Below are 72,089 nucleotides of genomic sequence, written 5' to 3'. Positions count from 1 at the left end.
GCTTCCCCTTCTTTTCTACCTTGCTCAAATAACATTACTCTCTCCCCCGAAACGTTATTCTTGAATAACCGTTACATATCTTAACTTCCAAGATCCCAAGAAATTCATCATACATTCCTACCACCTTTACCAAAGAAGTCATATACGCATAGTGCATAGCATAACCACGATATGTCAACCTGTCAACTAGATACTTGACTCTCTATGATCTCCTCAAAACCTATGGATCACTCTCGACACCTATCACTCTAGCATGTGGATGCACATATCTCTCTTGCTTCGCACATATCTCTCTTGGTGTGTGTAAGACTGGTATGCCAATTTCCTAATCCAAACTCTTTGAATCATATCCTATAATGCCAATACCTTCAACTTTCTTCTTTCCTTTGTCCACAACACTACTATTAGTGCTTGTGCCATCATGCCTCAAATGCCCTGACCATGGATGTACACTGCTACCACTTGACTCTTGTAGCCCAGACATAGAAGTAGAACTTGCTTGTGGAAAGTCCACATGAACATCATCATCACTCACTAGAATCACTGGCATCCTCATCATTTGCTTTGTACCAACTAGCAAGCTCATCAAACACCACATTTTGTGGAATAAGCACTTGCCTAGTATGTGGATTGTAACATTCATATGCTTTGCGATCCTGTGCATATCCAACAAAGATATAATTTTCTACCTTAGGATAAAGATTCTTCCTCTTCTCATTTGTCACATGCACATAAGCAATGCTACCAAACACTTTTAGATTCCCGATGTCTGGCCTATACCCTGTAAGATGCATCTCTAGCGTACTCTCATGTATGACCGTTGTAGGTGCTTGTTAAGAAAATACACTGTTGTGGTGCATGTTTCTGCTTAATAAAAGTTTGGCATGATCTTCTCAATTAGCATTGCCCTAGCCACATCACCAATGACCCTGCTTTTCCTCTTAGCAACACCATTTTTTTGAGGTGTGTACCTGCATGCATTCTAATGCCATTCTTCCTCAAGAAGTCCTCAAATGCATGTGAGGTGTATTCACCACCTCCGTCTATCCTCAAACATTTGATCCAACAATCATATTGCTTTTCTGCAAAGGCTTTAAAATCCATAAAATTTTTCAACACTTCACTCTTGTCTTTGAGAAAGTAGATCCAAGTCATCCTGCTTAATTATCAATGAAGGTTACATAGCACCTACTGCCACTAATGGATGGGCTTTGTGCAAGCCCCCATACATCATTGTGAACAATCTCAAGTGGCTTGCTACTCATGTTGCCTTCTCTAGGGAATGGCAACCTTGCTTGCTTTCCAAACTGGCAAGCATCACATACATGCATTCTCCCATCATATTTGAATCTGGGAAGCCCACCAACAATGCTCTTGATTGCATATTCTTCAACTTCTGTATGTTCACATGCCCAATAAATTTGTGCCACATCTCAATGTCTTGTACCACATTACGGCTTTTAGAAAACATAGCCGACTTCGACTCTAGAATACCTGCACCCAATTTGAATAACCTGCCTTCCTTCTTGCCCTGGCAATAACTCTACAACCATTCTTAAAGTCCTCAAAGAAGCAACCATGCTCGTTGAGTCGTACACCTGTAATCCTTGCTCAACCATTTGACCAACAAAAGCCAAAATCTTTGTAATCGAAGGTACAAACAAAACATCTGGCATAGACTTCACCTCGCCATTATGCATCACCAATGGCATACTCCCAACATGAGTGATAGCATGCTCAGTGTCATCCCCTGTCTCCACATATCCTTTTTCATCCATTGGTTTCATATGCTCAAACCATTCACCATGGAAAGTCATGTGATTTGATGCTCCTAAATCCATATACCATGTATCATCACTGTCTCCATGTGTCATCATGGAACCCACTACATGCTTCATTGGAAACAAATGATTTGCACTACCATCATCACTGATGGATGTAAAATTACCACCATGTGCATAATTGCCACCATATGCTCTACCCCCTCTCAAATCATTTAGTTTGCGATAACAATCAGGTGCCAGGTGACCAAACTTTCCACAATTGTGACAATCCACATGCTGCAGAGATTATATTGTTGGCCTTGCCAATGACCTCTTCCATGAGCATTACCTCAACCTCTTTGAGGTGCATAACCATGACCACCTCTAGCACCGAATGATGGCTGAAAATTCTATTGAGAATGTGGTGACCCATCCTGCCAACCACCTCCACCTGCACGTCCTCTTGGACTGGATCTCCTCCTACCTCTAGCACCATGATAAGTGTAAAATGCTTGAGCCCTTGTATTTTCATTTGTGCTCGATGAGGCATCTAATCCAAGTTTCATCTCTTCCACAATAAGCAATGTAATCATCTCATCAAAGTCTGGGTAGTCTCCACCTCTAACCCTGATAGAGGTTTCAAATGCCTTGTACTCTTTACCCAAGCCATTCAATGTAATGGCTACCAAGTCATTATCATCCATAGGAGCACCAATAGATGCTAGTGCATCATCACATTCTTTGATGATGCTAGTGCATCATCACATTCTTTGATCTCTTGCACATAATGTGATGATGCTAGTGTATCATCACATTCTTTGATCTCTTGCACATAATCATTTACACTTCTATTGCTTGCGAGTCACACCATGAATATTCTACTTCAATATAACTTATATTTATATTTTTATAAAATAAAAATAAATAACTCTTAACATTTTTAGCAAATTTTATTATATTTAGTAATTTCCTTTTTATAAGAGCCCCTTTGATGCAACATCTCACTAATTCCCTAGGGTTTTTAGAACTTCATTCCATGTTTAAAGTAATCTAATTTTTAGAGTTTTTTTTTAGTAAAGACAAAATTTTTAAAACTTCTACATTCATTGAAATTTTATACACTTATAGTCTTTCATGCATATATGTCGTGTGAAAAATGCTAAATCCATATGAGGCCTATGAACAAAAAAATAATGCTTTCGATAAACTTGAAAAACAAGACAAGAAAAAAAGATAATAACACCCAAGATATTGAGAAAGAAACATCAAATTGTGCTTGTATTAAAACACTTCTCATAGATTACAAGTACATTGAGAGAAAGAAATTGTGCTTGTATAAAAACACTTCTCATAGATTACAAGTACATTGAAACACATGTTTACAATGCATCATATGATTTACTCAAATCATATTATCCATATTCAAACTGAAGGCATCAGCATTATTATGAATCCTTCATACAAGTCTCAAATCCTTGTCCATAAGAGTGATGCGCTTTGCATGAATAGCTGCCAGCTCACCATCATGCATGAGGTCCACCGATGCCTTAGCTGCTTCTTGAAGAGATAGCAACACTTGGGCTAACCATCGCTACACATTGTTGACTATAGAACTAAGTCAAATGCAATCTATTTGGAAGGAATTAGAAGCTGAAAAGTCAAGTGGGCATTTGAGAGTATCACATCTTAGATGCTTCACGTTTTTAGATCAAACAAAATATTATTATTTTAGATTTGAGAATTTTGAGGACAGGTGGTCATAACTTTGAAGATGGGACAGTACTACAATAAAATAATAGGTGAAACTCTTTTAAAAACAATATAAAGAGATCTCCTTGATTCTATAAGAGCTAATATTATAACATTATTTTAGAATATTTTTCTAGAGAGAGAAGTGAGAGAAACCCCTTAAGGGGCAAAATGGAGAGTCTGTACTTCTCCTAATGCTCTCTCTTCTATGAACAAGATAAGAGCAAGTAGACAAGCACAAATCAATTAGCACAAAGGGGGATTGTGTTTTTTCATTATATGAGAAATTTACTTATATACAACTAGCCCTTATTCACACCTGAGTGCCCAAACTTAAACCTAATCTACTAATCTTGGCCATTTGCTAATTTTTCTCATAATACATACAACCATTTACATAACATTTATTTGACTACTCTTGTGTGCAAGCCCAAAATAGGATTAACACTAAGCTACATTACTAAGAAGCCTTAAATAAATCCTATCTTGTAAGATCCCTGTCCCCATCGCGCAACGAATTCAGGGGTGCTAGCAGCGGAAGTAGCACTTCTTGCACGGGGTAGGGTCCCACACTTGGGCGGCCTTGCCCACGGGTATCCGAACAAGAGAATAATCCATTGGTTCTTCCAAACCGAACCCGGAAAAACTTCCCTTGCCCGGAAAGCACGGGCGATTCCTCTAGGATAAAATTTTCTCTAACGTAGTCAAAAGCCTTAACTAACTAAACTGATCTGACCAAACCCGTAAGTCCTATAGTCAAATCAAGAAAAAGATTACACTTGGATCATAGAGACCAAGGTTTTTTCCTCATTGAGAGGCACAGCCGTTGATTCTTTTCCATAGAACAATTTTTGTCCGGGATTTACTTCATCTATCGTACCATAATAGAATTGAGTCTCAATTTAGGGATCCATTAGTCCAACCTAACCCCATCCAGTCCCGTGGGTTAGCCCAACCACTGTAGTGATGGGATCCAATTAAGAATTTGGTTAGGTTTTGTCCCGGGTACCAGGGAAAAGAGTTCCTAGGCCCCCTAGCCGGATATTCATGCAAACTTAAAACTAGTCACACCACTTACACACCCAATATGAAATTACCTTTTTCACAGAATCAGCTATCTTTAAAAAATAATCTTTTAATGAAACCATTGTGTCACTGATCATAATCCTCAAAATCTCCGGTTGAATCCTTATTTCCAATCATTCCTTCATCGGTGTACCTATGGCATCATTGGCAACCAGAACGCTCACCACCTATCCACTCATGGGCCTTTTTGATAGTTCCTATCTCATAGTAACCGGCAATATATCCACATATCAAAAATGGAATCTCCGTTGAAGATCAGCAAGATCAACCAATGGATCCATATAAAAGAGCCATGGACTCATCCGTTGAGGACCAGCAAGGTCAATCAACCAGATCCATGCCCGAATTCAGAAAACAACTCTTACTCCTTGTTCCAATATCTTCCACGATGCACGTGTGGGTATTGTTGGCAACCCAGATCTCGAGGACCGTATGGTCAGCACCCTCTAGGATCCTTCGGAGCAGTTGACCTAGCGCTTCACTCATAGGCCGCTTCCTTGGTCCCTCATCGACCGTATTGGAAGCTCACCATTTTAATCGAACTGAGGCTGGTCAAGACCTTAGCCAACCTTGCTATGTGAGACATCCTCCAATGACTCTCCGTCAGTTGTTGCAACTTTATCATATTAGGTCTCCACGACCTCATTCACAAGATGGCCAAAATGCTTCTCCAGCATTCTTTACATAGAACAGTCATTTAAAAACAGTTCAAAAATACAGTTTCTATAACGAACTCTCATCTTTTCACATTGCTCCACATCAAACCACATTAATTAATTCTACAACCATTTCATACATATTCTTATTCTCATCCAATCGCATCATTTTCATCTCATCACATCTTTCCTCAATTTGTCCTCATTAGATCTCATCCACTCGCATCTACCCATATCCACATCTCATCACATCACATTTATTCACATCTCATTCATTCAAACCACGTCACATTCACTCACATCTCATCCATTCAGACCACATCATATTCACTCACATCACATCTCATTCATTTTACCTCACATCTCATTCATTCACATCTATCCTGATTCACATCTCATTCATTCACATCTGTCCCGATTCACATCCCATCACATCACATTCATTCATATCCATTTCACTTTCATTCATATCCATCACATTCATTCTCATCTCACCACTATATCACCTCACTTCTATCCACATCATATCTCGTTTATACACATCTCATCTTATTCATCCACATCCATCCAATCGTTCACATGTACAACTACTCGCATCTATCCATACATTCATATCTATCACTTCACATCCACATATATTCATATCGCATCTCATCTCTTTACATCACATCGCATTCTTTCACATACACATCTATATCCATTCTTTCACATAGATCCACATCCATTCTTTCACATACTCATTCACATCCATTCTTCTCATACACATTCACATCCATCTTCATATACACATCCTTATCCATTCTTTCACATACTTATTCACATTCATTCTTCACATATACATTCACTCACATCTCATATCATTAATTTACTTTCTGATTCACATGACATCACATCTCATCCATTCATTCACATTTATCTGATTCACATCACATCTCATCACATCTATTCACCTCACATCTCATCACCTCTATTCACATCACATCCATCCATCCATTCATTCCCATCTATCTGATTCACATCACATATATTCACCTCACATTCTCATTATCTCTATTCACATCACATCCATCCATTCATTCATTCCCATCTATCTGATTCACATCACATCTCACATCTATTCACCTCACATCTCATCACCTCTATTCACATCACATCCATCCATCCATTCACATCTATCACATCTATCTAATTCACATTACATCTCATCACATCTATTCACCTCATATTCTCATCACTTCTATTCACATCACATCCATCCATCCATTCACATCTATCTAATTCACATTACATCTCACATCTATTCACCTCACATCTCATCACCTCTATTCACATCACATCCATCCATCCATTCACATCTATCTAATTCAGATCACATCTCATCACATCTATTCACCTCATATTCTCATCACTTCTATTCACATCATCACATCCATCCATCCATTCGTATCTATCTAATTGACATCACATCTCACATCTATTCACCTCACATCTCATCACCTCTATTCACATCACATCCATCCATCCATTCACATCTATCTAATTCACATCACATCCATCCATCCAATCATCATTATCTAATTCACATCTTATCTCATCATATCTATTCACCTCACAATCTCATCACTTCTATTCACATCACATCTATCCAATCATCTATCTGGTTCACATCTTATCTCATCCCATCTATTCACAGAATTTAAACATAGAATTTAAGAGGATCCAATAATTTTTTTAAAAGATTCTTTATACATCTATTTATGCATAATTCAAATTTAAGAAAAATAACACTTTTGAAATAAAATTAAATCCTTTATGCATCTTTCTATACATAAATTCAATTTTAATGAGAATAACACTTTTGAAATAAAAATAAATTCCTTTATACATCTTTCTATGCATAAAATCAAAATTAATGCGAATAACACTTTTGAAATAAAAAAAAATTCCTTTATGCATCTTTCTATGCATAAAATCAAAATTAATGCAAATAACTCTTTTGAAATAAAAATAATTTTCTTTTTGCATCTTTCTATGCATAAAATCAAAATCAATGAGAATAACTCTTTTCTATGCATCTTTCTATGCATAAAATCAAAATCAATGAGAATAACTCTTTTCAAATAAAAATAAATTCCTTTATGCATCTTTCTATGCATAAAATCAAAATCAAGGAGAATAACTCTTTTGAATTAAAAATAAATTGCTTTATGTATCTTTCTATGCACAAAATCAAAATCAATGAGAATAACTCTTCTAAATTAAAAAAAATTCCTTTATGCATCTTTCTATGCATAAAATCAAAATCAATCAGAATTACTCTTTTGAATTAAAAATAAATTCCTTTATGCATCTTTCTATGCATAAAATCAAAATAAATTCCTTTATGCATCTTTCTCTGCATAAAATCAAAATTAATGAGAATAACTCTTTTGAATTAAAAATAAACTCCTTTATGCATCTTTCTATGCATAAAATCAAAATCAATGAGAATTACTCTTTTGAATTAAAAATAAATTCCTTTATGCATCTTTCTATGCATAAAATCAAAATCAATGAGAATAACTCTTTTGAAATAAAAATAAATTCCTTTATGCATCTTTCTATGCATAAAATCAAAATCAATGAGAATAACTCTTTTGAAATAAAAATAAATTCCTTTATGCATCTTTCTATGCATAAAATCAAAATTAATGAGAATAATTCTTTTGAAATAAAAATAAATTTCTTTATGCATCTTTCTATGCATAGAAATTAATTCTAATGAAAATAACACTTTTATAATAAAAATATTTATAATATGCATTTTCTATGCCTAGAATGAAAATAACACTTTTAGAATACACAAACGATGGGGACTACTCTTTTTGAATAATAAAAGATAAAACTTTTTTCACAAAATTTAAGAAAATTTTACCATAACCTCCTTTGTATGGCTGACCATTTTTCAAATTTTTTCATTCTAAAAGTTTTTTAAAAATTATCCCAAATGGTTGAAAGCATTCTAAACTAATCAAATTTCACTTTTTAAAGAGAAACAATATGAAAAGTTTGATTCTAACAATTTGATTATATATCTAGGATAAAGAAAGGCTAAATTCAAGAATGAAGAGAGGGGGAAAGCCTTTCCAACAAGGCATAACATTATTTTTCATTTTAAAGAAAACAAAAATTAGAAAACCTTTAAATGGAATAAAGAAAAAGTAAGATTTCTAGCTTACATGAATTTTTGAAAGCTTTCCTTTGGCTTGATGGTATGAGGGATCTACTCTTGTTTGCAACAAGAGTGGCCACCAATTCTTTTGAAGAGGAAATGGTAAAAAAACTAATGAATTATCAATAAAAAACTAAGGAAATGTTGTTTGCAACAAGAGTGGCCACCAATTCTTTTGAAGAGAAAATGGTAAAAAACTAATGAATTATCAATAAATTCACTGTTTTTGGCTCTGGGGAGGGAGGAGTAGAGTAACAGTGCATAAAACACTATTAATCTTTTACAAAGGTGGAGGCTTCTATTTATAGAAAAAAGTGAGCCTCTAACCAAGAAAATTGATTCTAGAATTTTTCAGATCAGTTGGGTCACTTTTTGACCATTTTTAGGTCAGTTTAGCTTACTTTTTGGTTCTAGTTGAAACAGGAGAGAGGAGAGATGAAATATCTCATTATTTGAGAGTTTAAAACTCCACCACACATGTGAAATAGGTGCCTCCTTCATGAGGGGAATTCCTCCATACTGAGGCATCAAAAATGCATCATTTCCTCTAAATATATCTACTTTTTCAACTAATAACCTTGTCCTTAGTCAACTCTTCATCTTATGTGAGTATTTACTCATTTTTGGGAGAATTTTCTTTATTTTTTTAATTTATCTTCTCCCTACATTTGGATTAATCTAATTGGCCCCTCAAAACCTTAATCTAAAATTTTCAAAAAATCTGGACCATTAGGCTAAGGCCTTTTGAACAGATTATAATTTATTTCTAATGCACCTTCTAAATTTCTTTTTGAACGTCTGTTTTGGGGGAATTTATTTTAATAAGAAGAGATATTTTTCCATCCAAAAATATCTAAAAATTGAATAATCTCTCTCTAGAATATTTTCTCTCTCTAAGCTAAAATAGGTAGAAACAAGATCTGTTAATATTTTGACAAGGGGAATGATTACAGGGGGAGAGATTGGACATCTTGAGGGGCTGGGGGAGGAATCTTACAATTGATGTGAATATTCTTTGGGAGGGTCATGACCCTTTTAGTGTTAATGTAGAAAGTCATTGTCCCCTTAGTTTTTTGAGGCAGGAAATCCAACTCATGTCCAATGACCCCCCTTGTAATTTTTTTTTAAGTTGGATGGTAAGAAGGTTGGGAGTCGAAGTGAACATTGCAAAACATGCAAACAGTGTGTTGCTCCACACATCCTTTAAATTGGAGAGTCCATGTAATTCTTATTCTTTCAAGTGAATACATAAAATTGTTTCTCTAAAAGTGTTGTAAATCTAATTTTATTTCATTTTCATAAATTGTAGTGGTTTTTTTAAGTCTTCTGTGTTTCGAACCCATTAATATGTAAGAAAATAAAGATAAGTATAATTAAGTACAATTATAAATATAAGTATAAATATATATTTAAGTGTAAATAATAATATAATTAATTATCCTAGAAATATAAATATGGTTTATGATTTCTTATGTTTTAATGAAGTGTCATTAAAACATTTTAAGTCTATGGATATAAGTATAAAAATAAATATAACTTTAAGTATATATTTAAGTGAAAATAATAATATAAGTAACTTTATAAATAATAAAATATAATAATAATATATAACAAGAAATAAAAGTATGATTTATTATTTATTATATTTTATTGAAGTGTTCTTTATTTATAAGTATAAGGAGGGGTTGTTTTCATTAACTTCTATTGCATTCTCTATCTCTCACTTTCTATCCACCTTTCTTGTTGCTCCTTTTACGCCTTCACCATGGCTTCTCATCACATGATGCGTTCGCACAGTGGATGAGTGAAACCCGTTTACGGTCAAATATGGGACCAGATTTACCCTAGGTTTTGTCAGAGTGTTGAGCTAGAGAATATATTTAGGACTCTAGAGCCCGATAGCTCAGTGCTTGCATTTTTTTGCTCGGGATATGATGATATCACATTTTTAATCCCTGACTCCATGGATACCCCTAGAGTTCCTCTTCTCCATGAAGAGTGGTGACAACCAAAGAGCACTTGCACATGTCCCCCCCCCCCCTTCTGATCTACCTCTGTGCCCCTCAGTTTTTTGAGGAGACAAACCCGATCGATCTCATCGAGTGAGATATTGCGTTTGCTATTTATATATTATGCTTTGATTTTGAAGAGGAGAATGATGAGGAGCCAGTGGTGCCTCTTCTCACCTATGAAGAGAAGGAGCCAGAGGAGACAATCCTAGACAAGCAAGAAAAGGAGGCACATAGCTTGTCTCTGGACTTGTTAACTATCCACCAAGAGGCAGCCCATCCTACTGAGAATGCAAAACTTGCATCATTGAGTGCCATCACTATAGATGGTGTTGAGTACTTGGTCATGCAGCATGTCCTTGAGGTCTTGGATTTGAGGGAGGAAGAGCTCTATTTCCACCTTGTCCGGTATGTTGATGAAGACCTCATCGACTTTGATACTGTGGATGTCCCTCCACAAGTAACTGAGATTGGCCGAATACGATGGCACGAGCATGGATGATGTCTCTGCAATCATCCACATCCAAAGAAGTGTTGTAGAATCTGCTCCTGAGTATGATATCTCAGATGCAGAATTTGAGAGGCTGCAAGAGGAGCGCTTTGGACCTCGATCACGCATTGACCTCTCCGACCCTGTACATGGTGATAGAGCGATCCTTGGGGTAGATTTAGATGCATCGAACGGGAAATAGAATTGATGAGGCTGAGAAGGTACGTAAAATTTTTTAAAAAATCTTCCTGAAAATTTTGGTGCGGGGCCTGAGGGGCTTGGGGACCCCACACATGTAATCTGGGAAGCATCAGGGCCATCCTCGCTAAAGCCTTCTTGGCTGGCATGCCTGGAGGGCCTTGATGCTTCCTAGATTACATGTGTGGGGTCCCCAGGCCCCTGAGGCCCCGCACCGACAATTTCATCTCATTTGAAAATATTTTTTTCCATGCAATTGTATTTTGGAATAATTTTTGATATTTTATTTTTGCATGCAAATATTTTCTTTAGGAAATTGTCTATGTTGATGAGTTTGCATCTAAAGGAGCTGGTGGAACAAGGGGCGACGGAGGAAGAGTCCAGGATGCAACTTTGAAGGAGTACATTGGCAAAATATTCCAAGACATTATTGTCTTTCACAAAGTATGCTACCCTGATGGGACAAGTCTCTCTAATGAAGATCAAGGCTTTAACAAAGGGTGATGCATTCAAGCCTATGCCTATGAAATCAAGCTTAGAGAAGGTGGTGCTTGTGAAGCACTACAAGCTCCTATACTTGTTCGAAGCTCAGCGTCATGGAGGGAAGATTCATTCACTAGGCCTAGGCCTTGCCACTGGGAAGATTGATCTTCATGCTAGCTAGCTCAAGCTCGAAGAAAAATTTATTGTAAATCCTTCGCTTAAACCTCCTACTTACTCTGCTGAGCCTAGTTCTAAGAGGCGCAGAGTTTAGGATTTTTGTACTTGCTTCTATGTCATGATGTAATAGTTTTTATATTAATAAAAATATATTTTTAAAGTTTTGTTGTATTCGTGTGATCAACAAATAATATTTAATCATTAATTTAAAATTAAAATCAACAAATAATATTTAATCACTAATTTGAAATTGAAATCACAATACAAGTAGACACTTGGCAAGGATTTAAAAAAATCATTAAGTAAAGCATTTACATCATGATCACATGAGATTACATTGTGAAATATACATGAGATTATCCTAAACCCTAAATTGCCGCTCTTGATCACCATAATCTTCCCTCCACTTCCGCATGCATAGAACTAGTTGCATATCTTTGTCAGTGATGGTGACTCTTTTGGCATGGATGGCTACGTACACTGTGTCACCATATATGTCCACCAAAAAAGCTTGAGCAGCCTTGAAGAGCTTCCAAAGCTACTGCTGTCCATCATGTGGGAGCCTCACTATTGTTGAACCGACGATGCCATCAGGATAGTCGGCTCGCGTTCCATAATCTCCCTAATGAGGCAATGAAAAGGCCTCCTCGGATCAGAAGGTCTGCCATCTTCTGATACTTTTTCTGATTTCTTGAAGAGCGACGGTGCCAGGATTCCACCGACGTTTGCGATGTGTGGGCGGTGGTGGGGGTGTGACCTTCACAGGATCAACCCTCTTGGTATTCTGATTTCGTGCGAGCCATGTTCTTGAAGAAGATAAAAGAAGAATAGAATGAAAACGAAAGACTCTAAACTTATATTTATAACTTGAAAATATAACTTATATTTATATTTTTATAGAATAAAAATAAATAACTCTTAAATTTTTTAGCAATTTTTATTATATTTAGTAATTTTCTTTTTTATAAGAGCCCCTTTGATGCAACATCTCACTAATTCCCTAGGGTTTTTAGAACTTCATTCCATGTTTAAAGTAATCTATTTTTTAGAGTAAATTTTTTTAAGTAAAGATACAATTTTTAAAACTTCTAAATTCATTGAAATTTTATACACTTATAGTCTTTCATGCATATATGTTGTTTGAAAAATGCTAAATCCATATGAGGCCTGTGAACAAAAAAATAATGCTTTCGATAAACTTGAAAAACTATACGAGAAAAAAAGATAATAACACCCAAGATATTGAGAAAGAAACATCAAATTGTGCTTGTATTAAAACACTTCTCATAGATTACAAGTACATTGAAACACAAGTTTACAACACATCATATGATTTACTCAAATCATATTATCCATATTCAAACTGAAGGCATCAGCATTATTATGAATCCTTCGTACAAGTCTCAAATCCTTGTCCATAAGAGTGATGCGCTTCGCATGAATAGCTGCCAAACTGACCATCATGCATGACGTCCACCGAATATGCCTCAGCTACTTCTTGAAGAGCTAGCAAAGCTTGGACTAACCATCGCTACACATTGTTGACTGTAGAACTAAGTCATGCATAGAACCTATTTACGAGACATTTGCTGGAGATCTTGCAATATCTCTCTCACTAGTCTTGAAAATGGCTCCCTCGGTATGATTAAGTTTGTACTTTTCTAATACTTCCTTATTTCTTGAAGAGCAACAGTGCTTGGTCTCCATCTATGCTTCTTGTGACATGGCGAATATGGATGCATTGTACCTATAGTAGTGCCTCCTGGATTGTCAAATTGAGTGCACTCACTACTATCAGTCTCCATTGGTATATTGACCTGGGGTTTTCTTGGGGCAAGTCTTAGTAGGGTTCCTCTTAGCACTTTGCTTGGTGCGTGCCATGGCTTGAAAGCTAGAAGACTATAAAATGTAAATGTCTCACCACTTATAAGCACTTATAAAAGTAATAGTTTAGTCAACTTTAAAAATAACACAACTATTCACACACAAGTATGCATATCAACACTATCAAAAAGTTATCCATGTTGACTTTAGTAAACACTTATTTTGAAAAAGTTATCCATGTTGACTTTAGCAAACACCTATTTCTTCAAAACATTGGATTGCTCCAATACTCTCACATAAACATAAAATGTTATTTCATAATTACAATTCTATCGATATTTCCATTTGCTATCGACTCTCTCTTGGGTTGTCAACCATTCTGCATGATGTTCTTTGGCCATGTTATTTTCATATCTTGCTTTCCTCACTTCATACATTGCCCTACAAACAGCTTCTGTATCATTGGATTTGGACTTTATTAATTTTTCCTCATATCTTATATCTATTCTCCTATACCACCATTGGAGTAACTGCCTCATAGGATTGGAATCATTGATTCCACCTCCATGTGCCATTACTTTTTGGAATCCGCATCAAGCTTGCCAATGAGATCGCTCCATGCCTTGTGTGGACCATATCGCCAAACTTCCTTGTTCAGCAAAGTATGGACCATGAGCCTCAAGTATGTGCTGCATTCAAAAACACAAGATGCCTAATTAAACTCAAAATATTACATTCACAATTTAATTGTAAAAATGAAATGGAGACCACTCTGACCATATAGTGTGTAATGCAATTTGAAGTCCATGTCTCTGTCATTGAGTTATGAAAGTTTACAACCGCCTCTTTAAATGCATTGGCATCATCAGAATTGAATGTCATCTTTTGTAAAAGTGGTGCCAATTTATCAAGTGCAATTCACACATTTACCTTTACTATCCGCATCTCTCACTTTTAGAATAACAAGATTAACATTAATAGAAAAGAATACATTTAGAATAACAAGATTTACATTAATAGAAAAGAAAACATAATAACTCAAATAAAATTAAACCATAACAAAACAACATAACAGATAACAGTAATGATCATATCTCCATTGCTCTCTTGTGCTTGATTCTTTTGCAGAGATTGATGAACAGAAATAGCCACAAAATAGCCTTCGCCACCAAATGGGGACATAACATATTATTGAACATAACATAACATATAGAATTAAATATATCCTAAAACTAAATCATAACTATTAATCATTATTGAAACTCAATAGTGTTTTGCACTGCCTCTCCCAAGTGCCAAAAACAGTGAATTTTACTCATAATTCATTAGTTTTTTACCTTCCCTCTTCTAAAAGATTGGTGGCCACTCTTGTCTCAAACAAGAGTTGAACCCTCAAACCATCAAGCCAAAGGAAAGCTCTCAAATTATCTATGTAAGTTGGAGATTCTTCTCTTTCCCATTCATTTTATGGTTTTTTTTTATGATTTTTGTCTTCTCTACATTGCAAATGGTGTTATGCCTCATTGTAAAAGGCATTCCCCTCTCTTCTCTAGTAAATCCAACCATTCTTTATCCTAGGTGAATGATTAATGAGAATAAAATCAAGTTTTTCATAATGTTTCTCTTAAATAAGTAGAAAAATGTTACTTTAGAATGATTTAAATACTCTTGGTGCATTTCTAATTAATTTTAGAGACTTAAAAATTGAAAAATGGTCAGCCATACAAAGGAGGTTATGGCAAAATTTTTCAAAAATTTGAAAATAAGTATTATCTTTCATTATTCTAAAAGAGTAATCCTCATGATTTCTATATTCTAAAGTGTCATTTTCATGCATAGAAGATGCATTTTCATTATTTGTATAAAAGAAATTTAGTTTTATTATAAAAGTATTACTTTCATTATTATTGATTTTTATGCATAAACGATTATTTTTTAATTTTAAAAGTGTTACTTTTATTATATTTGATTTTCATGCATAAAAGTATGCATAAAAGATTTTTTTTTAAAATTATAAAAGTGTTACTTTTATCATAATTGATTTTCATGCATAAAAGTATGCATAAAAGATTAATTTTTTTATTATAAAAGTGTTACTTTTATCATAAATGATTTTTATGCATAAATGGGTGCATAAAAGATATTTTCTTTATATTAAAAGTGTGATTTTCATCATAAAAGATTTTTATGCATAAACATATGCATAGAAGATATTTTTTTATATTAAAAGTATGAGGGTGGTTGCAAGATGAGGTTATCTAGTTTCATGTCGTGGGTGCCCTTGGCTTTAGCTGAAAAACAGGCATTTTTTCAAGAAGAATAGCCAATCTCTCATAGTTAGCCAAGGAGTTTCACTTCAAGGTCTTCTAATGAAACATCATATGCAAAGTTGGGCACCTAAAACTATAATCTGATCGAATATCCAATAATTGCAAATCCCCTTTTCTTTGGGAACCAAGTTTGTATACAGGCCCTGTCCTAGGTTTAGACAGGTATAGTGAATGTGAGTAAATTGCCTATAACTTTTACATTATTACTCATACGATGTTCCCACTTTGCATATCACAAATACAAATAACATAGAGCTTAACTTGATTTATCGAGTAATTTTTGATGTGTTCTACTATTTTCTATATTATTTAAAAGATATTAGAATTGTTAAAAAACATACTATTTTATCCTCCCACCACATCTACCATTTAAAATGCTCAAATTGTATGGATCTAGTGATGATTAGATTGGGAAAGATTAGTATAATGTGGGTATAAGATAAAATTACAAATCTAACGGTTTGATTTTTGTAGATTTACTTTGGAAAATTTATCATGATTGTTAGAGGCCCATTAAATCAATAGTAATTTAATTCTAGAAAATTAAATATTGAATATTTCAATCTAAAAACTCAAGGGATCAATACTCTTGTTGCCATGAATTTATCAAAAAAAAATTGGCTTGATTTGAGTATGGGAAGGTCCATTTTCAATCCTCCCAAGTGAAAATTCCCATATTGTGTCCACTCTCCCCTTTTCAAGTCTAAAACCAATCCTAGTTAGGTTTGGAAATCTAGGCTTGGTAAACTTCACAGCTTAGGTTTCATTCCATGTGTGAGGCTTGGGTAGGCCCAAACCTTATATATGCATGCCACTTTATGTCCACGTGAGCATCGAGAGGATCCACATAAGCATCTTGCCACCTCAGCTTGCCACCTCCACCCTCCATGTCAACATGGTCAACCTAGTTGACTCCCCACCTCATCATCCTAGTCATCATTAATGCCACATCATCTTGCCACCTTTGCATGCCACCTCGCACATGGTGACATGGCATGCCACATCATGGAATTGCCACATCAACCATAATAGTGCCACATGTCAAGAGAATGCCACGTGTCATGCACGCTTGTGACATGTGGCATCTCCTTCCCACCTCCCCTCTTTTTTCAAAAACATATTTTTGGAAAAGTAAATTTAGTAATTTAGAGAAATAGAATATAGAAATTTAAATAATAAAATATATGTAACTTATTAAATAAAAGAATTTAAAATCACTAATTTAAAAGGATTATATTTTGAGATTAGATCAATAAAAATATTATTAAAGATCATATTATTAATTTTAAAAAAAATAAATTTTTTATTTTTATATTTCTTGAAAATTTTTTTATGTAGAATAAACCTTTGAATAAAATATGAAAAAAATACATTATTTAAAAAAATAGTTATATAATTATAAAATAAAAGATTTCTTTAAAGATATATTTATATATCTGGTAATGATAAATATTTAGACTTGTTAATAAATATTATAAATAATATTAATTTTTAAGTGGATAATAGTTTATCTTTAAATATCTTTATGTTTATCTTAGTTATCCAATCAATCTTAGATAGGAAATCCAGTGAGATTTGAAGTGGATAACCTATTTTTCCTATATAATCACACATCTCTAGTACTATCCCACACTTATCTATAGTACTATCCCATCATTGAGCCCTTATAATATTTTCTCTCTTAGCTTCCTTGAGAATGGGTTCTCAAAGTCGTAGGAGTCGGAAACGTGATAGGACTAGACTCCCCCCCATCCACCAAGTTCAAGAGGAGGAGAGGAGAAGGGTAGCTCGTGAGAGAAAGAGAGAATGGAGAGCACGTCAACGAGCAACACCTTCCGTTGTTGGCGATGATCCAAGCCTTGCTCCTCCTCTTCCACTTCCTCTCCCTTCGCCCTCTTCCCCCCCACTACCCCTTAGTTTAGATAATCCACATGAACCCGCCCTTCTTGAGTCCTCTCTTCTACAAGAACCCACCCCCCCTCCTTTGGGCGCCCTTCGTGTGGATAGGAAAGAACTATCAAAGTCAGGGGCACATCGTCGTGCCCATGCAATCTTCCAATCCTATTTCAAAGACCTCACGTCTTCATCACAGGCATGTGTGCTTGATGCTTTGATTGATCTGCCCAACATGGCCAACTGCAGGGCGCTTTTCGACATTGGAGGTCGAAGAGAGAGGAGAGCTGGCATGGCGGTGCTACAAAGTGTTCGTCATTCCTATATAGTTAACAAGAAGAGGAACTCTGCGGACGCTTTGGCTGCTCGACGGGCTATTGTGGCAGCCATAAGTAGCTCCCAAATGAAGGGTAAGGTTAGTGCCACATCTCGCATCCTTTCCATAGCACCACACGCACTTAGAGTTGGGTCTATTAGGCGACAAAGTTTAGATGCCAATGAGGTTGGTGCTATGTGGGCGAGTAGTGGTCGTGTAGCTAGGCATGATCGTCTACTAGATGAAACCACTAGAACCTTGATAGAAAGTTTTTGGGAGGAGAATTGTCGTGCATCGCCAGTTTTCAAGAAAGCTTTGCGTAAGAGAGTGACAAGAGGAGTGTTCATTGAGCACGGTGCTTGCTTTCTTGAAATGTCCCAAACTGAGTTGTATTCTCAGTTTGTGGCTTCGTATCCAGAGCTTAAAATTGGGCAAAGGTCATTTGAGGGGTGTAAGCCTTGGTTTGTGAGGTACTCACGTCAGCGTGACACATGTTGTTGTCGCTACCATGTTGAGTTCAATCTTTTTTATGATGTGTTCCGTTCTCTTAGTGGGCATAGAGAGTTGCCTCGTAGTCCACGTGATTTCATCCACTCTCTTTTGTGTGCACGCACGGAGGATGCCCAGTTCCATAGGATGCCTTGTGTGGAGAGCAATTGCACATCATGTGGTTCACTTGCACATCTACAGATGGTAGATCTTGATGCAAGTGACCAAGAGATAGTGGCATGGCAACGTTATGAGTATGTGACACACCAGCTCCAGAGTGGTGGACAGTCCAGGAAGTTGCAGCTCGTGGACAAACATACACCACGTTGTCACTTCACAGCCACATTTAGGGAGCAGATCTACCCCTACATACGGCACAGTCATTGTGCCAAGTGGCAGGATCGTCAGTTCCGAGCATGCCTAGCAGAGTTTCCTATTGGTGTGGTCGTCTCTGTGATTGATTTTGCAGAGAACTACACTTTCACACCTTTTCAGGAGATACAATCTGAGTATTACTTCTCAGAGTAGGTAATGGTTATATTTTGTAATATTTGTTTTATGTTTGAGCTTCATTACTTAATTGATTTTTTGTGTCCTAAACGTATGTATTGCTTCCCTCACCAGGTTACTATTTTGGTCCACATTAGCTTTCGACATGCAGAGGCTCATGTAGATGGGATAGCGAGTACCCCCGAGACCCGTGTCATTATTCGAGAGTATCATTTCTATATCAGTGATGATCGTTCACATGATGCACATTTTGTGCAACACTGTTTTCGTCTCCATGACGATTTTTTAGGAGATTGTGGGATCAGACATGTCCAGCGATGGGTTTGGTCGGATGGTTGTGGCGCACAGTTCAAGTCATCACGTCAATTTTATTGGCTCTACAGGTTGTACTTATGGCTTTCTTACATTTACAAATTAAACTAAATTCACTAGAAAATCTTAAAGAAAACAATAACTAAGACTATCTTTTATGGATTTATAGGTGGCATGTGCAGTCTAGTATCCCAGTGATTTGGTCATTCTTTGAGACTGGTCACGGGAAGGGTGAGCATGATGGTGCAGGCGCGTGTGTGAAACGTGCCTTGAGGCGTCATCAGCTGCGACAGGATGCTCAGCGGTTCAGAGATGCGGACCACGTAGTCGAGTGGTGCTCCCAACATTTGTGTGGGAGTGCAGCATCATCGTACCCCAGACGTGATGCTCGGATTGTCAGGAGATTTTTTTGGCATGTGGATGGTGGCACGATTGACCACAGAGCCTCCCATGATTGTGACACAGTACCTGGCACCTTGGGCTTACATTCCATCAGGAGCACGTGCATGGCGGCCCCCACGATTTACACACGACGGTTTGCATGCTTCTGTGGAGCATGTATGGATGGCGATTGGTCACATTGTGCCTCGAGAGGATGGGCAGATGCATGGATACAGACATTCCTCTCCCCCGAGCATCCTTCACATCCAGTGGTGTCTGATGAGCACACAGGTCCTGCGTTCATGGTCAGTTATGATGACCTACAGATTTGCTACAGGAGGGTGATGTATTTGCTGTTATTGCCAGTGAGGGAAATAGCGAGGGAGTAGACTACTATCTGATGAGTTGCACTAGGCCAAAGTGCATGCTTGACCAGGATACAGTGGATGATCATGGGTTTTCTTATGACGCCCATAGCATGATTGTGGCAGGCCGGTTCTACCAGCAGATTCGACTTCATCGGGGGAGTCTTGAGTTCCAGCAGTGGAAGTGGGAGTTAGAGGCATTTCAGTTCTCTCATCTAGTGGTTGCTACCAGGCTCACTCTTGTTCGAGTACAGAGCCGAAAACACAGTTCTCACCCTCGTTTTCGGCTTCGAGTGGATGACCATGAGAGCATTCTAGAGCAGTTGAGAGCTAGAGAGGGTGCTGCTGACTAGATCTCTATCTTGATAGTGACTAAACTCAGACTAGCTGGGTTAGCTCACTTACATTGTACTTAGATTTTTGGGCAGTGACTAACCTCAGACTAGCTGGGGTAGCTCATTTTCATTCTGATGTACTTATTTGATGTTTATATCATTATGAGTTTTCTCATTATTGAGTATAATTACATTTTAGTTGATGTTCTTGATTTTATTATATTTTTTAACACTTTGGCTATCATATTGTTTGTTGAAAATCTCCATGCCATCGTACCCAAACATGCTCTGATGGTGACCAAACTTTGCAAGCATGGGGAGGGGACCCACCCCCACATGCTTGCAAAGTTTGGTCACAATCAGAACATGTTTAAATTGGCAATGGGCGCCCAGTGCGGGTTTTTCAAGTCTCTTGGTGCTTAAGAGGCCATGGAAAATCCGGGCCTTCCCCATGCCATCGTACCCAAACATGCTCCGATGGGGACCAAACTTTGCAAGCATGTGGGGGTGGGTCCCCCCCACATGCTTGCAAAGTTTGGTCCCCATCAGAGCATGTTTGGATTGGCAATTGGCGCCCAGTGCGGGTTTTTCAAGTCTCTTGGTGCTTAAGAGGCCATGGAAAATCCGGGCCTTCCCCATGCCATCGTACCCAAACATGCTCCGATGGGGACCAAACTTTGCAAGCATGTGGGGGGGGGTCCCCCCCCACATGCTTGCAAAGTTTGGTCCCCATCGGAGCATGTTTGGGTACGATGGCATGGGGAAGGCCCGGATTTTCCATGGCCTCTTAAGCACCAAGAGACTTGAAAAACCCGCACTGGGCGCCAATTGCCAATCCAAACATGCTCTGATGGGGACCAAACTTTGCAAGCATGTGGGGGGGACCCACCCCCACATGCTTGCAAAGTTTGGTCCCCATCGGAGCATGTTTGGGTACGATGGCATGGGGAAGGCCCGGCTTTTTCATGGCCTCTTAAGCACCAAGAGACTTGAAAAACCCGCACTGGGCGCCAATTGCCAATCCAAACATGCTCTGATGGGGACCAAACTTTGCAAGCATGTGGGGGGGACCCACCCCCACATGCTTGCAAAGTTTGGTCCCCATCGGAGCATGTTTGGGTACGATGGCATGGGGAAGGCCCGGATTTTCCATGGCCTCTTAAGCACCAAGAGACTTGAAAAACCCGCACTGGGCGCTAATTGCCAATCCAAACATGCTCTGATGGGGACCAAACTTTGCAAGCATGTGGGGGGGACCCACCCCCACATGCTTGCAAAGTTTGGTCCCCATCGGAGCATGTTTGGGTACGATGGCATGGGGAAGGCCCGGCTTTTTCATGGCCTCTTAAGCACCAAGAGACTTGAAAAACCCGCACTGGGCGCTAATTGCCAATCCAAACCTGCTCTGATGGGGACCAAACTTTGCAAGCATGTGGGGGGGACCCACCCCCACATGCTTGCAAAGTTTGGTCCCCATCGGAGCATGTTTGGGTACGATGGTATGGGGAAGGCCCGGATTTTCCATGGCCTCTTAAGCACCAAGAGACTTGAAAAACCCGCACTGGGCGCCAATTACCAATCCAAACATGTTCTGATTGTGACCAAACTTTGCAAGCATGTGGGGGGGACCCACCCCCACATGCTTGCAAAGTTTGGTCCCCATCGGAGCATGTTTGGGTACGATGGTATGGGGAAGGCCCGGATTTTCCATGGCCTCTTAAGCACCAAGAGACTTGAAAAACCCGCACTGGGCGCCAATTGCCAATCCAAACATGCTCTGATTGTGACCAAACTTTGCAAGCATGTGGGGGGGACCCACCCCCACATGCTCGCAAAGTTTGGTCCCCATCGGAGCATGTTTGGGTACGATGGCATGGGGAAGGCCCGGATTTTCCATGGCCTCTTAAGCACCAAGAGACTTGAAAAACCTGCACTGGGCGCTAATTGCCAATCCAAACATGCTCTGATGGGGACCAAACTTTGTAAGCATGTGGGGGGGACCCACCCCCACATGCTTGCAAAGTTTGGTCCCCATCGGAGCATGTTTGGGTACGATGGCATGGGGAAGGCTCGGATTCTCCATGGCCTCTTAAGCACCAAGAGACTTGAAAAACCCGCACTGGGCGCTAATTGCCAATCCAAACATGCTTTGATGGGGACCAAACTTTGCAAGCATGTGGGGGGGACCAACCCCACATGCTTGCAAAGTTTGGTCCCCATCGGAGCATGTTTGGGTACGATGGTATGGGGAAGGCCCAGATTTTCCATGGCCTCTTAAGCACCAAGAGACTTGAAAAACCCGCACTGGGTGCCAATTACCAATCCAAACATGTTCTGATTGTGACCAAACTTTGCAAGCATGTGGGGGGGACCCACCCCCACATGCTTGCAAAGTTTGGTCCCCATCGGAGCATGTTTGGGTACGATGGCATGGGGAAGGCCCGGATTTTCCATGGCCTCTTAAGCACCAAGAGACTTGAAAAACCCGCACTGGGCGCCAATTGCCAATCCAAACATGCTCTGATGGGGACCAAACTTTGCAAGCATGTGGGGGGGACCCACCCCCACATGCTTGCAAAGTTTGGTCCCCATCGGAGCATGTTTGGGTACGATGGCATGGGGAAGGCCCGGATTTTCCATGGCCTCTTAAGCACCAAGAGACTTGAAAAACCCGCACTGGGCGCTAATTGCCAATCCAAACATGCTCTGATGGGGACCAAACTTTGCAAGCATGTGGGGGGGACCCACCCCCACATGCTTACAAAGTTTGGTCCCCATCGGAGCATGTTTGGGTACGATGGCATGGGGAAGGCCCGGATTTTCCATGGCCTCTTAAGCACCAAGAGACTTGAAAAACCCGCACTGGGCGCTAATTGCCAATCCAAACCTGCTCTGATGGGGACCAAACTTTGCAAGCATGTGGGGGGGACCCACCCCCACATGCTTGCAAAGTTTGGTCCCCATCGGAGCATGTTTGGGTACGATGGTATGGGGAAGGCCCGGATTTTCCATGGCCTCTTAAGCACCAAGAGACTTGAAAAACCCGCACTGGGCGCCAATTACCAATCCAAACATGTTCTGATTGTGACCAAACTTTGCAAGCATGTGGGGGGGACCCACCCCCACATGCTTGCAAAGTTTGGTCCCCATCGGAGCATGTTTGGGTACGATGGTATGGGGAAGGCCCGGATTTTCCATGGCCTCTTAAGCACCAAGAGACTTGAAAAACCCGCACTGGGCGCCAATTGCCAATCCAAACATGCTCTGATTGTGACCAAACTTTGCAAGCATGTGGGGGGGACCCACCCCCACATGCTCGCAAAGTTTGGTCCCCATCGGAGCATGTTTGGGTACGATGGCATGGGGAAGGCCCGGATTTTCCATGGCCTCTTAAGCACCAAGAGACTTGAAAAACCTGCACTGGGCGCTAATTGCCAATCCAAACATGCTCTGATGGGGACCAAACTTTGTAAGCATGTGGGGGGGACCCACCCCCACATGCTTGCAAAGTTTGGTCCCCATCGGAGCATGTTTGGGTACGATGGCATGGGGAAGGCCCGGATTCTCCATGGCCTCTTAAGCACCAAGAGACTTGAAAAACCCGCACTGGGCGCTAATTGCCAATCCAAACATGCTTTGATGGGGACCAAACTTTGCAAGCATGTGGGGGGGACCAACCCCACATGCTTGCAAAGTTTGGTCCCCATCGGAGCATGTTTGGGTACGATGGTATGGGGAAGGCCCAGATTTTCCATGGCCTCTTAAGCACCAAGAGACTTGAAAAACCCGCACTGGGTGCCAATTACCAATCCAAACATGTTCTGATTGTGACCAAACTTTGCAAGCATGTGGGGGGACCCACCCCCACATGCTTGCAAAGTTTGGTCCCCATCGGAGCATGTTTGGGTACGATGGCATGGGGAAGGCCCGGATTTTCCATGGCCTCTTAAGCACCAAGAGACTTGAAAAACCCGCACTGGGCGCCAATTGCCAATCCAAACATGCTCTGATGGGGACCAAACTTTGCAAGCATGTGGGGGTGACCCACCCCCACATGCTTGCAAAGTTTGGTCCCCATCGGAGCATGTTTGGGTACGATGGCATGGGGAAGGCCCGAATTTTCCATGGCCTCTTAAGCACCAAGAGACTTGAAAAACCCGCACTGGGCGCTAATTGCCAATCCAAACATGCTCTGATGGGGACCAAACTTTGCAAGCATGTGGGGGGGACCCACCCCCCCACATGCTTGCAAAGTTTGGTCCCCATCGGAGCATGTTTGGGTACGATGGCATGGGGAAGGCCCGGATTTTCCATGGCCTCTTAAGCACCAAGAGACTTGAAAAACCCGCACTGGGCGCTAATTGCCAATCCAAACCTGCTCTGATGGGGACCAAACTTTGCAAGCATGTGGGGGGGACCCACCCCCACATGCTTGCAAAGTTTGGTCCCCATCGGAGCATGTTTGGGTACGATGGTATGGGGAAGGCCCGGATTTTCCATGGCCTCTTAAGCACCAAGAGACTTGAAAAACCCGCACTGGGCGCCAATTACCAATCCAAACATGTTTTGATTGTGACCAAACTTTGCAAGCATGTGGGGGGGACCCACCCCCACATGCTTGCAAAGTTTGGTTCCCATCGGAGCATGTTTGGGTACGATGGTATGGGGAAGGCCTGGATTTTCCATCGCCTCTTAAGCACCAAGAGACTTGAAAAACCCGCACTGGGCGCCAATTGCCAATCCAAACATGCTCTGATGGGGACCAAACTTTGCAAGCATGTGGGGGGGACCCACCCCCACATGCTTGCAAAGTTTGGTCCCCATCGGAGCATGTTTGGGTACGATGGCATGGGGAAGGCCCGGATTTTCCATGGCCTCTTAAGCACCAAGAGACTTGAAAAACCTGCACTGGGCGCTAATTGCCAATCCAAACATGCTCTGATGGGGACCAAACTTTGTAAGCATGTGGGGGGGACCCACCCCCACATGCTTGCAAAGTTTGGTCCCCATCGGAGCATGTTTGGGTACGATGGCATGGGGAAGGCCCGGATTCTCCATGGCCTCTTAAGCACCAAGAGACTTGAAAAACCCGCACAGGGCGCTAATTGCCAATCCAAACATGCTTTGATGGGGACCAAACTTTGCAAGCATGTGGGGGGGACCAACCCCACATGCTTGCAAAGTTTGGTCCCCATCGGAGCATGTTTGGGTACGATGGTATGGGGAAGGCCCAGATTTTCCATGGCCTCTTAAGCACCAAGAGACTTGAAAAACCCGCACTGGGTGCCAATTACCAATCCAAACATGTTCTGATTGTGACCAAACTTTGCAAGCATGTGGGGGGACCCACCCCCACATGCTTGCAAAGTTTGGTCCCCATCGGAGCATGTTTGGGTACGATGGCATGGGGAAGGCCCGGATTTTCCATGGCCTCTTAAGCACCAAGAGACTTGAAAAACCCGCACTGGGCGCCAATTGCCAATCCAAACATGCTCTGATGGGGACCAAACTTTGCAAGCATGTGGGGGGGACCCACCCCCACATGCTTGCAAAGTTTGGTCCCCATCGGAGCATGTTTGGGTACGATGGCATGAGGAAGGCCCGGATTTTCCATGGCCTCTTAAGCACCAAGAGACTTGAAAAACCCGCACTGGGCGCTAATTGCCAATCCAAACATGCTCTGATGGGGACCAAACTTTGCAAGCATGTGGGGGGGACCCACCCCCACATGCTTGCAAAGTTTGGTCCCCATCGGCGGAGCATGTTTGGGTACGATGGCATGGGGAAGGCCCGGATTTTCCATGGCCTCTTAAGCACCAAGAGACTTGAAAAACCCGCACTGGGCGCTAATTGCCAATCCAAACCTGCTCTGATGGGGACCAAACTTTGCAAGCATGTGGGGGGGACCCACCCCCACATGCTTGCAAAGTTTGGTCCCCATCGGAGCATGTTTGGGTACGATGGTATGGGGAAGGCCCGGATTTTCCATGGCCTCTTAAGCACCAAGAGACTTGAAAAACCCGCACTGGGCGCCAATTACCAATCCAAACATGTTCTGATTGTGACCAAACTTTGCAAGCATGTGGGGGGGACCCACCCCCACATGCTTGCAAAGTTTGGTCCCCATCGGAGCATGTTTGGGTACGATGGTATGGGGAAGGCCCGGATTTTCCATGGCCTCTTAAGCACCAAGAGACTTGAAAAACCCGCACTGGGCGCCAATTGCCAATCCAAACATGCTCTGATTGTGACCAAACTTTGCAAGCATGTGGGGGGGACCCACCCCCTCATGCTCGCAAAGTTTGGCCCCCATCGGAGCATGTTTGGGTACGATGGCATGGGGAAGGCCCGGATTTTCCATGGCCTCTTAAGCACCAAGAGACTTGAAAAACCTGCACTGGGCGCTAATTGCCAATCCAAACATGCTCTGATGGGGACCAAACTTTGTAAGCATGTGGGGGGGACCCACCCCACATGCTTGCAAAGTTTGGTCCCCATCGGAGCATGTTTGGGTACGATGGCATGGGGAAGGCCCGGATTCTCCATGGCCTCTTAAGCACCAAGAGACTTGAAAAACCCGCACTGGGCGCTAATTGCCAATCCAAACATGCTTTGATGGGGACCAAACTTTGCAAGCATGTGGGGGGGACCAACCCCACATGCTTGCAAAGTTTGGTCCCCATCGGAGCATGTTTGGGTACGATGGTATGGGGAAGGCCCAGATTTTCCATGGCCTCTTAAGCACCAAGAGACTTGAAAAACCCGCACTGGGTGCCAATTACCAATCCAAACATGTTCTGATTGTGACCAAACTTTGCAAGCATGTGGGGGGACCCACCCCCACATGCTTGCAAAGTTTGGTCCCCATCGGAGCATGTTTGGGTACGATGGCATGGGGAAGGCCCGGATTTTCCATGGCCTCTTAAGCACCAAGAGACTTGAAAAACCCGCACTGGGCGCCAATTGCCAATCCAAACATGCTCTGATGGGGACCAAACTTTGCAAGCATGTGGGGGGGACCCACCCCCACATGCTTGCAAAGTTTGGTCCCCATCGGAGCATGTTTGGGTACGATGGCATGAGGAAGGCCCGGATTTTCCATGGCCTCTTAAGCACCAAGAGACTTGAAAAACCCGCACTGGGCGCTAATTGCCAATCCAAACATGCTCTGATGGGGACCAAACTTTGCAAGCATGTGGGGGGGACCCACCCCCACATGCTTGCAAAGTTTGGTCCCCATCGGCGGAGCATGTTTGGGTACGATGGCATGGGGAAGGCCCGGATTTTCCATGGCCTCTTAAGCACCAAGAGACTTGAAAAACCCGCACTGGGCGCTAATTGCCAATCCAAACCTGCTCTGATGGGGACCAAACTTTGCAAGCATGTGGGGGGGACCCACCCCCACATGCTTGCAAAGTTTGGTCCCCATCGGAGCATGTTTGGGTACGATGGTATGGGGAAGGCCCGGATTTTCCATGGCCTCTTAAGCACCAAGAGACTTGAAAAACCCGCACTGGGCGCCAATTACCAATCCAAACATGTTCTGATTGTGACCAAACTTTGCAAGCATGTGGGGGGGACCCACCCCCACATGCTTGCAAAGTTTGGTCCCCATCGGAGCATGTTTGGGTACGATGGTATGGGGAAGGCCCGGATTTTCCATGGCCTCTTAAGCACCAAGAGACTTGAAAAACCCGCACTGGGCGCCAATTGCCAATCCAAACATGCTCTGATTGTGACCAAACTTTGCAAGCATGTGGGGGGGACCCACCCCCACATGCTTGCAAAGTTTGGTCCCCATCGGAGCATGTTTGGGTACGATGGTATGGGGAAGGCCCGGATTTTCCATGGCCTCTTAAGCACCAAGAGACTTGAAAAACCCGCACTGGGCGCCAATTGCCAATCCAAACATGCTCTGATTGTGACCAAACTTTGCAAGCATGTGGGGGGGACCCACCCCCTCATGCTCGCAAAGTTTGGCCCCCATCGGAGCATGTTTGGGTACGATGGCATGGGGAAGGCCCGGATTTTCCATGGCCTCTTAAGCACCAAGAGACTTGAAAAACCTGCACTGGGCGCTAATTGCCAATCCAAACATGCTCTGATGGGGACCAAACTTTGTAAGCATGTGGGGGGGACCCACCCCACATGCTTGCAAAGTTTGGTCCCCATCGGAGCATGTTTGGGTACGATGGCATGGGGAAGGCCCGGATTCTCCATGGCCTCTTAAGCACCAAGAGACTTGAAAAACCCGCACTGGGCGCTAATTGCCAATCCAAACATGCTTTGATGGGGACCAAACTTTGCAAGCATGTGGGGGGGACCAACCCCACATGCTTGCAAAGTTTGGTCCCCATCGGAGCATGTTTGGGTACGATGGTATGGGGAAGGCCCAGATTTTCCATGGCCTCTTAAGCACCAAGAGACTTGAAAAACCCGCACTGGGTGCCAATTACCAATCCAAACATGTTCTGATTGTGACCAAACTTTGCAAGCATGTGGGGGGACCCACCCCCACATGCTTGCAAAGTTTGGTCCCCATCGGAGCATGTTTGGGTACGATGGCATGGGGAAGGCCCGGATTTTCCATGGCCTCTTAAGCACCAAGAGACTTGAAAAACCCGCACTGGGCGCCAATTGCCAATCCAAACATGCTCTGATGGGGACCAAACTTTGCAAGCATGTGGGGGGGACCTACCCCCACATGCTTGCAAAGTTTGGTCCCCATCGGAGCATGTTTGGGTACGATGGCATGGGGAAGGCCCGGATTTTCCATGGCCTCTTAAGCACCAAGAGACTTGAAAAACCCGCACTGGGCGCTAATTGCCAATCCAAACATGCTCTGATGGGGACCAAACTTTGCAAGCCTGTGGGGGGGACCCACCCCCTCATGCTCGCAAAGTTTGGCCCCCATCGGAGCATGTTTGGGTACGATGGCATGGGGAAGGCCCGGATTTTCCATGGCCTCTTAAGCACCAAGAGACTTGAAAAACCCGCACTGGGCGCTAATTGCCAATCCAAACATGCTCTGATGGGGACCAAACTTTGCAAGCCTGTGGGGGGGACCCACCCCCACATTCTTGCAAAGTTTGGTCCCCATCGGAGCATGTTTGGGTACGATGGCATGGGGAAGGCCCGGATTTTCCATGGCCTCTTAAGCACCAAGAGACTTGAAAAACCCGCACTGGGCGCTAATTGCCAATCCAAACCTGCTCTGATGGGGACCAAACTTTGCAAGCATGTGGGGGGGACCCACCCCCACATGCTTGCAAAGTTTGGTCCCCATCGGAGCATGTTTGGGTACGATGGTATGGGGAAGGCCCGGATTTTCCATGGCCTCTTAAGCACCAAGAGACTTGAAAAACCCGCACTGGGCGCCAATTACCAATCCAAACATGTTCTGATTGTGACCAAACTTTGCAAGCATGTGGGGGGGACCCACCCCCACATGCTTGCAAAGTTTGGTCCCCATCGGAGCATGTTTGGGTACGATGGTATGGGGAAGGCCCGGATTTTCCATGGCCTCTGAAGCACCAAGAGACTTGAAAAACCCGCACTGGGCGCCAATTGCCAATCCAAACATGCTCTGATTGCGACTAAACTTTGCAAGCATGTGGGGGGGACCCACCCCCACATGCTCGCAAAGTTTGGTCCCCATCGGAGCATGTTTGGGTACGATGGCATGGGGAAGGCCCGGATTTTCCATGGCCTCTCAAGCACCGAGAGACTTGAAAAACCTGCACTGGGCGCTAATTGCCAATCCAAACATGCTCTGATGGGGACCAAACTTTGCAAGCATGTGGGGGGGACCCACCCCCACATGCTTGCAAAGTTTGGTCCCCATCGGAGCATGTTTGGGTTGGATGGCATGGGGAAGGCCCGGATTTTCCATGGCCTCTTAAGCACCAAGAGACTTGAAAAACCCGCACTGGGCGCTAATTGCCAATCCAAACATGCTCTGATGGGGACCAAACTTTGCAAGCATGTGGGGCGGACCAACCCCACATGCTTGCAAAGTTTGGTCCCCATCGGAGCATGTTTGGGTACGATGGTATGGGGAAGGCCCAGATTTTCCATGGCCTCTTAAGCACCAAGAGACTTGAAAAACCCGCACTGGGCGCCAATTACCAATCCAAACATGTTCTGATTGTGACCAAACTTTGCAAGCATGTGGGGGGACCCACCCCCACATGCTTGCAAAGTTTGGTCACAATCAGAACATGTTTGGATTGGTAATTGGCGCCCAGTGCGGGTTTTTCAAGTCTCACCCCCACATGCTTGCAAAGTTTGGTCCCCATCGGAGCATGTTTGGGTACGATGGTATGGGGAAGGCCCAGATTTTCCATGGCCTCTTAAGCACCAAGAGACTTGAAAAACCCGCACTGGGTGCCAATTGCCAATCCAAACATGCTCTGATTGTGACCAAACTTTGCAAGCATGTGGGGGGGACCCACCCCCACATGCTCGCAAAGTTTGGTCCCCATCGGAGCATGTTTGGGTACGATGGCATGGGGAAGGCCCGGATTTTCCATGGCCTCTTAAGCACCAAGAGACTTGAAAAACCCGCACTGGGCGCTAATTGCCAATCCAAACATGCTCTGATGGGGACCAAACTTTGCAAGCATGTGGGGGGGACCCACCCCCACATGCTTGCAAAGTTTGGTCCCCATCGGAGCATGTTTGGGTACGATGGCATGGGGAAGGCCCGGATTTTCCATGGCCTCTTAAGCACCAAGAGACTTGAAAAACCCGCACTGGGCGCCAATTGCCAATCCAAACATGTTCTGATTGTGACCAAACTTTGCAAGCATGTGGGGGGGACCCACCCCCACATGCTTGCAAAGTTTGGTCCCCATCGGAGCATGTTTGGGTACGATGGTATATGGAAGGCCCGGATTTTCCATGGCCTCTTAAGCACCAAGAGACTTGAAAAACCCGCACTGGGCGCCAATTACCAATCCAAACATGTTCTGATTGTGACCAAACTTTGCAAGCATGTGGGGGGGACCCACCCCCACATGCTTGCAAAGTTTGGTCCCCATCGGAGCATGTTTGGGTACGATGGTATGGGGAAGGCCCGGATTTTCCATGGCCTCTTAAGCACCAAGAGACTTGAAAAACCCGCACTGGGCGCCAATTGCCAATCCAAACATGCTCTGATTGTGACCAAACTTTGCAAGCATGTGGGGGGGACCCATCCCCACATGATTGCAAAGTTTCGTCCCCATCGGAGCATGTTTGGGTACGATGGCATGGGGAAGGCCCGGATTTTCCATGGCCTCTTAAGCACCAAGAGACTTGAAAAACCCGCACTGGGCGCCAATTGCCAATCCAAACATGCTCTGATGGGGACCAAACTTTGCAAGCATGTGGGGGGGACCCACCCCCACATGCTTGCAAAGCTTGGCCCCCATCGGAGCATGTTTGGGTACGATGGCATGGGGAAGGCCCGGATTTTCCATGGCCTCTTAAGCACCAAGAGACTTGAAAAACCCACACTGGGCGCTAATTGCCAATCCAAACATGCTCTGATGGGGACCAAACTTTGCAAGCATGTGGGGGGGACCCACCTCCACATGCTTGCAAAGTTTGGTCCCCATCGGAGCATGTTTGGGTACGATGGTATGGGGAAGGCCCGGATTTTCCATGGCCTCTTAAGCACAAAGAGTCTTGAAAATCCCGCACTGGGCGCTAATTGCCAATCCAAACATGCTTTGATGGGGACCAAACTTTGCAAGCATGTGGAGGGGACCCACCCCCACATGCTTGCAAAGTTTGGTCCCCATCAGAGCATGTTTGGGTACGATGGCATGGGGAAGGCCCGGATTTTCCATGGCCTCTTAAGCACCAAGAGACTTGAAAAACCCGCACTGGGCGCCAATTACCAATCCAAACATGTTCTGATTGTGACCAAACTTTGCAAGCATGTGGGGGGGACCCACCCCCACATGCTTGCAAAGTTTGGTCCCCATCGGAGCATGTTTGGGTACGATGGTATGGGGAAGGCCCGGATTTTCCATGGCCTCTTAAGCACCAAGAGACTTGAAAAACCCGCACTGGGCGCCAATTACCAATCCAAAAATATTCTGATTGTGACCAAACTTTGCAAGCATGTGGGGGGGACCCACCCCCACATGCTTGCAAAGTTTGGTCCCCATCGGAGCATGTTTGGGTACGATGGTATGGGGAAGGCCCGGATTTTCCATGGCCTCTTAAGCACCAAGAGACTTGAAAAACCCGCACTGGGCGCCAATTGCCAATCCAAACATGCTCTGATTGTGACCAAACTTTGCAAGCATGTGGGGGGGACCCACCCCCACATGCTTGCAAAGTTTGGTCCCCATCGGAGCATGTTTGGGTACGATGGTATGGGGAAGGCCCGGATTTTCCATGGCCTCTTAAGCACCAACAGACTTCAAAAACCCGCACTGGGCGCCAATTGCCAATCCAAACATGTTCTGATTGTGACCAAACTTTGCAAGCATGTGGGGGTGGGTCCCCTCCCCATGCTTGCAAAGTTTGGTCCCCATCAGAGCATGTTTGGGTACGATGGCATGGAGATTTTCAACAAACAATATGATAGCCAAAGTGTTAAGAAATATAATAAAATCAAGAACATCAACTAAAATGTAATGATACTCAATAATGGAGATTTTCAACAAACAATATGATAGCCAAAGTGTTAAGAAATATAATAAAATCAAGAACATCAACTAAAATGTAATGATACTCAATAATGAGAAAACTCATAATGATATAAACATCAAATAAGTACATCAGAATGAAAATGAGCTACCCCAGCTAGTCTGAGGTTAGTCACTGCCCAAAAATCTAAGTACAATGTAAGTGAGCTAACCCAGCTAGTCTGAGTTTAGTCACTATCAACAGCAACCCAATCAAAATCGTCATCTCTAACTGCCGGTCGACGTGCGCGTCGAGGCTGCTGTGCACGTCGAGGAGGCTGTGCCGGCTGCGGGGGTCGTCGAATGTCTGCGGGGAGGTCTGCCTCAAAGGAAGGATCGTGAGCTGGTGCCGGTGTACTCGGGAGCTCACGAGTCCCAAAAGCTGCTATGGCCCTCTCTCTCTCTCTCTCTCTACGTCGTGCTAATGCAAGACGCCTCTGTCTGTAAACCCAAAATCGATAATCTGCAATGGTGCGTGTCTGCCACTCTGCTCGTGTAAGCTCCTCTGCTGTAAGGACACGCTGCTCATGAGAAGCAGCACTGCTGCTAGCACCATCACCCACTGTGCCACTAGGGCCAGCACCACCCACGCGCTCAAATGCTGTCACCTGGCTCTCATGTAGGACTCTCTGGTAAGCGTCGAACTCATGTGAGCTCCACTCTATCTCAGGAGGCACCTCAGGCTCCTGGGCTCTATCGTCGAAGGCGTCGAGTCCCAAGTCCATAGCTGATGTAAGGTCGACATGCCTGCCAGTCCTGGCATCTACTCGTACAAGGCCTAGGTGAAGATCATCGATGCCCAATACCCTGTACGTCGCTAAGTCGACGCGTGCACGGCAGGATGGGCATGCTGAGAACCGGACGAGCTCCTGGGTGATGCAAGACAAGTGGAAAATATGTCCACATCCTAGGGCATATCCTCCTGTACTATCAATGTCCTCGATACATAAACAGCAGCATGCATCAGGTAGGAAGGGTGGTGCATCCTGCGGGAGAGGTCGTCGAAAAACCTCTGTGAGACAGGCCGTGGATATAACGGTAGGTAAGGCACTGTCACGTCCGATGATCTACGATACTCTCAAACATGCAGCATCAGCTGCTCTGCCCTGTGCTGGGCAATCTGCTCCATAATCTGATGATGCTGTGCCTCAGCTCTGGAGCTCTCTACCTCGGTCCGAGCCTACGCAAAAAAGTAAAGCATTAAAATATTTGATTAGTCTCTCATTAGGTATTACTTAAAGAAATTTGTAACTTAAACGTGCAAGAGAAACCTACCTGCTGGATGTCGGACTCTCTCAGATGCTGTGCCTCTGCAGTAGCTGCCTCTGCCATCTGTAATGCAGCTCGGAGGCGGTCTATCTCCGCTCTCGCCTCTACCAACTCCTGAGTGAGCCTCTGAGTGGCAGGTGTGGGAACCTGCGTGACACAATCAACCATGCTGCTCATGTAAAAATATAGAAAAGTACATATAAACATGAAGATAAATGACCAAAAAAACTTAAGACGTAATATATATGTAAATACCTCCACATCTGTCGTCGGTATAGATCGTGAGAATAGGCGCACCACGTGCTGGATGCTCTCCGTGGTACTCCGTACGTCAATGCCGACCTGTGTGCCAAGAGCCTCTACTGTCGACAATGGCACAAATGAAGGATCTGTGGTAGGTGCTACATGAAGGGCTGGTGGAGGCCGCCTACCCTGGTCCTGGAGACGGCCTCGGCCAGCACCACCACCCGGACGATGGCTGGTGTAATCGACCTCCTCCCCTAAGACAAACTCCGCATATAACTGCTTTGCGAAGTATATGGGAATCTGGCGGTTGTTCGGCATCCTCCCATATGCGGCAACATATCGACTATAGATATGTGCCGCCATATGAGGATGCGAACACCGCGAAATAGTGAGGGGCTTGCCCGCCCCGGGCCTCATCCCACGACTATCGAGGAAAAGATCTAGGAAAGCCCCATCCCTAATAGGAGCAAGATCACAGACCTGACGATATGTCAGGCCATGTGACACAGGAGCAGCGCGATGGTGGGCTATCCACTCATCTACATAAACAATATCGTGAAGGCTACGAAGGGACGCAAGCATCGCCTCCAAGTCTGCCACGATATGTAATGTAGACGGAGTGTCTCTAGCACTCCTACGGATAGCCGCTAACTCACGGTCTATCTCCGCGATGAGGTCCGCAATAGATGAGCGGCCCTCCTCGTGGCCCTCCTCGTGGCCCTCCATGCTAAAACCTAGGCCAAATGTGAAGGGTCCAATGTGAAGGGTCTAATGTGAAAGGTCTAATGCTTAGTGCTAAGTAGCACTAATGAAGCTAAAAACAAAGCTAATGGGCTCACTAATACTAATCCAAATCAAGAGCGCAAGAGAGTGAAAACGACTTGTGAAAATGAGGCAAAAAAATAAGTTTTCCGATTTTATAACCTCGATCGAGGTTCGGAAACATCATGCAATTTAGGGTTTGCAAGATTAACGCTCTGGATATTAGGGTTAGTGCAACATACGGCCAAGATACACACCTAATTCTAGGGTTGGGGAAGGATCGACGGTTGAGATTTGATATTACTATCTCGTTCGAGGTAAATGGACGGCCACGATTTAAAGGCATTACCACGACAAGGTATCTCGACGGTCAAGATTCATTATATACCTCGATCGAGATATTTAAACGGCCGAGATCGCATCTTCCAGCGTACGTGAATGGACGGTTTAGATTGCTTTTCCGTATCTCGATCGAGATAATTGGACGGTGGATATTGCATCTACGTATCTCGATCGAGATACTCGGACGGTGCAGATTGAATCTATGTATCTCGATCGAGATATTTGGACGGCTGAGATTTGAACTCAGTATCTCGATCGAGATATGGGGACGGTGGAGATTGTATCCGATTACCTCGAACAATGAATGGTCGCGATTGGATGTATATTTCTCGTTCGAGATACGTGGACGATGGAGATGTGCTAGTCAAATATGCCTACGGGGATACAGCGTGGCCCTGATGTGGATCCGAGTGGCATAGATATCTCGAACGAGATATTGTGGTGGCGGTGACATGTATTGGTGACATGGATGATGCCTGGAAACCCGGACCTGCTAGCGTGGCATTAGTTGGCATCTCGATCGAGATATGTCGATTTAGGCTCGGGAGGCACGTGTCGTCTTTTGATTCGCGACACTATCACGATCGAGGTACTCCGCCCGAGATGCATGGATGTCCCAATTTTGGAGAGAGTGAACGAAAGTGAGTACCCTCATCTTGCAACCACCCATGATTTTCATCATAAAAGATTTTTATGCATAAACATATGCATAGAAGATATTTTTTTAATTTCAAAAGTGTGATTTTCATCATAAATGATTTTTATGCATAAACATATGCATAGAAGATTTTTTTTTATATCAAAAGTGTGATTTTCATTCATAAATGATTTTTATGTATAACCATATGTATAAAAGATATTTTTTAATATTAAAAGTGTGATTTTTATCATAATTGATTTTTATGCATAAACATATGCATAATATATAATTTTTTATATTAAAAGTGTGATTTTCATCATAAATGATTTTTATGCATAAACATATGCATAAAAGAAATTCTTTCATGAGATAAAAGAGTGATTTTCAACATAAATGATTTTTGTGATGATAAAAGTGTGACTTTCATCACAATTGGATTTTATGCATAATAAGATGCATATAGAAATTTTCATATTTAAATAAGGGTTCTCCTTAATCCCCTGTTTAATTTTTGCAAAAATTGGAAAAATGAATAAGTAGATAATCTGTGAGAAGAAATGCTACCGTTTCATATTCGCTAAGATGGTAATGAGAAAATTCAATTAAACTATCGAAGTCGGAGATCGAGATAAATGATTATTTTATTCCTCTCATAAGAAATTCATGTTTTAGAAATCTGTAAGTAAATATTCGTCGAACGAAATTTAGAAAAAGAGAAATTGAAATAGTACCTTTCGAGAAAGACAGTTTAGGAAGAACCTTTCCAGACCCAAACTCTGATTCAGACTATTGACCAAGACTTAATTCCTTCGTCAATGATGATGTGCTCAGTTCAGGAAAAATGCACTCAAAACACCCACCGAATCTGAAACTAAGTTAAGACTTTTGATTTTGATGTGAGGATCAAGTTAACAGAATTCGAGGAATTCTGTTTGGAATTCAGACCTGGATCTAGAAGTATTGGGATACGGATTTAAGATTATTCATGGTTTTCAAACAAAATCTAAACTGAAAACTTGCATAGAAATCCTATTTTCTTAAAGGATTGTCTTACGCCAGAATGCCGGTCGAAGGGAGCATTTGGCATATATGTTTATCTAAGGGAAGTTTGGTTGCAACAGCTGGTGAGGAGTGTTCGAGGGACAGCTCACGCGGCAAAGCCTACCGAGGTCTTGACCAACCTCGGTATGGTTAAAATGGTGCGCTTCCGGTACGATGGGCGAGGGCCGACGAAGCGGTCCCTGAGTGAAGTGCCAGGACACCTAAGGAGGATCCTGGAGGGTTCTGACCAGGTGATGCACGGGCTCGCGGTGCCAAGGATACCCATGCATATGTCGAGGAAGATATTGTATGACAGACCAATGTTATTGTAATCTATCACTGGATCTCGTTGTTGACTCGCTGGTCTCAACAACGGAGAGTCCAGAGTGATACTGTTTTGTGAGAAACAAAGACTCAATGGAAATTTTGAAGTATGACATGTGTAGCCAGTAAATTGTTTGTCAATGGATTATTTTTTTTTATATTAAAGTTTTAAAGAGGAGTGTGTGTGTGTATCTGTTTTCTAAAGCTAAAGCTAAGAAAGGCATTCAATTATGGGTGGGTGAGTAATTGTTTGGTTCTACCGATTCCACTGGTAGGGTGGTGGGGACTAGCCCATGGACTAGATGGGGTTAGGCTGGAATCAGTGGAGTTTTAATAATCAAACTGAAAAATCTTAGAATTACGCTAGGATTCGAGTAGCTAGTTAATTCTCTTATAAATTTCTCAATTGAGGATCAATGGTTGTGCCTGATCTTGATTAGAAAAAAAGCATTGAAATCACTCAGATGATCAAATTATATCAGTGATAGTTTTCTTCTATCTGATTTATTCAACAGAAGAATAGTTTAGAATTGATCTCGTTATAGAAAAACTCGTTAAGAAAAATTCAAAAAGGTGGAATCGTCCCCGCTTTTCGGGCATGGGAAATTTTCTCGGTTTCGGTTTTCGGAGTGACCACTAGCCTAGTCTCGTGCCCGGACATTCGTGGGCAAGGCCCCGAGTGAGAAACCCTACCCCGCGCATGAGGGCGCTGCTTTCGCTGCTGTCAGCTACCAGGAGTCCGGTGCACGGAGAGGGCAGAGGGATCCCACAGTTGGTATCAGAGCGAAGTTGAAAGCTAATAAGAATAAACAAATGCTTATCAGAAATTGATAGTAAAAACTCAGAAAAAGCATTTTTTCATAATGTATTTTCATTCCGTAAGCTTCTTTAATGAAGATTTTTTAATCAAAAAAATTATTTTTATAGATGGAAATTCCCTATTTATTTGGTATTCACGACCTCACCCAGTCTCAAGATATGACTGGATTCGCCTTCGAGCATCTCATTTCTCCCGCTTCAACTCGAACAAGCCGAGCAAGACTCACACGCCATTTCGAGGATTTATATTTTTCTAACCCAGTGCTAAAAATGGTGCGTGGCGTCATTCTATATCATTCGACGCCTCGAAATTTCAGACTTTCATGCCAAGTCTACAGACTCCTTAGTTGTTTTATTCCTAAGGAGAAAATAATAGCTCCCTTGTCAGTAAGTGAACGTTTGTATCAGGGCATGCCTATGGCCCAGTACCGTCGACTTATGCAACTCCTGAGGAGATTTTGAATTTTGGAGCCGAGCTGCTCTATGTACATATTGCAACTTTTATATAAATAAAGAAATGTTTTCGGAGAAAAATTCCCTGTTGTATAAGTGATTGTTTATGGACGATCTGATTAAAAAAATCTGTTATCGGACATATGTCATAGATCTCAAATAAGATCATTGTCTTGTTTAAAGAAATTGTTTTCCGAACCTCTTAAGTCTTAGGATCTCATGGATAATATCAAAATAAAAATTTAATAATATATAAATTTTTAGCAGAATCATGAGACGAGGAAACCGTGGCCGTCAGCCAGACCCTCTCTCTGAAGATGACGAGCTTGACCCTGATGTTCGCAAGGCTCTTCATAGGACTCAGCCAGGACCCTTCAAAAAGGAGAAGGGGAGAACCTGGGCGAGGCTGTGGAGAAATGGGTGGAAGCCATGGAAGAGTATTTTGACGTCACAGGCTACAATGAGTGGAGCAAAATGGCTCTTGCCCGGCTGAAAATAGTGGAAATAGCCAGGGTAGCATGGAGGAACCACTGTGACACCAACCGTCTGGACAGAAATACTCAGTCCTGGAATGACCTAAAAACCTATCTAAGAAAGAGATTTTGTCCCCCTGGATTTTTGGAAACCAAAATGAACGAATTTTTAGAGCTAAAGCAGGAGAGCAAAACCATCGAGGAATATCACCAGGCCTTTGCTCTTCTACTTAAATATTCACCACCTCTAGATGAAGAGCAACTCATGGTGGCGAGGTTCATGCGGGGAATGAACGAACCCTTGGACACACTCGTAAAAAATGCCAAACTTGTGTCCATGGCTGAAGCAGTAAGAATGGCAAAGGATTTTGCCAAAGCCTTGTAGTAAAGGTCCTGCCAAAGCCTGCACCCTCTAACTTTAAAAGATTCCAAGCCCACGGAAGTACTTCAAACTTTTCACCCCCGAAGAGGTAGTAAGGCCCGAATCAGAATCAGGATGCAGGAAGAATTCGAAATGAAGGAAGACCCTTCCTCCAGAATACGTTCTGAGGAGCCTCACCTCTTTCAAGAAGTCAGAGGGATGAGCTCAGAACTGAAAATCGATGTTTTGGATGCCAGGGTTTTGGACACCAGTTAAAAGACTGCCCGCCGACTCCTGCCATGTCAAGGGGGACAGGGAAGTCAAGGACCCCGAATTCAGAGACCAACCCCTTCATACCAGTCTAATCAGGGTCCGTCTCGTCCAAGCCAAGGTAACCCCAGAAAAACTCCGGCTCAGCCATCTGCCTCTGTCCAGAGTAACCTTAGAACTCCTTCCCAGAACTGGGGCAACCAAAGAGAAAGAGTTCCGCCTCAAACTGCAGCAGCTAGAGTAGTCATAATTTCAGATGCAGTAGAAGAGGAAAGAGGGCAGATCTATGCTGCAATTGAAAATCGAGGGCCTAACCAGCAGTTCTTCGTCATCCATACTCCATCAGAGTATCAAGGTAAGCCTTTTAAGCTTTTGATTGATTCAGGTAGTTCTCATTCATTCATTTCCCCTAGATGCTTGCGTAAGCTAGTCTTAGAACAGAAATCAGGGAAACCTATGCAAGTTGAATTGGCTAGTGGGAAGACTCTTTTCACTCACCACCATGAGACAGATCTTATCCAATTCAATCTAGATGGTAATGTAACCGGCTATCAGTTTAAAGTCTTACCTCTAGGAGTTTTTGATGGGATCCTTGGAATGGATTGGCTCCACAAAAATCAAGCTGACATACACTGTCACAATGGAACCATTTCCTTCCATGACCTTCACGGGAACAAAGTTCAAGGAACTGGAGTTTTCGGATCCCCAGAGCCTTCAGTTAGTAAAAGCTTCTAGGTTGTTGAAAGGACTTAGGAAGAAGCAACAAATTTATGTTGTCAAAATGAACCCAATAGACTCAAAGCTTAAGTCTAAAGAACCATAATGGTTAAGTGAATTTGATGATCTATTCCCAGCAGAGCTAACAGAGATGCCTCCAATTCGGGAAGTAGATCATGTGATAGAATTAACCCCCGGAGCTCAACTAGTAGCCCTGCGCACGTACAAAATGCCAGTTCTCGAAGCCATTGAACTCAAGGAACAACTTAGACAGCTGTTAGAACAAGGGTTTGTAAGACCCAGTGTTTCACCTTGGGGTGTGCCAGTTCTCTTTCAGAAAAAGAAAGATGGAACACTTAGACTCTGTGTGGACTACAGAGATCTAAATCAGCTGCTGACAGTTAAGAATAAGTATCCTATTCCAAGAATTGATAAGCTTCTGGACAGGCTAAATGGAGCCCAGATCTTCACAAAGATAGATCTCAAATCCGGGTATTACCAGATCAGGATCAATGATCAAGATATACCAAAAGCAGCCACCCATCAATACTCGCTATGGGCATTATGAATTTACTGTCATGCCATTCGGATTAACTAATGCCCCAGCTACATTCAATCACCTAATATCCTCAGAGAATACTTGGATGATTTTGTTCTAGTTTTCTTTGATGACATTCTGATTTACTCAAAGAATGCAGTTGACCATGAGACTCATGTCTGAAAAGTTCTTGAGATTCTAAGGAAGCATCAACTCTTTGCCAAAAAGAGCAAATGCACTTTCTCTGCCGACCACGTTGAATACTTGGGCTTTCTGGTATCCAAAGATGGAATTTCTCCAGATTCCGCAAAAGTCCAAGTAGTCATAGATTGGCCGGAACCAAAGACAGTGACAGAAGTCAGAGGATTCTTGGGATTGATTGGTTGGTATAGAATTTTTATACCAAAGTATGCTCTCATAGCTTCCCCCATGACTAACCTTCTCAAAAAGATGGAATTTCTCCAGATTTCGCAAAAGTCCAAGCAGTCATAGATTGGCCGAAACCAAAGACAATGAAAGAAGTCAGAGGATTCTTGGGATTGACTGGTTGGTATAGAATTTTTATACCAAAGTATGCTCTCATAGCTTCCCCCCTGACTAACCTTCTCAAAAAGAATGCCCCATTTCAGTGGACTGCCAGGTGCCAGAGTGCTTTTGATAAGCTGAAGACCGCCTTGGTAACCAGTGTCTCGTTCTGAAGCTGCCAGATTTCTCTCTACCCTTTGAGGTAGTAACTGATGCAAGTGGTTTTGCCCTGGGAGGTGCACTCATGCAGGAAGGTCATACAGTGGCCTATGAATGTCGAAAGCTCAGAACGCATGAGAGGAATTATGCTGTCCACGACCTGGAATTACTTTCAGTAGTATATGCCTTAAAGTTGTGGAGACATTACCTACTGGGAAAAAGATTCACTTTGATGATAGATCATCAGAGCTTAAAGTGGATCTTTACTCAAAAGGACCTCAACATGTGCCAAAAGACCCTGCAAGAATTTGATTTTGAAATCAAGTACTGCCCAGGCAAAGAAAATTTGGTAGCCGATGCCCTTAGCAAAAAAGCCTCCTTGCTTACAATTACTGTAGTATCAAATCCTTTGATTATTGAAGCAAGTGAGAAGATCATGCAGGATAGATTCTTTGGCCCTATTGCTACCCTACTTATGCAGGAAAGCAAAACTCCTCAGAAGTTGAACATAGTTCAAGGGTATAGCCTGGATGATGGCATTATGTATTATAATCGCAGGCTATGCATTCCCAATGATGAGGGAACCAAGGGTCAAATTTTGAATGAAGCCCATGACAGCCTTATAGCAGGACATCCACCAGGTTTCATCAAATTTACCTACATGTTTGTAAAGAAAAACTTCTTTTGGCCTGGTTTGAAAAAGGATGTATTGAATCATGTACGTCAATGTCTGACATGCTAGAAAGTCAAAGCTAAGAGAGTAAAAATGCCTGGGAAGTTACATCCATTGGACCTCCCCCCAAGATGAAGTGGGAATGTATCAGTATGGACTTTATTACTGGATTACCTTTAGTGCAATCAGGTTACAGCTCCATTTTCGTGGTAGTTGACAGACTAACCAAAGTTGCCCATCTGATCCCAGTAAAAGAAACCTACACTGTAGTGGATGCGGCTAGAGTGTTCCTCAAAGAAATCTTCAGATTGCATGGCCTACCCAGGAGAATAGTAAGTGAACGAGATCCCAAGTTTACTTCAAGGTTCTAGACTGCATTTTTCGAAGCAGTGGGAACTTTCTTGGATCTTAGCACAGCTTATCACCCTGAGAACGACGGTCAAACTGACAACCAAGTAATCAAAGATATACTTCGAGAGCATAGAAATTAAAAATTGCTTGAATGTTAAGGGCAAGGTAAAAGCACTCACAAGTTTCTCTCCGCTCTCGGTGAAGATTCGAATGCTCCGATGCTCGATCAAAAATCCAAACTCTAGGTAATCTCCAACAAAACACAGAGTTAAACAATGTTAATCATCCTACCGGTGGATTTGCAGTCCAACCGGGCTAATTCAAAGACTCTAGTTAATGAATCAGGGTGAAGGACCCTAAGCTAAATGCGGTACCAAAAATGTTAAGGATAGTTCATACTTCTGCACATACACAAGAGAGAGAAGAAGAGAAAGGTGCATGCAAGGGTCGAATATGGTGAATGGAACTTAGCCAACCCTATGAGGGTTAACTCCCCGTCGATGTGAGGCCGCTAGGGACTCACTCCAACTTTCCTTGTGTTACCCAAAGAGAGATCCAAGGCTAGGTAATAAGCAAGAGGGAAAGAGCTATGAAGAGCTCAATCTCTACCTCATGCCAATCGTATGCAAATAAGACATGGTAGATAGCAATGAGAAGGTAGAAGAGAAGACAAGAGAGAGCACTACCATTGCTACTCACATACACCAATAATCTAAGCAAGCAAGCCACAACACAACAAGCAAACAACCAACAACTCAAAAGAGAGAGAGAGAGAGAGAAGGCAAGACTCTATTGAGACAAATGGGATTGTCCCTTTTCATATTTCATGAAATACATGAGCTCATATGTACAAAATGTACGGCTGCCCAATTACAAATGGGGGCCCAAAACTAGTCTTCCTAGTTTAACTAGCTCTATGTACATCAATTCCTTATGACCGGCATTACACAAGTCGTAAGCTCGGCCATCCCATGTCTTTTACAATAAGCGCTTAGCATGGTTACAAAAAGATGAGTTACAAAAAGGCGTAGTAGCCACACGAAAGGTCATGTTAATCGGAGTGGTTAACAACTACAGTTGTTCAATACGCAAAGATGCTTACTTTGTTTTAACAAGCAAGTCAAGTTAAGAATTGCATCAGAGACATGATATCTAGGCCATAAAACTGTCTCCGAATAAATATGGTCAAACCCAGCCATAATTAGACCCAAAAACCACATTTTCTTGGCCTAACAAACCAAAACCAACGTAAAAGAGACCAAAACGTGCAAGGGGTTGATATCAACTTTGGTGAGGTGTTATAACTCCCACATCTTATAAAAATAAAATTTGAAAACATTAAAATTACCAACTTGACCGCTCCAGGTTTTCTTTCGTTAATAAATTTGCTGATCCCCAAAGAGCAATGGAAACTCCCGTGGATGAGCTATATCACCACCAAACTGTTCCCAGACTATGCCGAACACACCCTCGGTCGCTCTTATCCTCACGGATGCCTGTAGGCACGCACACGGGAGGTATGAGCTATCAAAAATACACACCGGTGTCACACGTCTTGGCGTGAGAATCACTAGAAGTTGCCTTAATTGTTGAGCTACGTCGAAAGTGCTCCAAAAACATTGGAAATATTGATGATGCATCTAATGTGTGCTCTTTAATGGCTAATGTTGTGCAGCTTTCTCCAATACCACTTGTGTGTGTGTATACACACACACACAATGAATGTGTCCAGCTATGAATGTGTGAAGGAAGTTTTCTCTCTAACAACATTACTAGAGCACCTTTAACCGCTTGTTATTGTGTGCAATCCTTCCCTTGCAATTTGGTACACACACACACACACACACTGCTCCCAGTCATACATACACAGTGCTTGAATTGCTTGTGTGTAGTATTATTGAAGAACATAATAATGAAATTGCTAGTCTTTCATAAGCTTTAGATTTGTGTTGCTCTCCTCAATTCTTGAGTTGAGCTTGTGTGTGTAAACATACACACGCACACACACACACACACACACACACACTCTGCTAAATGCTACTCTACACAGCTGTGTGTGTAAACACACACACACACACACACACACACACACACAGGAGCTTTAGATACACTGGTAAATGCTTCTTTGCGTTGTTGAATCCTGCTCAAAACTCTTCAATACTCCTTGAATGGCTTGCTCTTATGTGTGTGGTACATACACACACACAGACAGTCAATTTTACTCCTCCCTCTTGTATACTCTCAAATCATCATATGCTTCTCTAGAGGGGTGTACTTTTAGGAAGACCTACATACAATGTGCATTCAAAGGGTATTAGAAAATACCTTTTTTTGTGAATTTTTTCTTAGTAAAATAACCCCTTTTTCTTTATAAACTTACAGTTTTTTTTTTCAAAATGTCATTTAAAACCCCCTTATGCAAGTACATTTCTGTAATTTTTCCTCTAAATCTTGGTTTAAAAAACTCTTCCTAATGAGGAATGTAGTAGACTTGCATATTTTTAAGTAAAACCCCCGAGTAGGCACATGTCACCTTCTATTTTGGCAGTGTGAGCTATGTGTGCCGTTGTGCACACATTGTGCTTGTCATCGCACACACTCGCCTCTACCACTTGGTGACTGTCTCACATGTATGCTTCTGTAGAAATCCTTCCCCTTCAAGAGTGCTGATCTAGTCTTTTTATGTGTGTGTGTTCAATTACACACATACCCAATGGCCTGCTTTCTTTAACCATTAGATAAAGCAAGCTATCTCATCTCTTATTTTCTCACTCCGAATGGTCTACAGAAAAACCATGAAGAAGGACAAGAAGTATTTCCAACCATTCAAAATAAAAATCCTAGCCAAGAGGAAGTGGAAGAAGGCCTCAAACAATAAATTTGCCCAAAAGGGCATAGCTCTGAATGGAGGGGTCGATGATGGCCCCCTCGATATTGCGGGCAGGTTGAATGATCACTCTCCGGCATGCCATCTTGGCTTGAGAAGGCCTCTTGTCTTCCCAGCCCATAGAAAGTTACAGATCAATCAGCTGAGAACCTAACCAATACAAGCCCAAGAGAAGGCCCACCAAGAGGTGATGTACCACATGGGGGCAAGAAGAACCTGGTTTTCCCACCACAACCTGGCCAGCTAAAGAAAGTATGGTTGAACTCCAGTATACCAACTGAAACCGAAAGAAGTGGGGCTAGCTGTTGATCAGGGGAGATATTGATGCCCACCCGGCATCCAAGATAATGAATTGGAATGCCCCTCGGGACCCACCAAAAGACCTCAACTAGATGCCAAGTCAGGGTGGGGCGATGAACCAACCCAAAATCTGCACGACTTGTGCCAATTGATCTACACTCCACATGCATGATAGAAGATCTCTATTGGCTCGGCAAATGGAGGATGAAATTGTCTTGTAAGAGCAAGTAATAAGGTCATTTGTTACATAAAAAAAGGTCATTGTCATCATCATCTACACTAATTGATTGCATACTACGTGTTTTTCTCCTGGTTTTACTCAATCGATTGGTTTTGCTCATTTTCTGAAGTTAAGAGCACCCCACCAACACTAGCCCAATGTGTGTGGGCGAAGCTTGAAACTCTTGTGGAAGCATTTTCGTCTTAACTTGTGCATATATGAGTTTTGAATTTATAATTAGCAATTAAAAGATAGGTTATTTTGATGGCATGAATGCACCCTTACAAAGGCCACATGCTCTTAGTGTAACAAGTCATGTGGTGTGTGTACGTGCTGAATTTTACCATATACAAAATGTAAACTTTTACATATGACAAAGTTGATTTTAGCATGTGCATAAAGTTTCACATGTGATGAAGCTGATTTTAGCATGTGTCAGGTCACATATGAGAAAGTTGAAACAAGGACATGGAGATTATGCTTCAAAAAGTGTGACAAAGTTAACACAACCACATGGTGATTAAATGATAAAATTAAAAATACTAGGAGCTCCTTGATATTAACGTGTGGATATTTTTATGTTAAATAACAATAAAAACCAACATTGCTTGATGGAGAAAGAGTAACACATGGGAGCAAAGAATACAATGTGGCATAAAAAAATAATTGGCCCTTGTTAAATGTGTTGATGATCCAGACATGCAAGTGTGAAAGTAGATATCAACACTTCCATAGGTACACATGCTATAACTGATTGATCAAGTTGATCAAAAAGTGGACTGATTTTTATGATCAACTTGCAATGCAGATTGCAGGCAGGCACCAGTAATTAGAATGACAATAATGAAATAAACAAGCAGGTTAAGAACATATGTTTTGCAATTAGAGAGACCATGCCACCTGCTAAGCTATGATTAGCTAGCAAGAATGGCCAGCTAATCATGAATAAGAAGCTTAAGTTTGTCCACAAATCCTTGCTTGCATTGGAAAAGCTGCCAGATTAGTCAGTTGCTTAGACCACCATATTCATCATGCTTAATGTGCTTAATAAAGTAGACTAAGCAACTGACTAATACTATATAATTTATGCTAATCTATTGTAAACTCATGATGCAGACTTCCTCGTCTCTCTGCATGTTGATTGCGTTATACTTGGCCACACTACTATCACACACCGTGAGTTGAGTGTTGTCCGCTTCTTCCGATTTGGACACTTCCTGCATGGCTAGCTGGTCCTCAGCTTGACTTGCTTGCCAATACTCATCATTGCTCAAAATCTGATTACAAATCAATTAACCCAAAGATTAGCAACCCTTCATTAGCAATCAGAGCAATCTAAACTTAATTATCCAACCACTCTAAACTTAATTTTCCATTGATTTATCTTGATGCAGTAAGTTAACTGTCTCTGAACTTATTTATCCACATTATAAATGCTTTGGATATGTATTTTCTTTAGAACCAAAATATTCATCCCAAAAAGATTTGTCCTTATTACTGGACTTAAGAATCCATGCCAAAAACACGTATTTAAAAAAGCAAAAACAAAAATCTGCATGAGCCTTACCCTTAATTGAAGCTGCAAATATTTCACATAATTGATTGCTTTCTCGAGCATTGTGACTAAGTCAACCTGTTGCATGATTTGAATCCATATTTAAGAAAGAAATACTCTTTATATTGTGTGTGTGTGCGCGCGCGCGCGCGCGCGCGTGTGTGAGACAGAGAGAGAGAGAATGTGAATGTTCATGTGTGTGACTGTGTGTGTGTGTGTGTAACAGTGAAAATTTGATGGGTATTTGTACCTTGGACCCATTCGGCACTAGCTCTTGTAGGACCTTGAGACGTGCGTTAATACGCTCCCTGCGATTCTGTAATATAAATTAAACAGGCAGGTGAATAATCCCTGCCTTACTTAGTTCTAAAACAATAATAATAATCTCTCCCCAAGTCATCATCTAGAAACATCGAAGAGTATTACCGTGATGATGTGAAACACTTCACTCAATTCGTGAAATCAGAAACAATTAAGAAATTAAGAATCTGAGGTTAATTACGTAACCTGAACATAATCGAATGTTTAATATTACAGATTCACAGTTCGAAGGCAAAATAGAGGCTTGATTTTGGATGAGATCATCAGATCAGCTATTAAAATCGTGGATTATATCACACAACAGCTACAGGTAGATAATGCACAGATGATTAAGAGGGTCATTAGGAAGAAATTAAGCAAATAATTTTGGCGATATTGAGGGAGGTTGATTGATTTACCCTAGCTGCAAGCGTTTGAGGGTCATTGGCTGTTCCTTGTCTGGCCCTTGGTTTCAGATTGGTGTTCAAGGCTGGACCTAGTGGGTTGCGTGATTTCCCACCCTTGGAAGAACTAGAATTGGAGCCAGCGCCATTAATATAACTGTCACTAATGATCAACGATGCGCCGGTGCTGTTTGATTGCTTCACATTGTTAGAATCTGTCACATGCGACCCCTGCATTACATCACCAAGACAACACTTGATAAGTTCAATAAAATCAATAAGATGATTTATCTTATGATTGATGATCATATCAATATGCCATTTGACTATTTAATTATATGGTTTATCTTATGATTGATTATCATAAGATAAACCATTTTACTATTTAATTATATGGTTTATCTTATGATTGATGATCATATCAATATGCCATTTGACTATTTAATTATATGGTTTTAAGACCAAATGCACCTAATGATGTTTATATGTGACTGAATTATTAATATTTTTAACTGATTAATTACATGCAATGACCTAACAATTACTATCATCCATTACATGCATGCACATACGTACATACGTGTGTGTGTGTGTGTGTCTAAATGTAAAAATGTGTGTGCACACGCGGGAATGGGCGCTTATGCATGCATGCACATATGTACATACATGTGTGTGCATGCGGGAGTGGGCGCTTGTGTGTACATACATACATAATATGTGCAATGTCTCTCTATGATCTCTCTCTCTCTCTCTCACAGTACACACACACACACACACACACACACACACAAACACACATGTATTTGTATAAAGCATCAAAAAGTACTACTTGGAGCTGAATTCAAAGATTTCACTAAAGATTATGCCCTTCATGAGTCTGCATAATTCCACTCAGCATAATTCAACTAATCAACTTATGCATTTACGAAGCTTGCTTACCAGGTGAGCCCTTTTGGAGTTTGCCATGTAACCAGAGTTGCAGCCACCAAAAGGTCTCTTCTTTGATTCTGTCTGCAGATGAGTAGCCTTGTTCTTCCTACCATCATCAACAGTGGTAACATGTCCTCCTTTGCCGGCATCATTAACTAAAGGGCCAGTTACTGCTAAATCTTCTCCTAATCTGCTTCCAAGTGCCCAGCTGCAGCTGTGATTGGAGACTTTCTTAGCTCTAATCATCTCATTATCCTCCTTAATTACTGTTGCACATGAGAGACCTGTGCTCTTGGTGTGATCCAGTGAAGGTCTAGAGGGATCAGTGGCTGCACTGCTCTCCTGACCCCATATTGTAGAAGTGGGGTTGTTCTCAAAGATATGCACCACATTTGTATCATGATCATGTTGATTAGTACATAAACTACCTTGCCCCATTGGATAATCTATACATCCCTCCATAGGAGCCAGTAACTGCTGCTTAAAAAAAACCTTATCGCCACGACTGAGAGCTGATAAATAGGGGCTCGTATTGAGATTAACCTCTCCAAATTCTCCTTGAAATCCTGGTAAACCTTTCTCAGGTGCAGCAATTAGGGATTCTTCTAGAGGTAAATTGGATGTAACTGAAGTGGGGATTAAGTTAGGGTCAGTATAATTAGATGCTGCTTGAATGTGCTGTAGATTAAGTATATCCTCTGCTGTTGAAAATCTAAGCTCTGGGTAAATTGCATTAGTGTTAGTTATGGGTTGGATTGCTGGTGAAGAAAGGGCCTCTTGCCAAGATCTGCGTTTAATTTTGCTAGGGAGATGCTGTAAGAAAGATGAGTTAGAAATCTCACTGTATTGCTGCTTAGTGCATAACCCCAAGGAATTAGCACTAACAGAGTCATTAAGCGCAGGGATTAAGGCGGTGGCAGGCTGCAAGAGAGTGGTTTCATCCATTCCTTCTGCTTGATCAGGCGAAAGCAGCCCAGTATAATGAGTTTTAGGGAAGATTAGGCCTGCCTCCATAGCTGAATGATCTGAGATCAAGTGGTAATTATTGTATGGAAAGTAGCCATGTGACATTGCAATCTCTTGAAGAAACTCCATTATACTGATCTTAACCCTGGTTTTGCAGATAACGATTTTCTTTAAAAAAATTGTAGGGGCAGAAAGGAAAGTTTGAAACTTGTACTCTAATTTTACATCTAACGCTCACACATTCGAGCTCATGCAACATCGCTCCCTTATAACTCTTGCAGCCTGCAGCTGCAAAAATTTGCTGAAAGTTTTCAGAAAAAGGACCCAAAGTAAAGAAAAGGCAGCATAATCTAAATCATTGTAATAAGTAATTAAATTTGAGAAAGCTTATTAGGTTAATTAGTGTATTCTATCATTATAAGCTCACAAACCTTTGTGCATCTATCATGATCATAAGCTCAATATACAACTTTATGCAATCTTCTTATCCTAAGATGAGGGGGACCATCCTCATATAAGAAATAAATGTAAATTTGAAGCAAGGATATGATATATATAATGTCTACCTTTAATCAGATATGGTAGTGATAGTTTCGGAAAACCAAAAAGAATCTATTAGAAACTATGTGAAGTATATTGTGCAAAATACAACTTGTGCTGAATACATGCAGGCTTAATTTCAAATTTCTATTTAGCTAAAAAATTTATGTACCTTTCTCACATGATTTGCCATTTCCAAGATTGCAGGTGCCAGCACCCTAATTGGAGGTACTGCTTCAATACTAATCAAATGAGGGTGGAATATTAAGGACTGCTGCAATTACCAGCTTTGATTAAATATGGAGCAGGCTCAAGAAGCTGAGGAGGTTCACTGGCAGTAGAGGAAAGGGATTTCCAAGGGGGGCTCAGGAAAGCAGCCCAAGGAAAGCATGTTGGGATGAGCAAGAGAGATCAGGAGCAGAACATGGATGGGAATGGAGGCCTCGGAAAGCAGCACTGCAAGCCACTACTGTGATCAGAATGGAGCCCTGATCAGGATTAAGCACTGCAGAATGAAGGCGCCCAATTTGTTTGAAGAGCTAGCAGATCAGAAAGAGAGGATTTGGGCAGCAAGCTGGGCTTATGAGAGATGGGTGGATGCAAGCTTTAAAAGGTGGGATTTGATCCTGTCACAATATATATATTGAAGAAGATCAACTTAGCTCTCTTAGAAAATCAATAAGTCCTTAATACTATACTTAAATTATGCCTCAATCTTGCTTTTCTAACTAATTAATACGTTCATATCTAGTTTGTCTGCCTGCCTCTCAACTAGCAGGCACGCGTAATCAATATCATTAAGTAAATTTGTAGCTTGTATTATTATTACTATTTTTTTTTAATATCTACGTAAAATGTATTTAAAAATTTGAAAGAAGAATTTTTAAAAGAAGTCGCAAAATTTTCTAAATAAGGCAATTTTTTATTTTTCCCTTCATTCTCCTAGACTTTGAAAGGCCACTTCAATGTTGGGAATACGTCACCCTTGTACTAAGAATCTATCTATACCACAATATATATCTTCTATACTCACTATATTCTTGATTTAGAGTTCCAACTTAATCTCTACATCCATGATCCAATGTAAGGCCCCTTTTCCACGCTTCCATTAACTTGTCCAACTTAATCTCTACATCCATGATCCAATGTAAGGCCCCTTTTCCACGCTTCCATTAACTTGTCCACTGTGTTAGAAAAAGACCCTACCTTCTAGAAAGGACCCTACCTTCGTGGAATTTGCAGTCCTTCCCTGTAGTTTTCACGATTCCAATTTAGAAAAGCCAATTGTAATTTTGTCTAGCCTTGAATTTAACGATTCAATTTTTTTTGTTATATAATAGGTTAACTTATGCATTTTTTTCAATAAAAACTAATAGAGCTTGTAGGTCATCCTTTTTTTCATTGGTTACGAAAAAAAATTCATTTCTTGCACTGCTCGTGTCAATAGACCTAGCCAAGCAAAATGCTTGTGTCAACAAACCTAGCCAAGCAAAATGCTAATTGTGAATTGTGCCAAAATTGGCACAATTAACTTTCCTTTGTGAAACTTGGTCGTACATGCCACTGCGACTTCACCTTATGCACACGGGATCGTGCAAGAAAAGTTGGTGTTCTATGCACACGGCCCAATTATCATGAGAAAGCATTTGAAGTTTTTAACGCGCTTACCTTCATTCAATGGGCTCCAAACCGAGTGGCGGTGTACCCAAGCTATGGGTGTGGGTTTGAACCCTAGAACAACCTTCTTGTACAAAAATGTTGCAAATTTTTAATTAAATCTTACCCTTAGCTTCATTACTTTATCTAATTCTCAATCCCATTATAATTCATCTAGTTCTCAACAGCCAAAGACTAGATAAGGGAGTTAACGCGTGAGAGATATTCTTGTGTCACGAACCCTCAAAAAAGTTATCTTGGAGCATTTTCATAACAAATATTAAGGTTTTGCATTATAACTTAAAGTTTAGTATGCTAATGAAATCCTCTAGCTTTAGCAACAAATCATGTACAAGGTACACACATGGTCCCAAAGATGTGGTTATAAAGTATACCCTGCTGCTAGCCCGCTTCTTTGTCTCTCCCCCTTTCTATTCATACACGAAAATAGGGCAAGTGTAATATGTTTCTATGAGAAGTTGGAGGCAGTTTCTTCTCAAATAGGGTTATGCTAGGAAGTCCACCTCTCTCTCTCTCTCTCTCTCTCTCTCTCTCTCTCTCTCTCTCTCTCTCTCTCTCTCTCTCTCTCTCTCTCTCTCTCTCTCTCTCATACATGGTCATACATAGGGTGAAGCTCAAACATTAGAGTTTCCTTCTCCCTCTTCTCATAGAGGGCCAATCAAGGTAAAAATTGGAGGCCGTATAAATACAGTTGGCAAATGTATTTCATATATTCATGAACTCAAAGTTATAGAATCATTGGGAAAATTTTCATCATTTATGTTCACATGTAGGGCAATTATTATAAATTTTTCGTCTAATGTGCTGACATGTAGGGAAATTTTAGCAGATTTATTTATGTGACTCATTTAAAACTAGTCATTTTGTAAAATTTCTTAATCACTAAATATTTTCATGTAGTCTAGCAGTTTTTTTGGAGACCCCTTTCAAAAAAAGTCATTGGGAAAACTTTAGCTACTTTATTTTCCTTGGAACCAAGCTGAATCATGATAAATATAGTAGAGGTGAGTCTCTCTCTCTCTCTCTCTCTCTCTCTCTCTCTCTCTCTCTCTCTCTCTCTCTCTCTCTCTCTCTCTCTCTCTCTCTCTCTCTCTCTCTCTCTCTTATAGAGCAAAGCTTGAGGGTCTTGGGCTCACACGGATGGGGGCATAGGAAGGGTAGGAAAGTTGAATCGTTAGAAAAAGTTATAGGGGAAACATCAAGCCTTGCAATAACTCTCACTAGTTATGGACCTTGCAATAACCCTCAGTGTAACCCTCGCTAGCTATGGGCCTCACAATAACCCTCGATATAACCCTTTCTACAAGCCTTGCAAACAATATTTCCTATCCCTTTTAATGCTATATATGTATTGAAGTTGAAAATAATTATTTTCATGATTGATAGTTAAGATCATGAATTTTAGGAAAATTTACATTAGGATTAAAAAGTACTAATTCAATGGTGTGCAAAATTTTGACAATTTGCAATGGAAAATGTCATGTTCATGAGTACTCATCCAGAGGATGATTATTGGCATCTTGTGCCAAATCTTAAGAAATCATAAGATCTATCTCAAGATTTGTAGCTATTGATAGTTCTATAATGGATGTAGACGAACTCGGCATTGAATTTTCATCGTATAAATTATTTTGAATATCATTTTCATGGTCCTCTACTTTCAATGTGGGTCATCATCAAGGTTTTTTGTAGCTTCATCATGATTTTGGATGTTGACTTGATGCATGATCAAGTCCTCAATTACCATAGCCACCAATTATATATTTGTATGCCATGCCCTCAAGCTCCTAATCTTCTTATAGTTATTTTTACAATATTGGTTTACTCCTCGAAGTAGCTTGTATTATGATCTAGATGGAAATGACTTATAGACAATCATATACAAATGGAATTATTACATATTGCAGCTAGTACATTGATGACAAGAAATTACCAAATATGTATCACACTTATGCGAACACTCTTCATCAATACCCAACTCAAAAGTGTCATACCAGTATGCTTGATGCTCCCGTTGGATGCCATCATTTACATGGGCATGGTATTCTCTCTCAATGGCACGCTTGACTCCCTAAGGCCACAGAGATGTTATCCTAGTCTGCAAAACAAATTGAGCATGGTAATAAAAGCATTGGTAGCTTAACCAATAGAATTGATGTGATTGGCATAAGCATGGGCACCCTCGTAATAATCACCTTTGTAAAAAGTGAGGGTTATTTTAAGGGTACCTATTATTCCTCGTAAATAAGCCTCACAATAATAGGTACTAGTGAGGCTTATAATAATCCAAGAGCTTTAGGAGGACAAATACTATAGTAATACATGGGCATGGGAGGGCAATATACTTACGAGAAAAACTATGTCAATCCCAAAAGGCACCATAATAATCCTCACAATAAGCAAGGGTTAGTTATATTTTGTGTCCTCATAATAAGCGTCGAGGGGTTATTGCATAGGAGCCTCACAAATAACACAGATGAATGGCTATCTTCGAAGCCTATTATGAGGTTGTCTGATGCTATAACAAAAAAAAAAAGACAAAATAGGAGTTATTGCCACATTCTACCCAAAGTTTTTAATGATAGAGATAGCAAGTAGGAAAAAGCTTAATGTAAACCTAAATATTAAAGTGTTAGAAAAGCATTTGCTCAATGGTCCACCCTCTTGATGTTTCTGTGGGTGACGGATGTGCTCTATTTTGTATGGCTCCCTTTATGAGAAGTAGCCATTGTGGTGAGCACCTAGGCACCGACAGTTCCTAGTGTAGACATTGGATGTTGTCCAAGTGTGGCCAGATGGTTAGGAGACGGTTTATGTAGACTTAGCACTCTGCCAGGTAGGATGCATGCTTGTGTGGGCTATGTCACCATATTAGTGAGTGTTGGACAAAAAACCGAGGGCACACTATTCTTGGGTTACGAGGCTCGTTTGAGGGTCTAAACGGATGGTCGTAGTAGGAGCTGCACAAAGTAGGGTCCTTGATGTAGGCTAACTTATGGTCCCAGTTGGATGATGTGGTCGTCGGTTGGTCATTTTGGATGGGTTGGCCGACGTGGCCGACCTACATCCTTGTCGACCCTGGGTACTATATATAGACTCATTTAGAAACCTTAGTGCATCATCGAGTTCATTGTGTTTTAGCACTCCGTTCAGAGTCCTGTCTAGATTGCCATCAAAGCTCCTTACCTGGAGCACATGGGTGGGCGGATACTATCAGTATATAATCAAGTTTTTGTAAGCATTAATATTGTTTACTCTCCACTTCTTTCTGCAATTTAGTGCTTTATATTGTGTTGATCCAACTTTCACTATTGTGTATTCTTACATAAAGTCAATACATAAAGTACACATTTTACCAAAAAAGGATTAATATTAAACTATTTGGGCTCTCTGAAAGCCCTTACATACAAGTATGGGTCTCTTAGAGCCATTACATACATACAAGCATGGAGATAAAAAAATGCCACTATTATTGTGGACAAGTTGTGTATATTATCTATTAAGCATGTTGCACAGCTTGAGTGTTCACAAAGATAACCTATAAAGCTAAGGCAATTTTAGACTAGTTTTATTGTCATCATCCCCAACTCCCTCCTCTTCATTAGATTTGTGAGGTTCTTGTTGAGACCACTTTACATTAGATCTACAACATGAAACAATGACAAATTTACAATAAGCAACTTGTTAGCCTTCAGGTTAATTTATAAAATTGAAGAAGAAGAATTACCATTACTTGGAGGACATGTCAGGTAACATATTACCAAAAGTAAGCTCTCTTTTGTTGCCAAACTCTCCTAAGCATTAAAAGGGACTCATTTTTTTTAAATCTTGGTCTTCTTAGTCTCCACACTTTGAATCTTGATCTTACTCCTAGTAATGCTTCAGACTCGAAATGACTCTTTTGAGAAATTAGAAGGGACTATTGTTTTCATGTTCGTCTTCTTCTTGTCTTCTTAGTCTCCACTTTGAAGGGACTATTATTTTTTATTTTTGTCTTTAAGCTTAATCTCCACTTTGAAGCTTGTTCTTACTTCCAATGCTCAAGTGAAATCAATCACTCCAAATGCTTAAGAGAGGTTTTGAGCTTACAAAACAGTCTAAGGAAGCTTAGTGAATCTGTGCTTATGAAGCTTGTCATTTTTCTTTCTCTTTAAAAAGAAGAGAAAAAAGATCTAAAACCCTTAAAAATCTAATTGCTTCAAAAGAACATTATTTGAAAAGTAAAATGAAAAAAATAAGATAAGCATTTTAAAAAATAAAAAGAGAAAAAAGGTAATAAGTTATAGCTTGGTACGATGTATGCTTGTTTATAGCATGCTTTATTATCCATGTTCTTGCTTTTTTCTATTTTCCATGCTTAATTTTTCTTTTCAATGGTGTTCTACATATGAATCTTGCCTCCAATAGGCTACAAAAATTTTATGTCCATTTTGCCACCTATTGGAGGTCACATCCTTTTGAAAGACACTACTATTGAGGCTCCAATAAGGTATATACTTGGTATAAGGATGGAGGTAACATCCTTCTGCAAGATACTCCTATTGAGGCTCCAATAAGGTATATAATGATGGAAAAGCGTATGTTTGTTTATATTCTTTATAGATTGCTTTATCATCCATGGTCTTTCTTTTCTTTTTTCCATGCTTGATTTTTTCTCTTCAATGGTGTTCTACACACAGATCTTGCCTCCTATAGGCTACTTTTATTTCTAAGTCCATTTTGCCACATATTGGAGGCAATATCATTCTAACACTACTATCGAGGCTAGAACTAGAAACCTTCCAATATTCTTTGGTTAGGAAGCTTTTTATTTCTTTATCCTCTTCTCTAGAAAGAAGAGAATAAAATAAATCAAAAATCCTAAAATCATGCATGAGTCACTCTTACTAATGCATAAGCTCTATCACAGTTGCTCTTTATACACAAAGCTCTTATGTAAGATCTTCATATATAAAGAGTGTTTGCATATAAGACGTTATGCACGAAGTTTCTCTTTGTCTCTTCTTCTTCATCATCTTGTTATACATCTTGTTAAACATAAGAAGAAGAAACTATACTGCTTCTTCTTCTTCATCTTGTTATACATTACAAGAAGAAGAGGAAGAAACTATACTCCTTCTTATGTATGAGAAGAAGAGGAAGAAACTATACTTCTTCTTCTTCTTATGTATGAGAAGAAAATGAAGAAGCTATACGTCTTCTTCTTATTCCTCTTGATCTTGTTTTTCTTCTTCTTTATGTAAAAGAAGAAGAAGATTTAATTTTCTCAGAGGAATAACAAGAAGTCTCTCTTCTTCCCCCTCATCTTCTTATGTATTAGAAGAGGAGGATGAAGAATCATCATCGTCTTCTTCTAATGTATAAGCAAAAGAAGAGGACGAGAAAGAAGAGGACGAAGCAATTATTCTTATTTTTTCCTTAGAGCGTCTTGAAAAAAATGGATGGCAAAGCGGAAGATCATTGTTACCAATTTGCTAGTATCACGAGACTGACTAAATATGGATGACACTCAAACCTTTGATATGCATTCTTTGGGTATATATTTATACACTTTTATGGCCATATGGGTATGTATCCATATCTACACAAGTTAAGCGCACTACTTCCTTCATGAGGGAATAGGACCATGGATTTTTTTTTTCCATCCTTCCTAACCCCTTAACCATCATTTGAATCCCAAACTAGTGACACACACCTTGCCTTTTGGGATGGTGTTTGACCGGCCTTTGGTAGTGGTTTTCTTTATGCTTAATTGCTTGTAATTATAAAAAATGTGAATGTTAAAGGCCCTTCTTCTTCTTCTTCTTCTTCTTCTTCTTCTTCTTCTTCTTCTTCTTCTCTCTCTCTCTCTCTCTCTCTCTCTCTCTCTCTCTCTCTCTCTCTCTAAAAAAGTGAACAATCGATCTTTTATCTTGATTTTCTCTTTTGTCCGTTTTCAAACTAAAAAATAATTCTTTCAATATTTTCCTCTCTCTCTCTCTCTCTCTCTCTCTCTCTCTCTCTCTGCATTGAAAATTCATACTTATGAAAAATCTTCTGTTTCTTGTAATGGCAGAAAAAAACCGTCGTTGAGTGCAATTTTGTCGATGTGATTTTAAAAAAACAGACGAAATTCTGATTGACCTAATTATTGTAGTGTTTAAATCGGTTGATGTGTGTGATTTGGATAGAGAAAGGGGCTAAGGTTAAGACTTTTCCTTATTTTGAATTGGTAATAAAATTGTTTTTTTTCCAAATATGAAAAGCTCGTTGTACAATTGTTTTTTTTTTCAAACACTCAAGTTCTCTGTAGTCAACAATTGTAGGCGGCAGCTCCTTGTAGAGAAGTTCAGAGAAAACCTGCAAAAACTATATACAATGCATCTGAAAGCATTTTAATTTTGCTATAGACTTTATTTTCTCATTTTTAAGAAAAAAGCTGTAAAAAATTTCCTGTACCTTCGAAAAAGAAAAAAAAAGAAAAAGCTGTAAAATTTAAGACATTTTGGTTATATTTGAGCTCAGAGGTCTGCAATAATTTTAAAAAAACCTTTGCAGCTCTTTATTTTAATGAAGCATTAAAAACAAAAACAAAAAAAACTTTAAAATTTTCAAGGGTTGAAACTTTTAAAAACAAAAGCGGTAAGATTATATTACAAATGGGGGGTTATAAAAAGCATTTTATCCAAGAAGCTTAACTTTGGTAATGTTTTTCTACAATTTTCTGCAACTAAAATTCACTGGAATATATATTGTGGGATGGAAAAGGCAGAAAATTGGACAGAAATTGAAGAGGACCTTCCTCATGGGAACCTGTAACCTTTCCTTTTTATAATATATTCAGCTGTTTTAACTAAAAAATAAAAAAAATTAAAAAAAAAAGAAAATTGGACAGAAATTGAAGAGGAAATTAGGCGTCCAGCTTGTCCCCCCGCCTAACTTGCTGCACGTCCCAGCGACTGCGTTTACTGCGAATTTGCCTTTCTAGGCCCGACCACCCGCTCAGATCTTGCTCCCCTCCTACATCGCAATTTGCAAAAAAGGAAAAAAGGGAAAAAAGACCATCATAAAATTCCAATAAATAAGTACCCAAAAAAACACATTATTCCGTCCGCACTGCGCAGAGATTGAAAAAAAAAAATTAAAAATTAAAAAAGATAAAATTTATACTACATATCAATAATTTAGAAAAATAGGGTCGCTGTGGGTACCCCCAGATTTGGCCCTTCTCGTATGTAAGTGGCCAAATTTAGGGCCCCCCACGTACGCCTCATATGCGTGGCCACGTCACCTGACTCCACCTCATCACAGCCCCGCCAAGTCTGGTTATCTTTATGAACTCGCGCACGTTTCTCCGCGCATGCTGCAGCTTTGTTCTTTTAAAATCCAACATCTTGGCTTCTACCACATTAATACATATTCTAGCTTAATCTAATATCAGATCAATTTCCCCCAATTTTAACCTCCCGAATCTAGAATTTTAAAATAAATTTAAAGAATTAAAAATTTGATACCTTTGGTACCGTGTCGACATTTTTTCCCAAAGAATAAAAACACGCCCTTGCGGCTGCTCCAACTTCTGATTTTTTCAAATTTCACAATTTGGAAGATTCTTGGACGTCAGCCTAGGAACAAATTTGAATGGATTACTAATGTTAACAATGGGTAATATGGTTCTCTAGTGTAATAAGTTTTGTTCTCTACGTGGAGCTATTTAGCCTTTGATAGCATGGTTTGAGTTGTAACTGTGAATGATGATCACCGCCAAATAAGGTAGAATTACGCTTAAGATTTGAGCTTGAGTTGATCTGACACGTGTGTGTGAGCATGGACAGTCAACGATGCCGGTGGTTTCCACGTTACAACTTACAACCGTCCTGAACTCGGCTGGAGCTCATCAAAGTCAAAAAGTGTGTCAAATCAGCAGCCTCGTGCTGCAAAGTGGAAGACAAGTGGCAAGCAATGTTCGAAAAAAAAGCATTTTCTCCAAAGTGGAAAACCTTCATCTAAAAATTGAGAAATTATTTATAACTAGTGGCTTGACCCGTCCTTGACGGGCAAGAGTACTCTTATTTGTCGATCACAAATCAGTGCAGTAGAGAGAGGTGTTGCTCTCTAGAGTCCCAAGATCACAGGTCAAGCCCTCATTGTTGCGAAAGCGATGGCACGCAGCACGGGTGTGTTTTTTTTCTTACTTTCTAATTCCAAACAATTTTTAATGCACTCAAGGCTAGTTTATTAACCTCATCCCCTCTAGATTTCGTGGTGCAAGTATAGCACGGTCTTTAAAGAAGCATCCATATTCCTCCACCCTCTGCTGCAGATCTTTGTATACCCATTCTACTAAACTCAAAATGGAGTTCCCATGGATCAACATTCGTGGTGGTATTACCACTCTGCCTTCATTGTTTGGATGGCCTATAGAGCCGTCTCCAATTTGTAATGCCCATTTGACAAATTCTTGTTCCGTATAATCATAAGAATTGTGTCTAACCCACATGTTTTGGGCAAGCTTTAGAACTTTCACATATCTCCAAATATATGACCGGCATAATGTTGCATCAACAATGTCCTCACACGATCCCTTTCGCACAACTGGTAAGATTTACCTGATGTCACCACCAAAGAGCATAACTTTCCCACCAAACACTGAATCACTCTGCATAATGTCTTTCAATGTCCTGTCCAGTGCTTCATATCCGTACGGATGCATCATTGGAGCCTCATCCCAAATAATTAACCTTGCAAGCTTCAACACCTCCGCTAATGGGCTGTTAGCTTTAATTCCACATGTGCTAGAAGCATTGAGCACCAATGGAATTTTAAAACGTGAGTACGTTGTACGACCATTTGAAAGCAACAATGCAGCTATTCCAAATGATACGCATGCCAATGCAACTTGATTCTCTCCACGTAATCGTGTGACAGCAAGGCATTATAAAGTTAGGTTTTGCCTGATCCACCTGGTCCATCAAGGAAAAAAACACCACCCTGGTTCAAAGAAACATCCTCAAGGATAGTGTCAAATGCTCTTGATTGACAACTATTTAGACTCCTTTCCATGGAAACGGACAAATCAGCCTGCTGAACAAAATCAAACATCGTCTCTTCTATCAGCAAACCATTGTTGACACTGGCAACACTTGATCTATTTGAAACAGGCAACCCTTCAAAATCATGCAACCGCTTTCCATACTGTTGTAAGAGGTCTTGCATTTGCAACAGAGCTTGATTCTTTGCTATAGAATGATAAACACCAACATCTATACACCCTCTCTGCTGCTGCAAGGTATGGAAAAAATCATCTGAAAGCTCCGTGGAGAATTTATTCCAAAGGTGTCCAGGGGATATAGGCTCACAAAAAACCATTATAATGACAAACAATTGATGCAGCTAGAATCTTATTTTTTGAAATGCAGCTTCTTGGAGACATATATACCACTCCTCATCACTCTCTAGCATTCCTCTAGCTTCACATGCAGCCTTAAAACACGGATATAAATGTCCATCCACCGTTCGTAAATCCTCAAAGGATTTACAACCTTTTCACACAATAAGTAATATGCATAAGTAATATTGCTCACTTGCACTCAAAGTAACATTATACATACATCCGATCACATTTCTCCTTTTCCTTTTAGTCCATGAGCACAAAGCTGAATTCCACACCCACTTGCAAGGGAAATCAACATATAACAGGCTACTTGCATCCGTATATAATTGATTAGCTTTGAACCATTCAGTCAAAGATGTTCTTTGGTTTCTATCACAACTAATCACATCATGCAAATCGTCCTGATCATTGAATATCACATTGTTCTGCATTGGGAGATGGACATGCAACCTTTGTATATCAGGCTTTTCATCATGCAAATCATATTGGTATATGCACCAGCATGCCTCTGATGTACCGCGCATCCAAATATCAACTAACCTCATCAATAACCCCGTGTGAGTCTTGCATGTGTGAGTCTTGCAACTCTGTAGTAGCTCTATCATCTCCTTTGTATACATACCTATACAAATACTTTACGATAGTACTAGTAGAGCATACTTCAATGCTAATATGGGCTTTGTACCTCATAGACAAAAAAGGGTTATATGGAACAACCCATCGACTATCCACCCTTTGATCCTTTACCTATATGAAACTACCATCGTCTCTCGTATGTAAGTTGGATATCCATTGTCATCAATGCTAGTAGTCTTGCAAAAATTGTGATGGTAGTACCGATGTTTGCACCTCCCGTTGACCATGCAAGGAGAGCGCATATTTAGTTCCCCACATGGTCCATGGATGTTACAATGACTAATTATGGTCCATGGATGTTATAATGACTAATTATGGTGTGCAACCCTAGAAACATCACCTTATCATCAGGAAGTTCAGTACATACCAACATATCATAATGTGCAATCTCCACCGGTTTACTTCCACTTTCTAATATCAATAATATATGTGCATGTGGCAAGTCTCTTTTTTGAAATTCAATAATAGACACAAATCCCAACACCTTTCCAAATATTACTTTTTTCACCAATAAGTGCATCATGTCCTTGTGTTTCTCATAAAAGACCCAAGCTGTCAAGGCAGGTCGATCTTAGGGAACCTGACCAGGCAGTAAGGCATTGGTTATTTCATCCCACTTAGGATTGCAAGTGAAGGTAATAAATAGGTCAGGTTTACCCATCTTCCTAACAATTTCCATTGAATCTTAGTATAATTGATGCATATATCTAGGCCCCCCAGTATATGAGCATGGTAGAACTACCTTGCGCCCACCAGAAATGCCCCCAGAGACTCTATTGACCCCATCACTTGAATTAACCATATCTGCAAGACCTTGGTATACTTCAGCATGCAATGCTTTCTGATTATTCCGTATCCATACTAATCTAGATTCTTCCATGCTACTATATGCATCAACAATGTATTGTATTGCAATAGCCGACCACCGCACAGAAGGCAAGCATTTGTATCTTCCCTTATTTGTAGTCTATATGCATAATATTGCATTGAGTTATGGTCTTTGTCTCCTCATTTGAACCTTATCTATTCCTACCAATGAGTGGAATTCCAACATGCCAACCATCCTGGCCTCAAGGAAATAGAAGAACATATAATAGAGGCATATATGAGCGATGTAGGTTGGATATTTTTTTTATATCACCTATGCGTGACACTATTTGAATATCTCTATGCCCCACATGTAAATCATCCCCTTGACCCGGCATGATAGCTGCTACCTCACTTTCCTATAGGAACTAAGTATTGCCTTAAAGTTGATCGCGATTTAGTGATGACCATTCTCAGATCTGCATGTGGACTTGACTGCAACATTTCTCTCATTGTACAAAGAGCACAGGCATACGGATTATATCCATACATCATTCTTTGCAACCTCTCAAGTACATTATAATTTAAAGAAGGCATCCCATAAAGTCTATTCTCTAATTCATGCTCTGTATCATACACATATAGTTGGGCAAGTCGAGGAGCCGCATCTCGTGTTTCATCAAGTATTATAGAACCAACACGATGATAGGTAGTACCATGGATTCAAAAATTAAATACTCCTTCCCCCTAGTGAACTGATTATCCAAGTGAGCACCAAGTGAAACAAATGCCAATGAATTATTGTAAGAGAAGATATTCTTTATGTATTCCTTACTTGCATTATTACCAAGCAGCAACTCAACCAATGTAGGAGGTGGGTTTTCCAAAGGTAGCAAAGAGACATTCCCACTTCCACAGCAGTGTTTGCCAACATATTGTCTTAGCTTTCTTAATGCCTCACATGTCCAAATTAGGACATTACAAAAATGGTACTTATAAGTAAGGGCTCCTAAATAATGAGTGAAGAGTGCAATCTCCGGAATACACCACCATAGTTGTTGGGTGCTTAACATTCCGAGGAAATGAAAACGCATGCCTTATAGAGTGACATTAGGATTAAATATCTTTCACATCACCAACGACACACCAAATAGAATTAAAATTATCATCCCCCACGGGCGGCTCATTTAAATCAAATGAAAAAGAGCCTTGCTCTATATCTCTTTGTGCCTGTGCATTTTTACATTGATAGGTTCTTGAAGTACCATAGCATTGGCAATTTCTCTGTTTCTTGTGATGAATAAGTGGATTCCACCATGGATTCCTCCATGTTCCTCTCCATTTTCAACCCTTCCAAATGTTCCAACTTCATTTTCATTAACTTAATTCATTAAATTAGCAACATTTTGTTTTCGAGTGTAAGCCCTTGTCCTTGAACGGTTACGAGCAAGACACACGTGTTGCATCCAAAACTCAAAGACGACGAACTTGGTTTAAACTCAAGTATAAACAACTCCTAACCATCTTCAAATCTCCTTCAAAACACAAAATAGGGAATACTAACTTCCTTGTAAAACATTCTTAACTTCAAATACCAACATAATATTCTACTTCAACAGCCATTATCACACATGTGACCCTCCTCCAAATAGACTCAGCTCAATAAGACTGTAATTCTTAGAGAAGTTTTTAATACATACATGAGTATAAGGTATACAAACCATTTCCTAGATGAATAAGTGAGTATAACATATACAATCCATCTCTTACAAAGATAAAGGGTAATAACATATACAATCACAAAGGTAGATAGATACTGTGTGTGTGTGAGAGAGAGAGAGAGAGATAGAGAGAGGAAATAGAAGTTGAGACACAATAAAAAAGTGCGAGAGAACAAAATAAGAGAGAAGTATTGAATTTGAGAAAATGGAAAGTTCATACATATAGCCAAAAGAGAGCCAATTCTGCAAGTCGCAATACAATTTGTGCCTTGAGTAAAAACATCATTACTCTCACCAAAACCCTAGGCAACTACCCAGGCTTCTAACATATGACTCATCTTTTTTATAATAGCATTGAGTCGATTAATAGATATCTTAAGACTCAATACATCCAAGCCTAAAGTATGTACTTGCTCTTTTAGAGAATCCACTTGTTCTTTACATTGCCCATTACATCCGCCTTGACGTTCCCCAATTTCAACATGCATAGTCTCCATGTAAGAAACCATGTCTAGTTGGTTAGCCTCCATCCAACCATTACTGTCAAGGACGCGGTGGAGATGATGAGACAACTCGTCTCTTAGCATATCTCCCCTTTGGATGCCACTTCCGCGGATCTCATCCCAAAGGGCTTCTAAGTACTCCTTGTAAGCAACCTAATTTTTCTCAGACCGCTCGCATATGTCCGCAATATTTTGTAGACATTTAGAGTTTGGTTGTCTGGATGGAGACCTTGACCTAGCAAGGTGTTTTGCAGCTTGAACATTCATCAACTCTAGTGGAGTAGACAAAGCTACTTCTTCATTGGAAGAATCCTTCACAGACAGTACATCTCTTGAGTGGTTATCATTCTAAATCTCCATTTGCTGAAATTCAAAATCAATATCTTAAGGCTCAACAAATCTCTCTTCATATCTTTGCCAATATATAACCAACCCTAGAAACCTACCTATATACAAATGTAGATTCCTCCTAGTAAACTATCATAGAGATACATATAAGTGTCTCTCTATATTTTATGTATTGGCAAAATCATAAAAATTTTAAACTTTTTTAAGAACGTATTGAAGTTAAAACAACTATTCACGATGGAACTCTCTCTACAATCTCAAAGGCAATAGTCTAATAAACGGAATGTTTATAGCTTATGTAGCTAAGCACACCAATATTGTAAATTGTTTAAACATGGTAACACACTCAATGAGATTAAGAGAGAAAATTTAGGAATGTTTTAATGTGCTCTCTCTCTCTCTCTCTCTCTCTCTCTCTCTCTCTATATATATATATATATATATATATATATATATATATATATATATAGCTCTCGCTCTCTATCTAGCCAACCATACAATAGACACACAAATAGATAAAGACAAAATGCCAACAAAGAAACCAAGCTCAAGTTGAATAGAGAATTGGATTCGAATCAGTAGCTTTGATGCTATCGTCCTTGTGCTTCCTTCTACACAAATCACACGAAAAAACCAAAAAAATAATAAACTTATGATCTCTCTATTTTTCTAATCCAAATACACAATAAAACGTAACAATAACCATTTGTGTATTACATGATTATATGGGACAAAGAGAGAGAAAAACAAATAGAGAGGGAGAGAGATAGAGAGTGAGAAAGAGACATCCATCAACAATCTAAAAGCTTATTACATTATCTTTACCAACTTCCTTAATGAAATGCACTTCAAATTTTCACTAAAAATGAAACACTTTTCCTCGGAGCTCCTACATCTACTACCCACAATGTAAAATCCATCTAGTAATCCCAATGTCTCTTTGATTAAGAGGAGCTTGAGATTTGTTGAGATATCGAACTCGTCTAGTGAGGCGGTGGCCACTGATGACCCGCCTGGGGGATAGGCCCCACACTTACACCACTGGCATGGTTGGTGAGATCTTGGGTGATATGCGGCCAGTGGGATGACAGGCTGTGTGACAGCCATTCTAGAGACTGGCATAGTTATAGCGCCAGCTCATTTAGTCGGGTTCACACTATAGAGAACCCGTGTATGTATTGGTTGAGTACCTTTCATATTGTGTGTACTCTTATCTTGTACATGGTGTGTTGAGTGTTGAGTAGAGAAGAAGAAGATTTTCAGCCTTTCACCTTGTGTGTTCTCTATTAGGGTTTTGTGAGTGTGTGTGTGTGCTTGCAAGAGCTCAAGCTCTCTTCCCCCCTACATCTTTTCATGGTATCAGATCCTGGTTCGTGCTAAGGGCCAAGCAAGAGAACCACAGGAAGCGGTACGAGGGTAAGAGCTTCAACTACTCTTCCCTATTGTGTTGGTGACTACACCCTTGTCGGGAGCTCTACGGGAGGCACCGGCAAACGGTCTCTGATTGAGGAGCTATCTTCGCGGAAGTAAAGCTATAGGGCAACTATATAGTCCTATTGGACTGATATTTTCAGGCCAAAAACGCGTTTCGGGCGCGTCTGGACCTTCGTTTTTAGAAAGCAGGCGATTTCGAGCACTGCGGGTAAGTCATCGATTCTCTACAGAACTCTGTTTTAAGAACTGCAAGAAGACAGATTGATTGTGCAGACACTGTGGGTGCTGCAAAGAGGTCTACAGTTGCCATTGGGTGTATGTATGCAAATTGAAGTCACTGGTAGTGACATTTGAGAGTACTACAGTACCGCTGTGCAGAAAATACAACAGTTTGTACAGAAAAACCAGAGTGCAGTTTCTGGTAAAATTGTGTTTGGCAAGATGTCTAATGATGGCATAACACAGATTGTGGCTGAGAATCTGGATAAGAATAACTTCCATGCTTGGAGGTTCAGGTTGACAAATTTCCTGATGGGAAAAGGCTATTGGGACTACATAGAAGGTGAGCATGAAGAGGCACCAGAGATACCGGATATAAATCCGATTGCTGCAGATGTGAAAGAGTTTAAAGACTGGAACCAAGGAGCCAGGAAGGTTATGTATTGGCTTTCCATTAGTATACACGACACCATGATTGGGCACATTCAGGATGCCAAGTCCCCCAAGGAGGCGTGGGACACCTTGGTAAAGCTTTATGAAACAAATACCAAGGCACGTAAGATACAGTTGAAGAATGAACTTCATACTGTGGAGAAAAAGAGCATGTCTGTGAATGACTATGCGTTGAAGATAAAGGGTATTGTGGAATCCCTTGCATCTATTGGTGTGTCAGTAGATGATGATGATAAGGTGGAGATCTATCTACGTGGTCTCGGGCCACAATACAAGGCGTTCAAGACGTCTATTCAGACTCGAGAAAACATTCCCAACTTTACAGATTTGGTGTCTATGCTGATTATCGAAGAGAAGAACTTGGGTGAAGACCAACAGTCTTCACAAAGCAAAAACAGTTCAGAGCAACAGGCCTTCTACACGAGTTCAAGAAGAGGACGAGGTAGAGGAGGCCGTGGACGCGGTCAAGGAGGTGGCCGAACAGGTAATCAGAATTATGGCCAGCAGCAGCAACAACAACAACAGTCCCAGAATCAACAACAACAACAACACGCAAGTGGAAGAGGCAAATTCAGAGGCAGGGGGAGTCAAAGAGGCCGTGGAAATTGGCAAAGGCAATATAATGATGCACGTGAATGCTATTATTGTGGTAAGCCTGGACATGTGCAGTTAGAATGTTATAAGAAGCAGGCTGACATGCAAAATGGAAAAGTGCAGCAAAACAACTATGCATCCTCAAGCAAAAATAATGAGGATAATGAAAGGTTGTTTGTTATGCAGCATGTTGTGAATGCCATGTCTGAAAATGTTGATGCAGCACAAAAAGATAATGTATGGTATGTGGATTCAGGCGCTTCGAACATGGGGAGTGGTTCAAGGAGATGAAAAACCCGGAAAGACTAGGTTTTGTGGAAACAGGGGATGACAGTGCTCATCCAATTGCCCACGTTGGAGATGTGCCATTGTCTATGTAGGATGGCAAAGTGAAGTACCTTGCAGATGTACTTCATGTACCGAACATAACAAAGAATCTGGTTTCAGTTGGCCAAATGATTGAGCAGGGTTTGCAGGTTCGGTTTAACCCTGATGGGTGTTATGTTGAAGATTTCAAAGACAAGTGCAGGTTGGTTGCAAAAGGCAACAGAGTGGGCAGAATGTTTACATTGAATGTAGACATGCCTGAAATGAGTGCTGCGATGTTTACAAATGGTTCAGGAGTTGTTGCAGACACAGACATATGGCATAAAAGAATTGGACATGTAAATGTGCAGAGATTGAAGTCTATGCAGACAAAAGGAATTGTGATAGGGCTGCCAAAATTTAAAGTGGAAGGTATGCAAAAAATATGTGAAGCATGCCAATTTGGGAAGCAAACAAAGCATGTGTTTCCACGTAACAGATATGTGAGTAGAAATGCACTAGATGTTGTGCATTCAGATGTATGGGGTCCTACGAAGACCATATCTATGGGAGGCTGCAGGTATTATGTGACTTTTATTGATGACCACACGAGGAAAGTGTGGGTATATTTCATGAAGGAGAAGAGTGAAGTGTTCACTCACTTTCAGAATTTCAAAGTTTTGGTTGAAAAGAAAACAAGGAAATATGTAGAGTGCCTAAGGTCAGATGGAGGGGGAGAGTACTTCTCCAATGAGTTCTCTGAATTTTTGAAGAGGAATGGTATTCGGAGACAGTTTACATGCAGATACACTCCGCAGCAAAATGGAGTTGCTGAGCGGAAAAACAGGCACATTGCTGAGATTGCGCGAGCATTGATGGAAGAGAAAAATATGCCGCATTGCTATTGGGCTGAGGCTGTTTCTACAGCAGTATACATCATGAACATGACTCCAACTGCAGCCATACATGATGTAACTCCAGAGGAGAGGTTTACTGGCAGAAAACCAGATTTGTCTCATCTGAAAGTCTTTGGATGCATTGCATATGTGCATGTGCCAGATGAGCTAAGAACTAAGCTGGATCCGAAAGCTGAAAAATGTGTGTTTATTGGATATTCCCTTGAGCAAAAGGGATACAGGTGTTATAACCCTGCTACACGTGAGTTGAGGGTAAGCAGGGATGTTGTCTTTGATGAGATGAGCAGCTGGTATGCTGCTGAAAAAGAAGCTGTTGGGGTATGAGTGGAAGTGTGGTTGCACAGAATGCAGGTCAGCAATCACAGTCTTTGAGTGGACCAGGAGAGTCCTCATCTAGTGGGTCTGTTGATAGACCATGGAGTGGCAGGCTGCGTCATAATACCAGTCCTGCAAATGTGATTAGTACATCACGTAAAGGAAAAGAGAAAGTGGTCGAGCCCCTTGGTATGCCTGACATTTCTGCAGGGCATTCTCATGTTAATGGAGAGTCTAGTGGCTCAGATATGAGCCTTGATGAGGAGCTTGGGATCCCAGCTATGAGAACACCTGGTGTAAAGAAGGCTATGGAAGCCATGAATGAGAAGCTGCGAAGATCTGGGAGAGTGAGAAATCCTGTGCAGAGATTTACCTATGGTGGTTATGTGGCACATCACTATGCATATATGGCAAAGGTTGTGCAGGTTGTTGAGCCCACATGCATTGATGAGGCTGTTGGAAATGTGTGTTGGGAGAAAGCTATGGATGAGGAAATGGATGCACTATATGGAAATGAAACTTGGGATTTAGTGCAATTGCCTGAAGGCAAGAAAGCCATTGGATGCAAGTGGGTGTACAAAGTTAAACATAACAGTGATGGAAGCATAAACAGGTACAAGGCTAGATTGGTAGCCAAAGGATATGCGCAGACATATGGCATTGATTATGAGGAAACTTTCAGCCCAGTTGCCAAGATGGCAACGATGAGAGTTGTGATAGCAGTGGCTGCGTCAAAGCAATGGTCTTTACATCAGATGGATGTAAAGAATGCATTCTTGCATGGGGATCTGCAAGAAGAGGTGTATATGTTGCAGCCACCTGGTTATGAGGATGAGGGTCACCCCGAGCATGTTTGCAGGTTGAAGAAAGCCTTGTATGGCTTAAAGCAAGCACCAAGAGCATGGTCTGGCAAGATTTCTGAATATCTTGTCACTATTGGCTTTCATGTAGCCAATGCAGATTTCTCGCTGTATGTGAGACATAGTGATAGAGGAGTTGTGCTTGTTGTCATCTATGTAGATGACTTGTCATTACAGGGGACCATGCTGCAGAGATCCTTGATGTAAAGATCTTGCTTAGATAGAAGTTCGAGATGAAGGATCTGGGGGAGCTCAGATATTTCTTGGGCATTGAGGTGATTAGGTCACCACATGGTATTGGATTACTGCAGAGATAGTATGGCTTGGACATGTTGTCCAAGTATGGTATGACAGGCTGTAAGCCTATTTCTATGCCATTGGATCAGAATGGCAAGTTGAGTGCAGATTCAGGAGAGATCTTGGAGGATCCTACTATGTACAGGAGCATTGTAGAAAGTTTGATCTACATGACGATCACCAGACCAGATTTGAGCTATGCTGTTGGGTTGGTGAGTCAGTTTATGCAGGTTCCACGAAAACCGCATTTGGATGCAGTGAGACGCATACTAAGGTATGTGAAGTCTACTTTGCATTGTGGACT

General features: G+C 41.2%; 1 protein-coding gene across 1 annotated transcript; it reads right to left on the bottom strand.

Moving 5' to 3' along the window:
- Positions 1-47,497: 47,497 nt before the first annotated feature.
- Positions 47,498-51,994, bottom strand: LOC147636178 (uncharacterized). Its single transcript, XM_086801108.1, has 6 exons — positions 51,498-51,994; positions 49,829-51,073; positions 48,905-49,120; positions 48,436-48,501; positions 48,198-48,263; positions 47,498-47,907 (listed from the first exon to the last, which is right to left on the bottom strand). The coding sequence occupies exons 2-6, from the start codon at positions 50,912-50,914 to the stop codon at positions 47,725-47,727; spliced, it is 1,617 nt and encodes a 538-aa protein (XP_086657234.1). The 5' UTR covers positions 50,915-51,073; positions 51,498-51,994; the 3' UTR covers positions 47,498-47,724.
- Between the last annotated feature and the right edge of the window lie 20,095 nt (positions 51,995-72,089).

This window comes from Cibotium barometz, chromosome 8, assembly GCF_041138505.1.
Source record: "Cibotium barometz isolate CiBa-2024 chromosome 8, ASM4113850v1, whole genome shotgun sequence".
NCBI classification, from domain to species: Eukaryota; Viridiplantae; Streptophyta; class Polypodiopsida; order Cyatheales; family Cibotiaceae; genus Cibotium; species Cibotium barometz.
This window is presented reverse-complemented; position numbering and strand designations above follow the sequence as displayed.

Bases quoted from the DNA above. Each gene is read 5' to 3' on its own strand.
- LOC147636178 (XM_086801108.1), bottom strand. From the start codon at position 50,914: ATGGAGTTTCTTCAAGAGATTGCAATGTCACATGGCTACTTTCCATAC. The intron at 48,502-48,904 runs GTAAATCAATCA...TTTATATTACAG, and splicing joins CTCAAACGCTTGCAGCTAGG to AATCGCAGGGAGCGTATTAA. The intron at 48,264-48,435 runs GTACAAATACCC...ATCATGCAACAG, and splicing joins TAGTGCCGAATGGGTCCAAG to GTTGACTTAGTCACAATGCT.